Raw genomic sequence first — 72,089 nt, forward strand, 5'->3', positions numbered from 1 at the left:
TTAAGATGATCGTTGAGATGTCCGTATTTCGAGTACTACAGTCGTTCAATGAGAAGTCTAGGTATTTGAGGATATGGGTTTGAGTGAGGAGAATCGGCATTGAGGTTTGAGAGGGGTTGACCCCTAAGATTATGGATAAGTTACCCGTGGGAATCCTTACAGATGTTAAGGAAGCTTATGAGAGAGCTGGGAGAGCTGAGAGGTTGGTGGAGATGGCTCAGGAGAGGTTAGGTGGTGAGAAGAGGAAGTCTGAGAGCGAGGGTGGTGGCCAATCGAATCACAAGAAAGGCAACCACAATCAGTCTAAGGGATTTTCTTCTGGGTCTGGGTTCAGTGCCGGGGCTTCCTTTGGGCGTGGCCGTGGAAGTGTGAGTAATAGTTGGGGAGTGACCTACTATAGCTGTGGTGGTGTAGTCCACAAGAGACAGGAGTGCACAAGTGCACCAAGATCTTTCCGAGACTCGCGCAGCTTCGCGAGCAAATGCACCGGGCCGGATCATGGCCAAACCGGGGAAGTCGAGTTACAGTGAGGGAGGCAACCGCAACGGCGGTAATTCTTATCGAAACTACCAGCGAGCAACAACAACAATCAAGGGTCGGGTGCTAAGCCGACCACCTCACCAAGATGTCCAGGGAGGTGGGCGAAGACCAATGGTGCAAGTTATTCATGATGGAGAAGAAAGCAGCTGAGGAAGATGCGCACGTTATCACCGGTACATTCCTTGTTAATGGTATTCCTACCTTTGTTTTGTTTGATTCGGGGGCTTCTCAGTCGTTTGTGTCTTCGAGTCATGTCAAACAGTTGGGTTTGAGAGTATATGAGTCTGTTAGTGAGCAAGTTTTCATACCTTCGGGTGAGTCTGTATCGTGTGGGAGATTGTTCAGAGATGTATCTTTGATAGTTGGGCAAGTTGATTTCCCGGTAGACTTACTAGAGTTTCCTTTTAACGGTTTTGAGATGATAGTCGGGATGGATTGGTTAGGAAAGTATAAAGCTAAGATAGACTGTCATCAAAAGAAAGTGTCTTTAAGAGGTCCTAAGGGCGTTAGTGTGTCTTATCGTGGGTTTCTAGTCAAACCCAAAGTTAAGTTGATTGCAGCTGTTACCTTGAAGTCTTATCTGAGGAAGGGATGTCCTCTGATCTTGTGCCATGTGAGAGATGACCGGATAGAGAGTCCGACAGTTGATGAGATACCAGTGGTGGGAGAGTTTGCAGATGTTTTTCCAGAGGAGATTCCGGGGTTGCCACCGAAGAGGGAGATAGATTTCACCGTTGAGTTGAAGCCAGGGACGGGGCCAATCTCTAAGGCACCGTACCGTATGGGTCCTAAGGAGATGGAGGAACTTAGGAAGCAGTTGGATGATCTAATAGAGAAGGGATACATTAGACCAAGTGTATCGCCGTGGGGAGCACCAGTTCTTTTCGTGAAGAAGAAAGATGGGAGTTTGAGGTTATGCATAGATTACAGGGAGCTGAACCGTGTGACGATAAAGAACAAGTATCCTTTGCCAAGGATAGATGACCTGTTTGATCAGTTGAGCGGTGCAACAGTCATTTCTAAGATTGACTTGAGGTCGGGGTACCATCAGGTGAAGATTAGAGAGGTGGACATACCAAAGACAGCTTTCACGTCGAGGTATGGCCATTATGAGTATGTGGTGATGCCGTTTGGGTTGTTTAATGCGCCGGCAGTGTTTATGGATTTGATGAACAGAATTTTTAGACAGTTCTTGGACCAGTTTGTAGTGGTGTTTATCGATGATTTCTTAGTCTACTCTAAGACTAAGGAGGAGCATGAGGAGCATCTGAGGATCGTGTTGCAGACTTTGAGGGATCATGAGTTGTATGCTAAGCTGTCCAAGTGTGAGTTCTGGTTAGAGAAAGTTGCTTTTCTGGGGCATGTGATCTCTAAAGATGGGGTAGCTGTGGATCCGGCGAAGATTGAGGCAGTGACAAAGTGGGAAGCACCGAAGAACGTTGCTGAGGTTAGGAGTTTCTTGGGTTTAGCTGGATACTACAGACGGTTCGTGAAGGATTTCTCCAAGATAGCTAGACCGATGACAGCGTTGATGAGGAAAGAGAACAGGTTTCGTTGGGATGAGAGTTGTGAGACGGCGTTCCAAACATTAAAGGAGCGTTTGACCACAGCTCCTGTCTTAGCATTGCCTGAAGGGAGCGAGAACTTTGAGGTTTATACGGATGCCTCGAAGAATGGGCTGGGATGTGTGTTGATGCAGAATGGTAAAGTGATTGCCTATGCTTCTAGGCAATTGAAGCCTTATGAGGAGAACTACCCTACTCATGATCTGGAGTTGGGTGCAGTGGTGTTTGCTCTCAAGATTTGGAGACATTACCTTTATGGAGCAATCTTTAAGGTATTTTCTGATCACAAGAGTCTCAAGTACATCTTCACGCAGAAGGAGTTGAACATGAGACAGAGGAGGTGGATGGAGCTGATTGGCGATTATGACATGGAAATCATCTACCATGAAGGGAAAGCCAATGTTGTAGCTGATGCTTTGAGTAGGAAGAGTGTACATTCCCTATGTACAACTCTATCTTTGATGAGGCTGAGGGATGAGGTAGCGAGTTTTGGGATACATATGATGCAGAAAGGAGATGCCATGGGTGATATGACAGTACATCTGGAGTTTTATGATGATATTCGGGGTAAGGGCTTTGGATCCTAAGATAGTGGAGTGGAGAGTGGAGTAGAGAAAGGGGACAAGTGTCCCGATTTTCTATTCATACAGATGGTAGTTTGAGGTTTGATGGTAGGTGGTGTGTTCCTAATGATGAGGAGTTGAAAAAGACTATCATGACAGAGGCACATTGCACACCATATTCAGTTCATCCAGGTGGAGACAAGCTATACAAGGATTTGAAGAAAACGTTTTGGTGGCCTGGGATGAAGAAAGAGACAGCTGAGTTTGTGTCCCGTTGTTTGACATGCCAGAGAGTTAAAGGGGAACAGAGACGACCACAAGGTAAGATTCAGTCTTTAGAGGTACCTGAGTGGAAGTGGGAATCCATTTCCATGGATTTCATTGTGGGTTTGCCAAAGAGTCAACAAGGTAACAACATGATTTGGGTGATAGTGGATCGTCTGACCAAGGCAGCTCACTTTGTTCTAATGAAAGATACATGGACTAAGGCACAATTGGCTATGGCCTATCGAAAGAACGTGCTTAAGTTACATGGAGTCCCTAAGGACATAGTGTATGACAGAGATGCGAGGTTTATATCGAGGTTTTGGAAGGAGTTGCAGGAATCGTTGGGAACAACTTTGAAGATGAGTACGACATTTCATCCCTGCGATAGACAGGCGAGAATGAGAGAACGATCAAGACTCTTGAGGATATGTTGCGAGCTTGTGTGATGGATTTTGGTGGTAGCTGGGAGCAGAGGTTGGACTTGATAGAATTTTCTTACAATAACAGTTATCACACCAGTATAGGTATGGCACCGTTTGAGGCTTTGTATGGGAGGAGATGTAGGAGTCCAATCTGTTGGGACGATAGTCTTTGAGGCAAAGTGGTTTTAGGACCAGAGATGGTGCATGAGATGGTGGAACAGATTAAGATGATCAGGGAACGGATGAGAGCAGCCAAGGATCGACAAAAGAGTTATGCAGATCTACATCGTCGGGACATAGAGTTTCAAGTTGGGGACAAGGTTCTTTTGAAAGTTTCTCCTATGCGCGGGGTTATGAGATTTGGGAAGAAAGGCAAGCTAAGTCAGAAGTTTATAGGGCCTTATGAGATCTTAGAGCGAGTTGGGGAAGTTGCTTATCGTCTGGCTTTACCATTTGCGTTAGAGAGAGTGCATAATGTGTTTCATGTATCGCAGCTGCGGAGGTATGTGAGTGACCCGTCACATGTGTTGGAGGCAGAGAGCTTAGAGCTAGATGAGTCCTTATCATATCTTGAGGTGCCTAAGCAAATTCTAGACCGAAAGGTTAGAAAGACTAGGGGAGGTGAGACAGTTTTACTTAAGATCCTGTGGTCTAACCACGAGACCGAGGAAGCTACATGGGAGCCAGAGGAAGCTATGAAAGAGCGTTACCCTTTCCTTTTTGATCAGGTATGTATGGTTACGGGGACGTAACCTTGTTTCTTTTAGGGGGGTAGGAGATGATCGCGAGCGGTTTTTAGAGCAGTTTTTAAGAGTTTTATACCCCTTTTATATGTTGTGTCGGTGTGTTGGTCGGGATGAGTTGGGTTAGTGTCATGTTTTATGTTGAATTTTGTTTGACTTTTGAGTCGGGAATGTTGTGGGAGTACCTTTGTTTAGTAGTGGTTTGAACTTCGGGGACGAAGTTCCTTTTAAGGAGGGAAGACTGTAATACTCCGTATTTATAAGTCTTGGGGTACTCTATCGAGTAGGCCTTACTCTGTCGAGTAAGGGTAAGTTGCGAAATAAAATAGTTTCGACTGTTGGGTACTCGATCGAGTAGTGGGGCACTCGATCGAGTAAGGGGGTACTCGATCGAGTACCTTTGGTACTCGATCGAGTGTCCGGTTTTACGGGGAGTTTTCTCGGGTTTTGTTAATTATGCGATTAAGGTATTTAAGCTTCATCGTCATTATTCTAAATGACTTTTACAAAACCTAAATTCCTGTTTAAGAGAGAAAGCAAACAAGTTCATCTTCTTAATCGCATTCTTAGCAATTCCCGGAGTTCAGACGGTCAGTTCTCGTCGTTGTTCGTACCGTTGAGTTCCTTGCGTCGAGGGTAAGTGTAGATACCCGTATCCGTCGATATTGGAATTTATAGAGAACCCGACAAACACCCGATGATGATAGGACACATGTATTCTTTAGTTGTCACTGTCATTATTTGGAGCTCGTTTTACGAGGTGGAATGGGCGCCGTCGACGAAGTATTTTATTAATTTAAATGATATTTAAATTAATGTTTTTAGTGAATTCTTTCTGTTAATTTAAATGATATTTAAATTAATGTTTTTAGTAAGTTCATTTTGTTATTTTAAATGATATTTAAAATTAATGTGTTTTTTAAGTGAATTCATTATTCATTTAATTTAAATGATATTTAAATTAAAGCTTTATTTTGAATTTATTTTCTTAAGTTTATTTTATTGAAAATAAAATAAATATTTGATTTGAAAAATCATTTTATGAGAATGTTTGATTTGAAAAGTCATTTATTTCAATTTATTAATTGATTTGAAAAATCGATTTGAAAAGCGAAGAAAACTCGTTTTGAGTACTTGTTTTTGAGCTCGATTTTGGCTCGGTTTTTGAGCCCGTTTCCTTTACGAATTGGCACGAATCTCGAGTACATTAACCCACCTAGACCAATACCCATCAACCCATGTTCGAACCCCCTCACAAGCAGCCCAAATTATCGTCCCAAACAGGCCACAAGCAGCCCGCAAAACACCAATGCAGTCCCCTGTTTTGCAGCCAATTCTCGAGCCCAAACCCGCTCCAAACACTACCAAGACCCATACCCATTAACCCTAACCCATACCCTAGTATCCTACCCATATTATCCTAGCTTAATCACCAAGAAAACCCCAAAAACGAACCCTAGAAACCCCCCCAAAAGCTGCTGGACAGCAGCTATGTTCAGCTAGCCCGACTTGCCTTCCCTCTCTTTTAACCTATTTTAACTCCTTATAAATACCACCCCTTCACCATACATTCATTCCTCTAAGTTCTCCATACATCCAACCATCACCCACAAGCTTTAAACCTCAGAAACAAACCCTAAACATCCTCCAAAAACCCTAAACAAAACCGACACACAAACTGAAACTGTTTGTGTGTCTCCTTCGAAAACCCTTTCGTTCCTCCATCAAATCACCATAAAAATTCGAGTTTCTTGTTCCTAATTAACCACATAACATCCATCTACACATTAGACAAAGATTTACGAGCCGAATTGACCTTGAGAGCACACGAGATCCCTCGAAAAACAGAGTGAAATAACACTCTGTTTTCGCGGTTTACTCTTGTCTGTCCAGTTCTGTTTGTGCTCGTTTTTCGTGCCCAATAACCCAAATCGAGCAGGGGTCGCTTTAAGATCCTTGTTCTCCTCTCTTTCTAGTTTCCAAAACATCTTTCGGATCGAATTTTCGTCGTGAAACGAGGGAGATATCACTGTTTTAAAACTGCTGTCCAGAAACTTTCCAAAACGCGTGTTGCTTTGTTACTTCGTCGACGACGGCCTCTCGAGATAAAATCTACCATCGATTACGACCCAAGACGGTGTCAACGATACATGTAGGTTGAGGGTGCATCAAATCCCCTTCTCTTCTCTCTTTTTATTTCGTTTTTTTTATGCCCTTTTTATTGTCTTCTTTTGTTTGTTTTTCGTTTTAATTATCGTTTGTTTTAAATTAACTACGAAACTAGTTAGTCCGAGTATGAGTTAAAGTACCACCATGAACACCCGCGTTGACTTGAGATGGGAAAAGAAACCGCTCCTTCTGTCGGTCGTACACCCCCGTCTCATTTACATATCCTCGTGTTCAAGGTAGGGCATAAATAAAACAAGTTATCTAACTTCGATCTTCGCTTTCGACCCTCTTCTTGTTTTCGCCAAATCGATGGACCTTAGGACCCGTTGCATGTTAGTTTAACTTCTGATTGTTAACCTATGACGTAATTAGATGACTTTAAATCAATTTAATAATCTAATTAGACACTTTAGGTGGCTTCGACGTAAGTTATAAAATCAACCGACGATTTCTGTAAATAATTGAATGCATCTATCTCTTTCACCTAATTTCTCGCTAGTATAAGAGTGCGTGATTAGCACCTTCTTATTGACACTCGATGAGTTAAATTAATTAGCTTAATTTAACCTAATTGGACCCTTTAGGCGTGTAGAATGCACCCTTGCGCGACAATCAATCAACATCGTTTTTAACTCGTTTTCTAACTTGTTTTCGATTCCTTTTCGCAATCATTCGATCTAATCAATAAATCTAACTTAGGAACTAGGTTGGCTTTGGTTGGGCCGTGGTTGGCCGTGTGTTTGGCCGTGTGTTTGGCCTTTCCTATTTCGTTTGTTTTTGCATCGTTCGTTCTTTATTTGTTTTATCACTTGTAATTTATGTTTCTTTGAGTCACGTTTTGTAATCTATTTGTAATTAGTTCTCCTTTTTGAGTCAAAACCTTTTCTGAAAACCTTAGTTTTATTTGGTTAGACGGTTGTTCCCAATGCTTGTAGGAGCGTAGTAAACCGCATGTTGTTTAAAGCAACATGGCCCGGTTTATGCTAATGCATGCTTTGGTGCGTAGTCCAATGTCTAATTCGATGGAATTAAGTGAGAGCACGCAATACGAGGAGGGACCCACGGCCGTGTGTCATGTAGGCCGTGAGTCACCTCCCCCATGTGCACGGTTTTCAAGGCCCAATGGCCGTGTGTTTTGTGTCGTGTTTTGAGTTGTATGTAGCAATTGTATTTAGATCGAGTTGTATCTTTAATTTGTTGTTGTGTCGGCATGAAATGCCTGGGTTGTAATAGGTAGATCCCAACGGCTCCCCCATTCCCCTTTAAGCCTTGTTTGCTTTATTTGTATGTTGTTAGATCAATCAACCCACATGCTAAATTACAACTTTGACAAAGTTAGTATAGTTGCATCTAAATCAACATAGAAACTTCACATGTTAGGGTTTAAAACAACGTTTGCATTTCATACATCGTAGTAGCTATGACCTTGTTTGAAATCCGACACTTGACTTAGTAGAGGCCGTTATTGACGGGCGGGGTTGGGTGTCCTTATGGGCTTCCCAACACGTACCCTCACCCTTACTCAAGATCTATGGTTTGTGGATCCGTCTAAATACCATTGGATTACGAGAGTCATTCAAATCGAGTGATATAGGGTACAAGTCTTTATCTTTAATCACTCGTAGTCGATTGGCTTTATGCTTTTCGATGAAAGGTGTAAAGTTGACTTGAACGGTTCCAAGTTCCCAAAAACTTGGTGGCGACTCTAATATGTCTTAATTCGATTCGAAAGAACCTCGAGTCGATTATGTCAGTGTGGATCCCCTGACGCATTCCCGAGGGCCTTGTCCACAGATTTGGCGACTCGCCGGGGAAAAGAGGACTAGTTACACTTTGTGTTTCTAGGGTCTTTTCCTCCGAGGTGAAACTTGAAAAGAAAGTGTTGGAAAGTAAAACATTACTCATAGTGCTACGATTCATGCATAAACCCTTAAGGACTTGCCGGGCCGTCCCAGCGTTTCTTCGTGATGCGTGGGGGCGACGTCCCACTATGCCAGGAAGCTGCACATTGCTCGCTTCCACTTCGCCTCGCGTGGTTCTTGAGGGTGGGGACGATCTTCTAGGTACTTTACCTTAAGACACCTCGCTCTATTAGACCGCAAAAGGATGGAGGGCATAGACCTTTTTATAGAAGACTTGCCGAGACCTAGAGATGTCTAGGAGCATACATCCTTATAACATGAGAATGACAATGTGCAATGTGTTTTCCCGAGTCTTGTTTTTCGAAAATTCCCGTGTCCCTTTCAAAACCGAACTTTTGAACAACTTACTTTCAAAATAACATGGTTTTAAAAACGCGGAATGCTGCCCAAATAGGACTAGGATTTTCGGCCCAAAACAAGCTTTTATAGCCGGCATGCTGCCCATTTCAAATCTCGTTTTTCAAATCGATCTTTCATTTTTCAAAATCAATCCAAAATGTTTCTCGAACCCCAACCAAGCATGAAATGCGTCGAGTCGTGTCCGGGTCATGGCCGTGTTAGGCCGGGTTTGTTTCAAGAGTCTAGAACACGACCTTGTTGGGTCACCCAAACTCACCTCTTGGGCTTTGAGTCATGTTGGTCGACCTTTTGGTCTAGAATAGTCCATAAAAAAAAAAAACGTCCAAGCTAGGCCTTATGGACGTTTCACTCGAACCCTGGGCTATGTTAGCCCAATCACGGGTTTAGTCACACCGAGTCCAGTTTAGAATCGAGTTATGACAGTTTGAGTCATGTCGTTTTGTCGAGTCTAAAATGAACCGATGCCTAAATCAAACCGTGAGTCGAACCCTTGTTTAGTCAATCTCAAGTCGAGTCTTTGTTTGAGTCAAGTTGGGGTCGTGTCCTTAAGTGTGCAGGGGCTCTTACTTTAAATATTGACTCGCACGGGTTTTCTTGTAGAAAGGCCGCCAAAAACCCGACGTCAAGCAATGGAAGATGCTGTTAACAAGCTTACTGAGGCCGTGAACCTCATGATGACCCGAATGGATGCAATCGAATCTAAGCTGGGTGAAGATTCCCCTCCACCACTGACTGATCTGGAAAAACGGTTCAAGTTCATCGAAGACCGTTTGAAGCTCTCCCAGGGGAAGAACATTCACTATGAGAATGCTAGGGCCTATGCCCCAGTTCAGGACAAGTTGCCCACGAACATGGTACTCACTGACATCCCAAAGTTCAAGGGCACCGAAGATCCGGTCCACCATGTTAAGGCCTATAAAGGGTACTTAGCACTGAAGGGAGTACCTGCTGATATGCTCTCTGAAATTTTTGCCCAATCTCTGGGAGAACACCCGAAGGCGTGGTTCTACAATCTTGACCTTAAGAACTTCCCCACTTTCGAAGATATTACGGTGGAGTTCTGTAAGCACTATGCTGACAATGTCGAGATTCAAACCAATATAAGAACATTGGAGGTGATGACACAGAGAGACAAAGAAGGCTTTACTGAATTCCTTGCAAGATGGCGCGCTGAAAGCGTGAAACTAGCCAAGAAGCCTGATGAAGTTGAAATGGTAGATAAGTTCGTAAAGAATCTACGACCTGTTTACCGTAATGCTCGAAATACTGAATTTTGGCTCTTTCAAAGAATTGATAAGAATCGGGATAAAGGTAGAAGATGATGTCATAAGGGCAGAGGCTGAAAAGCCAAAAGGATACCAAGGGGCCTCGTCATCTAAGACAAAAGCCCCAGCAACGACCCATTTAGATGAAGGCATCAATCTCTTAGAAGGGCGATCGAAGAAGCTGCAGCGCCAAACACCTAGGGCATTCACCGATATCGGATGCACTTATACATACGCTCTCCAAAGGCTCATAGCCCAAGGAAAGTTGAAGCCTATTGGTCCAACTCCGGACCCACCCGCTGAGCAACAAGGTAAATGGTATAAACCAAATGCCTATTGTGCCTTTCATCAAGGGAAAGGCCATGATACTGAAAGGTGTTATCGACTGAAACACGAAATTCCAGACATAATTGAGAACGGAACGCTCCCAATCCCAGCTGTTAAACCCAATAACATCACCAATCCATTTGCCGATCACGCCAACTTTATTTCTGTCGAAGACAATGTCGATTATTCCCATCTTATCCGCCCATGTCACTTGAAAGGGGTGTTTATCGGGAAAATATTTGTGGATTGCTCTAAATTTTTGCGAAGCCCGAAGAATGAAATTCAAGTCGGAAGTCTGGCTCTAGAATGTACTCCTCTTATTAACGAAGTTAATAAAAGACAATTCGATTCACCAACCTTCATCATTGGCGTAGATCCTCAGAGGACTACCTCGGGATGGAGGCAAACCATCACAGGGATCAAGGACAAGAGCCGAGCATCTAAGCTGACAGCTAAACAAGGCAAAGCTCATGACCAGATTTGAAATTATGAGTCGGGATCTGTTTTCTTATCTTAGTCGAGTCGAGTCTAGAACTTTCTTTGTTTAAATTTGAGTCGTTTGTTCCGCGATGACCTAGGATGTGTCCTAGGAATCGTTTCTTCGAGTCTGTTAAGCATTTCTCATTCCAATAAAAAAGTTGCAGTTTCGTTTACAAATACGTCTTGTTTCCAATCCTCAATCATTCCGAAACATGATAAAACGCACAACACACTCAAAGGAATTCCTGGGGTAGAAATATGTCCTGTTTCAAAATGTAAGGTACACTAGGATCCCGTGTTTGATTCCTTTACCTATTCCATGTCTGGTGGTAGAAAACCGCCATCTGAACCAATGTTTGCGACAAGCTTTTAGATGATTCTATGACGAACCCGGACTAGCTCCTTGTTTCCCTATCGATGATGGAAGGCAAGCCCATCCCCAATAAAATCATCGCATCTCGAAGAGAGAAGATATCAATCCGTTCTAACAAGGAATTGTTAGTTCCTACCCAAATTAGTTGGCGAAGCCATGTTTTCAAGGTGTATCCATTTGTGACTAAGAGAATGAATAGAAGATCATTTTCAAAAATTGGAAAAATGAAAAAAATGAAAAAAAATGAAAAATGAAAAAAGATGAAAGAAAAAGAAAAAAGGAAAAAAGATGTTGAAGTTATTGCGGAATGCTTTTTGGTTGAATGTCGAAGTTACGGAAGCCAGAATTCAAGTCAAGTACCCATAGTTGAGGTTCAATGGGCGAAGCCCAAAAGCATAAGTAGTGACCTCTTTACCCTCTAAGTCCTTCCTGAGACAGTTACAAGGGGATAGTCAGGAATTTTGAGAATCATTCCGCTTGTGCTATTATACCTAGCCTTTAGGGTCCAGACATGGAAATTTGAACCCGCATCATTTTCCAACCCATTTGCACTCAGGTTTCATCAAACCCGAGACACCCATTCCAACCACATCAGCAGCCATAGCCCTTGGCCTTAGCACCACAAAACAAACCTTCAGAATGATGGTTAACCATTCCGACTTGTTATTACCAAGCTCCACATCCCAAAAGATCCAAGCCTTTTACACCTAACCCTAGACACGGGATTTAACGGTACCTTAGAGGCTAGAATGGGATATGACATGATACCTTAGGTGAAACCTTCGAGTGTGTACACACAATCAAAATGCCAATTTAATGCACCTTGATCGAACTACGTCGGATTTGATTTCGCTCCACGCGAATACGTAGGCAGTCCTTCAGAATAAGGGATTCAATCCACTCATCAACCAAGTTGTCATCTTGTCAGTTTCTTACAGGTCTTAACCAAGTCCAAATGAAGCCACCTTTGTTTGAGTCGGTCTTAGCACTCGATGTAGGCTAGGATAAGGATATAGATTCAGATGAGTAGTGTCAAGTCTCGGAATGAGCTTTATCTAACGGTTTAGGCAAAGATGCTGAGTCAGATAGATGTGGGTTTGTGTTGGGAACAGAAAATATGAAAAACCCGCTGAAAAGAAAGAAGGCGTGGAAGAAAAATAGTAAAAGCCCGCTGAAAAGAAAGAAGGCGGTGGCAAGAAATGATGAACTCTCGCTGAAAAGAAAGGAGGCGAGGAGAAGAGTGACAGAATGTTCCCAATAAGAGTGATGTGTGATGTCTAAGTGTTCTCATAAAATCAGTCTGTGTTTAGTATCTGGGCGAAGACAACGTTGTTGCTTTGTGATTTTAATCCACCTTGTCAATGCCAAGTGATCTTGATTCCCGTGTGCCCTCGGGAGCACGCCCATGACATACGATATCTCTGTCTCAAGTCCGATGGCCTTGTGATTCCCATTTGCCATCTTTTGGCGCCAGAATGGCCAATTTACATTTCTACCACCAGCGAGTCAATAATTGAATTAAAACCCGTGCACACTTGGGGTTTTATTTTCCTTTTTTGTTTTACGGTAGCGGGCTACGCCCACGTTTTTTTACGGGTCATACAGAGTGTCTGAGTCGTGTTTCATGCTCACCCATCAAGGTTCGATTTCAAAAAAATTTCAAAATTTCAAAATTCCAAAAACTTTTTGCGAATTGTGGATAGATGATCCAAGTAGTAGAATCTTTGCGGGTCGATGGCCCAATTATTCAAAATTTCAAATTCAATTTTCGGGTCGATGGCCCAATTATTCAAAATTTCAAATTCAAATTTCGGGTCGATGGCCCAATTACTCAAAATTTTCAACATGTTCAAATTTCGGGTCGATGACCCAGTCTTTCAAATTCAATTTCAGGTCGACGACCCAGCATTCCAACAATTCAACTTCAAAATTAGGGTCGATGGCCCAACATACCAAGTAATGTCAAAATTCTAAATTCGGGTCGATGACCCAACCATTCAAAATTGTCAAATTCAAAATTCGGGTCGATGACCCAACCATTCAAAATTTTCAAATTCAAAATTCGGGTCGATGGCCCAATCATTCAAAATTTTCAAATTCAATTTTCGGGTCGATGACCCAATCTTTCAAAATAATCCAATTTCAAGATCGATGATCCAAATGTGCTTATGTGATGATTATTGCTAGTACGTTTTCCATGTTTCAAATATAGCAGGATATGCTTCAACTGGGGGCTCTAAAGTCTTCGACTTTAGAGCCATTGCAAACTAGGGGCTCTGAAGCCGTTGGCTTCAGAGACCCTTATCAAGATGAAAGGATGATATCCACCAAGAATTCAATTCGATACAAGAGTATGAAATGGAAGAATTCCGTAGCTGAAAGCAAATGATGAAAGCGGCGGCAACCTCCTTGGAAAGTCCCGTCCTATTCGGACAAGTGCCAGCAGATGATAAACTTTGGGCAAGTGTCAGCAGATGATGAATTTTGGACAAATGCCAGCAGCTGATAAACTTTGGGCATGTGTCAGCAGTTGCCGAACTACGACGCGGGTTTGATTCCGTCAGAAACGGATACGTAGGCGCCTAAGGATAAGGCTCAACCCACCATATATGCAATTTATAGGTCGATGACCAACAATGATATTTCGACGCAATGAAGCAAGAGTCAATCCCCAACGAAGTTTGGGTATGATCTCTTCTTATGGCTGGCGAGCTTATATACGCAAGTCTAATGGACTATAAACGACCCGAAGAATCCTCAGGTCGAGAGGGACCTGGGGTATACTTTGACTTTCGCCTTGTCCAAGCCTCAGTCAAAGTGGGGGCTCTGTAGATACCCGTATCCGTCGATATTGGAATTTATAGAGAACCCGACAAACACCCGATGATGATAGGACACATGTATTCTTTAGTTGTCACTGTCATTATTTGGAGCTCGTTTTACGAGGTGGAATGGGCGCCGTCGACGAAGTATTTTATTAATTTAAATGATATTTAAATTAATGTTTTTAGTGAATTCTTTCTGTTAATTTAAATGATATTTAAATTAATGTTTTTAGTAAGTTCATTTTGTTATTTTAAATGATATTTAAAATTAATGTGTTTTTTAAGTGAATTCATTATTCATTTAATTTAAATGATATTTAAATTAAAGCTTTATTTTGAATTTATTTTCTTAAGTTTATTTTATTGAAAATAAAATAAATATTTGATTTGAAAAATCATTTTATGAGAATGTTTGATTTGAAAAGTCATTTATTTCAATTTATTAATTGATTTGAAAAATCGATTTGAAAAGCGAAGAAAACTCGTTTTGAGTACTTGTTTTTGAGCTCGATTTTGGCTCGGTTTTTGAGCCCGTTTCCTTTACGAATTGGCACGAATCTCGAGTACATTAACCCACCTAGACCAATACCCATCAACCCATGTTCGAACCCCCTCACAAGCAGCCCAAATTATCGTCCCAAACAGGCCACAAGCAGCCCGCAAAACACCAATGCAGTCCCCTGTTTTGCAGCCAATTCTCGAGCCCAAACCCGCTCCAAACACTACCAAGACCCATACCCATTAACCCTAACCCATACCCTAGTATCCTACCCATATTATCCTAGCTTAATCACCAAGAAAACCCCAAAAACGAACCCTAGAAACCCCCCCAAAAGCTGCTGGACAGCAGCTATGTTCAGCTAGCCCGACTTGCCTTCCCTCTCTTTTAACCTATTTTAACTCCTTATAAATACCACCCCTTCACCATACATTCATTCCTCTAAGTTCTCCATACATCCAACCATCACCCACAAGCTTTAAACCTCAGAAACAAACCCTAAACATCCTCCAAAAACCCTAAACAAAACCGACACACAAACTGAAACTGTTTGTGTGTCTCCTTCGAAAACCCTTTCGTTCCTCCATCAAATCACCATAAAAATTCGAGTTTCTTGTTCCTAATTAACCACATAACATCCATCTACACATTAGACAAAGATTTACGAGCCGAATTGACCTTGAGAGCACACGATATCCCTCGAAAAACAGAGTGAAATAACACTCTGTTTTCGCGGTTTACTCTTGTCTGTCCAGTTCTGTTTGTGCTCGTTTTTCGTGCCCAATAACCCAAATCGAGTAGGGGTCGCTTTAAGATCCTTGTTCTCCTCTCTTTCTAGTTTCCAAAACATCTTTCGGATCGAATTTTCGTCGTGAAACGAGGGAGATATCACTGTTTTAAAACTGCTGTCCAGAAACTTTCCAAAACGCGTGTTGCTTTGTTTCTTCGTCGACGACGGCCTCTCGAGATAAAATCTACCATCGATTACGACCCAAGACGGTGTCAACGATACATGTAGGTTGAGGGTGCATCAAATCCCCTTCTCTTCTCTCTTTTTATTTCGTTTTTTTTATGCCCTTTTTATTGTCTTCTTTTGTTTGTTTTTCGTTTTAATTATCGTTTGTTTTAAATTAACTACGAAACTAGTTAGTCCGAGTATGAGTTAAAGTACCACCATGAACACCCGCGTTGACTTGAGATGGGAAAAGAAACCGCTCCTTCTGTCGGTCGTACACCCCGTCTCATTTACATATCCTCGTGTTCAAGGTAGGGCATAAATAAAACAAGTTATCTAACTTCGATCTTCGCTTTCGACCCTCTTCATCGTTTTTTCGCCAAATCGATGGACCTTAGGACCCGTTGCATGTTAGTTTAACTTCTGATTGTTAACCTATGACGTAATTAGATGACTTTAAATCAATTTAATAATCTAATTAGACACTTTAGGTGGCTTCGACGTAAGTTATAAAATCAACCGACGATTTCTGTAAATAATTGAATGCATCTATCTCTTTCACCTAATTTCTCGCTAGTATAAGAGTGCGTGATTAGCACCTTCTTATTGACACTCGATGAGTTAAATTAATTAGCGAATTTAACCTAATTGGACCCTTTAGGCCGTGTAGAATGCACCCTTGCGCGACAATCAATCAACATCGTTTTTAACTCGTTTTCTAACTTGTTTTCGATTCCTTTTCGCAATCATTCGATCTAATCAATAAATCTAACTTAGGAACTAGGTTGGCTTTGGTTGGGCCGTGGTTGGCCGTGTGTTTGGCCGTGTGTTTGGCCTTTCCTATTTCGTTTGTTTTTGCATCGTTCGTTCTTTATTTGTTTTATCACTTGTAATTTATGTTTCTTTGAGTCACGTTTTGTAATCTATTTGTAATTAGTTCTCCTTTTTGAGTCAAAACCTTTTCTGAAAACCTTAGTTTTATTTGGTTAGACGGTTGTTCCCAATGCTTGTAGGAGCGTAGTAAACCGCATGTTGTTTAAAGCAACATGGCCCGGTTTATGCTAATGCATGCTTTGGTGCGTAGCCCAATGTCTAATTCGATGGAATTAAGTGAGAGCACGCAATACGAGGAGGGACCCACGGCCGTGTGTCATGTAGGCCGTGAGTCACCTCCCCCATGTGCACGGTTTTCAAGGCCCAATGGCCGTGTGTTTTGTGTCGTGTTTTGAGTTGTATGTAGCAATTGTATTTAGATCGAGTTGTATCTTTAATTTGTTGTTGTGTCGGCATGAAATGCCTGGGTTGTAATAGGTAGATCCCAACGGCTCCCCCATTCCCCTTTAAGCCTTGTTTGCTTTATTTGTATGTTGTTAGATCAATCAACCCACATGCTAAATTACAACTTTGACAAAGTTAGTATAGTTGCATCTAAATCAACATAGAAACTTCACATGTTAGGGTTTAAAACAACGTTTGCATTTCATACATCGTAGTAGCTATGACCTTGTTTGAAATCCGACACTTGACTTAGTAGAGGCCGTTATTGACGGGCGGGGTTGGGTGTCCTTATGGGCTTCCCAACACGTACCCTCACCCCTTACTCAAGATCTATGGTTTGTGGATCCGTCTAAATACCATTGGATTACGAGAGTCATTCAAATCGAGTGATATAGGGTACAAGTCTTTATCTTTAATCACTCGTAGTCGATTGGCTTTATGCTTTTCGATGAAAGGTGTAAAGTTGACTTGAACGGTTCCAAGTTCCCAAAAAACTTGGTGGCGACTCTAATATGTCTTAATTCGATTCGAAAGAACCTCGAGTCGATTATGTCAGGTGTGGATCCCTCGGACGCAGTTCCCGAGGGCCTTGTCCACAGTAAGATCTATGCACCCTTTTTATTGTGTTTCCTTCGATTTGGTTAAACCCTAATTTAGAGATTGGGGGTTTTATGTGTAGTATGTGATGTGGTAGTCTCTATGTGTTGTATGATAGGAGGAGGGTTCATAGAAGAGGCTTTTTGACTCAGCAGTAGAGACCGTCTGATTGTGTGCATACCAGGTAGGATTTCCTACTCAGTATTAGTCCCATAATGGGATATTGGTTGATGCATTGTATTTGGTTGTTTGCTATAATAATTGTATTGCGATTGTGGTTGTGATCGTTGTTGATGGTTCGCGAGGCGTGGCCTCGGCTGAGTGGGTCACTTGCGGGAGTGACTTCACGCCCTAGTTTCGCTCTTCGTGGAACCCGCCACGAAAGGGGATGTGCACATTAATGGACAGGGTTTATCGCTCACTATGTGGAGCGGGGATTTGGTGGGTACGGGTGCGGTCCCCCAACGGTGGTCTGGTCCGGTGGACAATCAGTATTGAGATGATTGGAATCGATGGGTTGTGTGTGTGGGTGACAGTTAAGTTGTCTGTTTATCTTATCATTGTTGTTTATATTGATTGTGTGATTAGTACTGACCCCGGTGTTGTTTTGTAAACCTGCGGTGATCCATTCGGGGATGGTGAGCAGATATTGAGCAGGTATTGAGATGAGTACTGGGATAGCTGGGATGCCACGACATGATGATAGGAGTCTTCCGCTGTAGCCTTTAGTTTATTTACATTTCAGTTAGAACAGTCAGTTTGAAATCATGTATCGTACTTTTGGTTTGGCTTTGAGGATTGTAACTATTCGCTAAACTATTTATATTAAACGTTGTTTCTTCATTGTTGTTTGATTATCATTGCCTCGGGTAACCGAGATGGTAATGTCTTCATACCTGAGTGGTCCTGGTAAGGCACTTGGAGTATGGGGGTGTTACACAATAGATGAACAAGGATAAGACACTTACTACGGCGATTAACACGGAATGAGATGCTAGAACCCACAATCGACGACCTTTGACTTGGAATTGATAAAGATGATTAGAGGAGAAGGAACGTAGTTTATGTTTTTGGGGAGAAATGATTTTAGAAACTGATGAACGATTATATATAACCTCTAATCATTTTAACCAAAACCGCGGAAATAATACCCGTCAAGCCGGATACTCGGTCGAGTATAGGGTATACTCGGCCGAGTGTCCTCTACTCGGTCGAGTATTACCCATACTCGCCGAGTATTCCTGGGCAGAAGCCAAACAGAATACCCAACACACTTTACTCGACCGAGTAGGCCATACTCGGTCGAGTACCAGCCTATAAAATCCGTAGTATTACAGTCTTGATGGGCGCTGGCCGACTATCACCAAGAATATGATGAAGATTCGGGTGATGAGGAAGACCAGCCGCGTATGAGCTCACTAGAGAGGATAAGTGCAATGGGGAAGTTGGACGAAACCCTCGCCAAGAAATCCACCGTGCTCATGTTGTAATACTACGGATTTTCTTAAGTTGAATACTCGACCGAGTATACCCTACTCGGCCGAGTAATGCTGATAGTGTAGTCTGTTTTGGTTCTGCCGAGGAATACTCGGCCGAGTATAGTGAATACTCGACCGAGTAGAGGATACTCGGCCGAGTATACACTTTACTCGACCGAGTATCCGGTCTGGCGAGTATTAATTCAGCGGTTTGATACGGGAGTGTTTAGGGTTATTTTATATTCAAAGTCAGTTTCTAAAACGTCATTTCTACCCTAATCACTTTAGGATTTCCCTAATCATACTCTAATCACTCCCAAATCATTCCATAATCTCATTGTGTGTGCAATCGTCGTGGTCCTTGCGTGTAATCTCTCACTCTACTGTTGGTAAGTGTTATTCCCATGTTATTTATATTCTTTTGGGGTACTGTGTGTATGGAATTTGGGAAATAAGGGGGGATTGTGCAATGTGTAATTGTGTTATGTGGTTATTGTATAGGAGAAGACTTCATAGAGGAGCCTTTCTAATTGTTCGGTTTCGTACTTCCGTTAATTGCTAAGGTAGGGTTTTCCTACTCAGTTTACTGTTCTTTGTTAAGACATAATTGTGTTGTGATTGTTGTTATCTGCTGATCATCGGTGTATGGGCGTTGTTGTGACAGTGTTGGTGTGGAGATGTTGTGACAGCTGCGATGCTGTGTGTGTTGTGATTGTGGTGGAGTCACTTGCGGGAGTGGCTTCACACCCTAGTTCGCCCTCTGTTGAACCCGCCACGGGAGGGGATGTGCACATTAAGGGACAGGGATTGTTAGTCGCTCGTTGATGAGCTGGACTAGGTGGGCTGGGCTGCGGTCACCCACTGGCGGCGAGGATTACCTGTTGTGATGGGTAATCTGGCAGGGCTACACACTTCGGTGTGTAGTCGGTTACTGTGTGAGATCGGGAGACTGGGGGTGGAGGATGATCACCTGGTTACCTTGTTTGGTTGTCTTATATTGATTGAGTAATACTGACCCCGTTGTTGTTTGTGGAATCTGCTGTGATCCATTCGGGAATGGTGAGCAGGCTTGACAGGTATTGCTATTGGTGAGCTTGGGGCAGTCATGGGAGAGTTGTCATCACCAGTCGTAGCATCACAGTCGAGTCTTAGTTATGTTTTCATAGTTGTTAGACATTGGATTTATTTTATTGAATCCGTTTTGGATTTGGTTGAATGTAAACTCTTACACGTTATGGTACTTTAATAAATGTGCTCAGTTCAGACGCTTTTGATATATACTAGCCTCGGGCAACCGAGATGGTAACACACTTTCATGGTTGGGTGGTCCTGGTAAGGCACCTTGGTATGAGGGGGTGTTACAAAGTGGTATCAGAGCCGAAGATTCCGGCACCTAAAAGAAATGAATATAATGAATTTAGGGAGTCTAAATAAAATGAACCCGGGGAGAGTTGTTTTGAGCTACCATAAAGACTTGGGAGACGTCCCGGAGTCGCAACTTGGCCCTCACTAACTCGAGCCGGTCACATGGGGGACTGTGTTGAGAGTTGTGTCATGTTTGTGCATGTATGTGAAGGTTCATGGTGATAATAAGTGATGGTCGGAAAATTGTATGTGGAATTCGTAAATATGGTGAATGGGAAAGTAGTAGAAGGGACGGGTAGGTGGATTCGGTGAATCAGATTTGGCATGTGAATGATTGGCATGATTATGTGTTTATAACGTGGCATTAAAATTCCTGTCGTTATATATATGTTGATGATTGGGATAGAAAGCATGATAGAGACCTTGTACTGTTTTGACTGTCTTTGGCATGACTCGGCCGAGCAGGGCGGGTACTCAACCGAGTAGGGAGTACTCGGCCGAGTAACCAGGCACTCGACCGAGTGTAGTTTGGCAGTAGGTAGCAGAGGCTACTGAATGTGTTTACTCGACCGAGTACTTAGGCGTACTCGACCGAGTAGAGCGTACTCGGCCGAGTGTCGTGTATACTCGACCGAGTATGCGTTTTGTGAATTTGAGGTCGGCTACTGGAGTCGACAACTCGACCGAGTATCGTGGATACTCGACCTAGTAGTTGTTACTCGACCGAGTACTATTTGGTACTCGGCCGAGTATTCCTTTGGCGGAGAATTTTTACGTTTTGAGCCGTAGGCTTTTGTGCTTACGCTTCCTTGTCTCTTATCAGCTCAAAATGCCGCCCAAAAGAACTGCCGCACAGATTCAAGCTTCTGAGATGACAGTTGATGAGGTTGCTCGTATGATTGAGCAACAAGATGCTCTCCTTGAGGCTCTTAGGAATGTGAGAAAAGGGAATGAGAAGCCGGTGGATGCTACTCAGCTTAGCATCATCATTGCCCGCTTCAACCCTCCCACATATGAAGGGGTTGGGGAACCAAAGCTGCTCGAGAAGTGGCACCGTGAGATTGAAAGTCTCATGGAAATGGTTAAGTGTCCCGAAGACATGATCGTTGAGCAGGTAGTATACTACCTGAGAGGTGAAGCCGCTGTGTGGTGGCAAAACGTCAAGGAAGATGCTAGAGCCTACTATCAGGCTGAGGGTTTGGGAGCTATCCCGTGGTCAGGGTTGAAGAGCGCTATGAGAGAGCAATTTGTGCCGGAGCATATCCAACACAAGATGAGATCCGAGTTTGATTCCTTCACCATGTCGGAGGAGATGACAGTCACCGAGTACTATCATCGGTTCCTAGAGTTATCTCGCTATGTTGAGGACATGCAGTTGGGACAGAGAGGTTTGGCTCTCCGTTTTGAGAGGGGTTTATCTGCCAAGATCGTGAGCCGTATGTCAGCTGGGGTTGCTACCGACCTTAAGGAAGTATACCTAAGAGCGGGCCAAGCTGAGAGAATGGTAGATCTCTGAAGAGAGATTAATGAGAGGTCTGCAGCTGACAGGAGGAAGGCCGACAATGGATGCAACAGTCAGTCGGGCAACAAGAAGGGAAACTTCAACCACGCTAAGGCTTTTTCTGGTGGAGCTGGTTTCTCAGAGGGATCTCGTGGCTGGGGAAAGACTGGAGGTCGGAGTCTGAGTGACAACTCCAGCCTTACATGCTTCAACTGTGGTGGTGTAGGCCACAGGAGGCGGGAATGCACGAGTTACAGGCCCGACACTGGTTCAGGCGCTCATCAATGGAATTTCTCTCAGGGGCCGACTCAGAGCTTTGCTAGTAACCGACCGAGTGGATCATGGGGCAACAGAGGGTGACAGAGCAACCAGGGCAGCTATAACCGCAGTGGTGGTGGATCTTATCAGCGTCAGAACAACAGTGCCACCCAGGATTCGGCAGTTAAGCCGAGCACCTCCAATGCTTCGGTTCAGGGAGGAGGGCAGAAAAACAGTGGAAAGCTCTTCATGATGGATAAACAGGAAGCACAGGATGATGCACATGTAGTCACCGGTACCTTTCTTGTTCATAATGTACCATCCTTTGTTTTGTTTGATTCGGGGGCTACCCATTCTTTTGTGTCCAAGAGTCATGCCTTATCCATGGGTTTGGGGAAGTTTGAGGTTGTAAAGGATGATGTGTTCATACCTTCTGAGGAGTCTGTGTCATGTCTCAAGTTGTATAAGGGTGTGTCTATGGTGGTTGGAAGGGTAGATTTACCAGTAGACCTGTAAGAGTTTCCTATGGACGGGTTTGAGGTGATTGTTTGGATGGATTGGCTGGGTAAGTATGATGCTAAGATAGATTGTCGATAAAAGAAAGTGTCCTTAAAGGGTCCTAAGGGGGTTAGGGTGTCCTATAGAGGGTTTGTGGTGAAACCTAAGTGTAAGTTCATAGCTGTCATGACTTTAAAGTCATGTTTGAGAAAAAAGTGTCCTTTGATTCTCTGTCATGTGAGAGATCGCCGAGTAGAGCCGCAGTCAGCTGATGAGATACCTGTGGTGGGGGAGTTTGATGATGTCTTTCCTGAGGAGATACCGAGTTTGCCGCCCAAGAGGGATGTTGATTTCAGTGTGGTGCTTAAACCAGAAACAAGTCCTATATCCAAAGCACTTTACCGCATGGCACCTAAAGAGTTAGCTGAGTTGAAGAAACAGATACATGAGTTGCTAAGCAAGGGTTATATCAGGCCTAGTGTGTCACCGTGGGGAGCCCCAGTGCTGTTTGTGAAGAAGAAAGATGGGAGTATGAGACTGTGCATTGATTACAGAGAGCTCAATCACGTCACAGTGAAGAACAAGTATCCTTTGCCTAGGATCGATGACTTGTTTGATCAGCTAAGTGGGGCGAGTGTGTTTTCCAAGATTGACCTGAGGTCAGGCTATCATCAACTGAGGATAGCAGATGAGGATATCCCAAAGACAGCGTTCCGATCTCGTTATGGTCATTACGAGTATGTGGTGATGCCTTTTGGGTTGACCAATGCACCAACAACTTTCATGGATTTGATGAACCGGATCTTTACACCGTTCTTGGACAGGTTTGTGGTTGTTTTAATCGATGACATCTTAGTCTACTCCAAGACTAAGGAACAACATGAGGAACACTTGAGGATGGTTTTGCAGACTCTGAGAGAGAATTAACTCCTATGCCAAGCTATCTAAGTGCGAGTTTTGGTTGGAGGAAGTGGCTTTTCTGGGTCATGTGATATCTAAGAAGGGGGTGTCTGTGGATCCTAGTAAGATTGAGGCCGTGACCAAGTGGGAATCACCGAAGAATGTTGCTGAGATTCGGAGTTTCTTAGGTATTGCCGGCGATTACAGGAGGTTTGTGAAAGACTTCTCAACTATAGCGCGGCCTATGACAGCCTTGATGCGGAAAGAGACCAGATTTGTTTGGGGTGAGAGTTGTGAGACGGCGTTTCAGACCTTAAAGGAACTCTTGATCACAGCTCCTATTCTAGCTTTGCCCGAGGGATGCGAGAACTTTGAGGTGTATACCGATGCTTCAAAGAATGGTCTTGGTTGTGTTTTGATGCAGGCAGAGAAGGTCATAGCTTATGCTTCGAGGCAGCTAAAGCCATATGAGGAGAACTACCCTACTCATGATCTGGAGCTGGATGCAGTCGTTTTCGCTCTTAAGATTTGGAGGCACTACCTTTATGGATCAACCTTTAAGGTGTTTTCTGATCATAAGAGCTTAAAATATATCTACACTCAGAAGGAGCTGAACATGTGACAGAGACGGTGGATGGAGCTGATCGGAGATTATGATATGGAGATCATCTATCATGAGGGTAAGGCTAATGTTGTTGCAGATGCCTTGAGCAGGAAGAGCGTTCATTCGCTATGTACTGTCATGTCCTTGCTGAAGCTGAGGGATGAGGTGTCTAGGATGGGGATCTTTATGTTAAGGAAGGGAGATACCATCGGGGTTTTGACGATCGAGCCAGAGTTATATGAGAATATCAAGAGTAAACAGGAGCTTGATCCTAAGATTCAGGAATGGAAGTCCAGGGTGGAGAGTGGAACAGTTTCCAGGTTTTCTATCCATACAGATGGGAGTGTCCGTTTTGATGGGAGATGGTGTGTTCCTGAGGATGCAGAGTTGAGGAAAGTGATCTTGACAGAGGCTCATTGCACTCCTTATTCGGTTCACCCGGGTGGTGACAAGCTTTATAAAGACCTTAAGAAGACTTTCTGGTGGCCAAACATGAAGAGGGATGTAGCTGAGTTTGTAGCTAGATGTTTGACCTGCCAGAGGGTCAAAGGTGAGCAGAGGAGACCACATGGTAAGATTCAGTCCTTGGAGGTACCCGAGTGGAAGTGGGAGTCCATCTCCATAGACTTCATTGTGGGATTGCCTAGGTCACAGCAAGGTAATAACATGATCTGGGTGATTGTTGATCGGTTAACCAAGTCAGCTCACTTTGTTCCTATAAAAGATACCTGGTCTAAGATGCAGCTGACATTGGGTTACATGAGGCATGTGGTACGGTTACATGGTATACCCAAGGATATCGTTTCTGATCGTGATGCGAGGTTCATATCCAAGTTTTGGCAAGAACTGTAGGAGCTGATGGGTACAACCTTGAAGATGAGTACAACTTTTCATCCGACAACCGATGGTCAGACAGAGCGAACCATCAAGACCTTAGAGGACATGTTGAGGGCATGTGTCATGGAGTTTGGTGGCAGCTGGGAAGACAGGCTTGACCTAATTGAGTTTTCATACAACAACAGTTATCATATGAGTATCGGGATGACACCTTTTGAGGCTTTGTATGGTCGGAAGTGCCGAAGTCCAGTTTGTTGGGATGATAGTTCTGAGACTGTCATTTTAGGGCCACAGCTGGTCCAGGATATGGTTGGGCAGGTCCAGATGATTCGGCAAAAGATGAGAGCAGCTCAAGACCGCCAGAAGAGTTATGCCGATTTGCACCGCAGAGACATTGAGTTCGCAGTAGGTGACAAGGTTCTTTTGAAAGTGTCACCTATGCGCAGTGTAATGAGGTTTGGAAAGAAAGGTAAGCTAAGTCAGAAGTTTATAGGTCCTTATGAGATTTTGGACCAGATAGGCGAGGTAGCCTACAGATTAGCCTTACCACCAGCTTTGGACAGAGTCTACAATGTTTTCCATGTTTCCCACCTTCGGAAGTATGTGAGTGACCCATCGCATATTCTTGAGATGGAGAACATCGAGCTTGATGAATCCTTGTCCTATGTCGAGGTTCCTAAAGAGATTCTTGACCGAAAAGTTCGTAAGACAAGAAATGGTGAGACGGTCTTACTCAAAGTACTTAGGTCTAATCACAATGTGGAAGAAGCCACATGGGAACCTGAGGAAGCCATGCGAGAACGTTTTCCTAGTCTTTTCGATCAGGTATGTTTGGTTACGGGGACATAACCATTGTCTTTTTAGGGGGGGGGGGGGGGTAGGAGATGGTCGCGTGTGTGTTTTGTTTTATTTTTGAGTCGGGTTAGTGAGTCTTGTGGTGTCTTGTGTGGTTCTTTGGCATTGATAAGTGTTTGTTTGGGAAGTCTTTTTGTGTTTTGTGGTGTCTTGTTTTAGGATGGTGTGTGAACTTCGGGACGAAGTTCTTTTTAAGGGAGGAAGACTGTAATACTACGGATTTTCTTAAGTTGAATACTCGACCGAGTAGAGCCTACTCGGCCGAGTAGTGCTGATAGTGTAGTCTGTTTTGGTTCTGCCGAGGAATACTCGGCCGAGTATAGTGAATACTCGACCGAGTAGAGGATACTCGGCCGAGTATACACTTTACTCGACCGAGTATCCGGTCTGGCGAGTATTAATTCAGCGGTTTGATACGGGAGTGTTTAGGGTTATTTTATATTCAAAGTCAGTTTCTAAAACGTCATTTCTACCCTAATCACTTTACGATTTCCCTAATCATACTCTAATCACTCCCCAAATCATTCCATAATCTCGTTGTGTGTGCAATCGTCGTGGTCCTTGCGTGTAATCTCTCACTCTACTGTTGGTAAGTGTTATTCCCATGTTATTTATATTCTTTTGGGGTACTGTGTGTATGGAATTTGGGAAATCAGAGGGGGATTGTGCAATGTGTAATTGTGTTATGTGGTTATTGTATAGGAGAAGACTTCATAGAGGAGCCTTTCTGATTGTTCGGTTTAAATCGTCGTTGATTGCTAAGGTAGGGTTTTCCTACTCGGTTCGTTCTTTGTTAAGACATAATTGTGTTGTGATTGTTGTTATCTCTGCGATCATCGGTGTACGGGCGTTGTTGTGACGGTGTTGGTGTGGAGATGTTGTGACAAATTTGCGATCTTTGTGTGTGTTGTGATTGTGGTGGAGTCACTTGCGGGAGTGGCTTCACACCTAGTTCGCCCTCCGTGGAACCCGCCACGGGAGGGGATGTGCACATTAAGGGACAGGGATTGTTAGTCGCTCGTTGATGAGCTGGACTAGGTGGGTATGGGCTGCGGTCACCCATCGGGCGTCGAGGATTACCTGTTGCGATGGGTAATCGCGGGGGCTACACACTTCGGTGTGTAGTCGGTTCTTGTGTGAGATCGGGAGACTGGGGTGGAGGATGATCAGATGGTTACCTTGTTTGGTTGTCTTATATTGATTGAGTAATCTGACCCGTTGTTGTTTGTGGAATCTTTGTGATCCATTCGGGAATGGTGAGTGTGCTTGACAGTATTGCTATTGGTGAGCTTGGGGCGATCATGGGAGAGTTGTCATCACCAGTTGTAGCATCACAGTCGAGTCTTAGTTATGTTTTCATAGTTGTTAGACATTGGATTTATTTTATTGAATCGGTTTTGAATTTGGTTGAATGTAAACTCTAACACGTTATGGTACTTTAATAAATGTGCTCAGTTCAGACGCTTTTGATATATACTAGACTCGGGCAACCGAGATGGTAACACACTTTCATGGTAGGGTGGTACTGGTAAGGCACCTTGGTATGAGGGGGTGTTACACATGTACGTGAACTTGATGGTGAATGGGAGGAAAGCACGAGCCATAATCGACTCGGATGCATCCCACAACTTTGTGACTAAAGAGGAAGTTGATCGGTTGGGATTAGTTTTGAGTGACGTTAATTGCTGCCTGAAGCCGGTTAACGGGAAAATGAGACGTGTCCAAGGAGTAGCTAAGAAGATCGCGGTCCAAGTGGGTGAGTGGGCAGGGGAGCTCGAATCACCACCGTTCCGTAAGATGACTTCAAGTTAGTACTCGGGATGCAGTTCTTTTAGAGAGCTCTGGTGGTGTTGAAGCCAAGTGACGGATCAATGCTACTAATGCGGTCTTTTGTAGTGAAGACCGTAGATGGAGACGAGGATCAGGGGAACTTCCGAATATCGGCAATGAGGGTGATTCCAATGCCAAGACGAGGGGCGCCAAATAGGAGAATGACCAAAGGTTCAAAAGAACCGAGGGCGAACAAGACCCAGGCTAACTACGCTGCTAAGTGGCCTGGGAGACAGAATGAGAGTCTACCACCTTTAAAGGAAGTAGACAACGAGGGTCCTGATACCCAAAGAAGAAGGCCTCGTGACATTAGGGGGCCGCGTCGATGTGCTGAATCAACGTCCTGGTTTGCGGGTCAGTCGACCCAAATAAGAAGGCCTCGTACCATCAGTGGGCCGCGCCGAAGTGCTGATTCAGCGTCCTGGAGAACTCCCTTACCCTTGAATGCAGGTACTGAAGTGGTGATGGACAAGGTGAAGGTGCGCTGGAGCCAGCACCTGGAACGATCTTGTGAAGATTCCGCTCGAGCAACGAGGACTTGGACTTCCCAGAATGACCAAAGGCGAGTGATAAACTTGGAGGACATGATGTTCGGGAGTCTCACCGTCAAAGAAATGCACTCTATTCTTGAAGGGACGATGAATCCGATCATGGTGTGGACCGAGAAGTATCTACTAGCCGGACTCAAGAGAAGGCCAAACCTCAATGCGGCATGGGCGGCCACAACTCACCGAGGATGTCTCACTGAAGCGCCGTTCGAGATTTTTGTGTTGCCGAGGGCGGCAACAGATTAGGTGAGGGAGAGTGTAAGGAGTCGCACATTTAGCCGCATAATCCCTGAGAATTGTGCGCGCGGTCCTTTCACTTCGAGCCCTTAGATTTTATATTTCCGCTTATGTATTTTCATTTCTGTTTTTAGTTTCATTTAGTACTCCAAGACTACTTCCTGCGTGTCGAATCTTGGAGTCTCGTTTTTAGTTTAAGATATGTTTTTAGGCGTTTAGAAAACATATCACTATTCTGCACAATCAATGTATCCTGCTACCAGGACCAAACTATCAAATTTGCCTCTATGAGAGGTGCTAGTCCATCAAAAATCGCTTCTCATCCAAAAGCTTTTTATTGCTTGTTGCTTGCTTTCAATAATCGTATTGCTTACTTTTATTGCTTTCGTGAGCCGGACTTGATAATCGTGACTAGGATTCCCGACACACACCCCGAGTCCCGAGAAACGTGCTAATGGGCGATCTCTCACTAGTACGAGACCCAAGTTGCTTGCATTCTTTCCTTAGAGTTGGGCAAGGGTGCGCACCACGATCCGGCGAAAGTACCGGACCATGACACTTAGGTTAAGTCGTCTTGTTTAATTTTCACTCACTCTACTCCTACCATAGTTGATGTCAACTTCATTGCTATATCCAATGTTCATACAGAGCTTCATTAAACTCTTTTCATGTCCGTTTAGCTCTTCGTGGCACGAATACTATGTTTTAAAAGACAAAGAAGAGTAAAGGATCATCGGATACTTGCGATGTATACGTAGTTAGAGAAAAATCAATAAAATTTTCAATCACAAAGATATCATACATAAGTTTGTTCTATACAACTGGGAAAAATGGGTTCCTATGTTACTCATTTATGGTGGAATATGTGAAATGGGGCGAACATATAAAAATACAACAATACCCACTCGGTAATATTTTCAAAGATATGACAAGAAAATGAGTGTAAACAAGGATCCGTACAACCACCGTTGTAGGGTTTGATGTCCAGCATGATTAGATTCGGTTTCAGGTGTTGTTGACGATGGTAATGCCGCTGGTGGAGGTGGTGCAAGTACTGGCACATTGCATGACCCAAATGAAGCATTCGCCTGTTTTGAGAGTACCAAAACATATTAATAATGTGGAAGACTAGGAGCTAACGGATTTAGGACAAATTATTAGTCCGCCCTAAATACATTTTTGAAGTTATAACGTTCATATCCGCTTCTTTAGCAGGTTGGACTGGCCAGTTATGACGGGTCGTACAGTACATGAACATGTTCATGTGAGGTAATAAAACATGCACATGAGAGACAGACAGGCTAACCTTGCAATAAGCGATGTTGTCACATCCGCAAGTTAGATGACCATTAGCTATATTAACTGCCTCTGAAGCACCACCACCGTCGCTCCTCTGCATAGAAAACAATTGACTATTCAATTGCGAGTTGAAGTTTTTTTTATACACGGTACAGATGGATGTAAGACGATGTTACCTGGTAGTAATCGACAGCAATGAAGTTAGGCCATCGTTTTCCGTCTTGTTGGAGACAAGTATTGATCATCTGAGTCAAGGGGGCTGAATTGTCCAAGCAAGCTTTAGTGGAATTGGGATTATCCGGAAAGTAATTCTCAAGGACCAGAGATATTGTTTTTGTGCTCAGTGCAGGAGATTCACCACGGTTTTTGCATGAACCCGCTATCATCCCGTCATCACCATCTGCAGTTCCAGTTCCATCACATTACATACAAGATTGCTTTATTCAAGTACGAATACTTGTAATGCCAAATATAACGAAGAATATTAAGACGATCAACAACTCACATTGATTTTCAAGCACGTAGTTCCAGTTGTAGGCTATCCCTTCAGAAGCCTCCTTGGATTTGACAGAAGTGAAAACCAGCAATCGCTGATTTTTCTGCACCATGTCGTCCACAGTTGGCCAGTCGGCGCCATTTTTAGGCATACGAGACAGAGGAAACATCAGCTTGTCTAGCCCAGCGGATTTGAAGAGATTAGTAAGGCCATTCGTAGATGTCACATAATCCTCTATGAATATTGTAACGATTTCCTTCGGGTTAGCTTGGAGAAAAGTCTGGATCTCTTTAAGAACATTGATGGCGGGTTGCTGAAATTAAAGTAACTAAATTAGTCAGGGCCGTCTCGCCGGCTTGTTATGGACTTGTTATGGAGAAAAGGGAAATGAACTTACAAATGCAGTGAAATTGAAGCACTTGCCTCCAAATGAATGGCATAACCAAATATCGTTCTCGAAATCGTACATGTCCAGCATCAGCCCTCGAACTCCATTCTGTAGTACGAAGTAAAATTGTTTTAACTCTGATGAATTCCAGTTTTGAGTTTTGACCATGAGGACTCAAGCTAAGCAGATTAGTTTAGTCCGATGAAAAATCAAAAAATCATTCTGCAACGTATTTGTTATGCAATCTCAATTGCTGCTTATATTAGTGAAAAATTAAATCTTAGTAGCAAACAATGTTATGTTACAAAAAAGTAACGACGAAATATTCCAATGGGAGTAGTAAACAACTTTAATTGCCGCCCTATAAAAAACAATTTTCTATATCCCACTTGTTTACTTGACGCCATGTCAACGGAAATTGTCAAGTTAATTACCCCCTATCTATCTCATTAAGGACAACATCCATCCATCCAACACATTTGACCTTTAAAAACGATCTTAGAGCGTCCACATCATCAAAAATCAATTTAGGAAAGTATAATTTTTGATGTAAAAAATAAAGTGGAAAATCTTTTAATTATTATAATATGTATATTTCCTAAATTATATTCAAGTGATATTTCCAATTTTCATACCAAACTTTAACATTTCATTTGGCAAAAAAATATCGTTAAAAAAATTATGAAAATAATATAATTAGCTTTGTGGTCAAAAATACTATCATTAGAGTATAGATTTCATATTATTTGCACATATTAAAGATTGTGTACTTCTTAATACGTAAAATTGTGTACTTTTTAGTACGTTTTGTCCCACATTGGAAAATAAGTAGGTGTGGTGAATATACTACATATAAATAGTAGAATTGTTCCACATCGAAAGATTAGTATAAGTTGATGTGATCCTATGATTATAAATAGGAGGCATATTTGGAACTTATGTATCCACCCAAATTTTTTTGAGTCTCATAAATATTGTTTTAAAGAGCTCTTAAGATTTTCTATCATTATCTACGATATGATATAAAAAATAAAACTAAAAAATTTACTAATGGTTGTCTTCTGAATGCAGTAATAGAGCGTTAATGAGTCGTTATATTTACGATGTAGAGATTTCTATCTAATGATCGAGATTAAGTGGTTTTACCTTCAAAGAAAAATAATATGTACTGTATCCAATAGTGGTTTTTTTAAGAAGAGACATGTATTTCTTGGTATGTTATATCTTTCACATTGAAAAATAATGTAGGCATGATGAACATAATACGTCTAAATAATTAAATTATGTATCTCACATTGAAATAATAGCATACGGTAAGGTGATTTTATAAATATAAATAGGGGGCATCCTTGAAACTTAAGTATTAACCCAAAATTTTAAGGTAAAATAGAAGAACATTTAATTCAATCATCGTCTCATTACACTATAACAATAAGGAGCAATACTAATTATTTAGAATTACACATACAATTGTTCATCATTAAACTGTTACAAAATATTACGAGTAATACAATATGTAGAAGTGAGCTAGATAACCCCTCCACGAGACCACGAGTTAGTTAAATATGTAGAAGTTGTGTAATTGGTGTGTATTTCATTAATTAACAATAACGTACATATATAGGAGAGGCAATACAATAACCTAAAGATACAAAAATTCTAGGGCAAGCAAAGTTTACAAAATACAATAGGCTGACATCTGTTCGTCCCCTCCCACCCCATAAGTCCATTCTATAAATATAAAAGATATGTACTTTTTAGTATGTTATATGCCCTACATTGAAAAATAATGTAACTGTGGTGAATATATTATGTATAAATAATAGAACTGTCCTATATATATACATTTTCTATATTATATAAAAGTGATGTTTATAATTTTGATATCAAAACTTTATATTTCATTTGAGAAATAAGTATCGTATGAAAATTATATAATTAGACTGTGACAACAAAATGTTATCATTAGAGTGTAGATTGTATTGTATTTTCTCATTATTAAATCGGGTTGATGTAAAAGTAGGTGCATAAAAAATGGTGTACTTAGTACTCTCTCCGGCTTGCTGTTTTCTTCCCATTTCATTATAATACTCCTCACATATATTAGAGAAACGAGAAGAAAATTAAAAGCCAGAGGGAGTATGTTATTTGTCCTACATTGAAAAGTAATGCAAGTGTGGTGAATATACTATGTATAAATATTAGAATTGACCCACATCGGAAGATTACCATAAGGCAAGGTGATCTTATGCTTATAAATAGAAGTCATAACCCAAAATCTTTTGATTCTCTTAAGTATTGTCAGAGAGAGCTCTTAAAAGAGTTTGTATTACTGTCTTTACAATAATGATTTCTAACCTAAGTTAATCTTTGGAAAATCTTTTGGTTATTATAATATATACTCTGTATTTCTTATTTTATATTCAATTGATGTTTCTAATTTTTATATAAAAACTTTTACATTTCATTTGGCAAAATAATGTCGGTAAAAAAATTATGAAAATAATATTATTAGATTCATGGTAAGAAATGCTATCATTAGAGTATATATAGATTTCATATAATTTGCACATATTAAAGATGGTGTATTTCATAGTATGTTATATGTCTCACATTGAAAAATAATATAGGTGTGATAAATATACTACATATAAAAAATAGAATTTTCTCACATCGAAATATAGCATAAGGTGGGTGATTCTATGATTATAAATAGTAGGCATCCTTGGAACTTAGGCATCAACCCAAAATCTTTTGAGTCTCTTAAGTATTGTCTTAGAGAGCTCTTAAAAGATTATATCATTATATTTTCTACCTATAGATTTTATATGTCCCATATTGAAAAATAATGTAGGTCTGGTAAATATACTACTTTTAAATAATATAATTAGAATTGTGTTAAAAAAAAATTCTATCATTAGAGTATAGGTTCCTATCATTTGCACATATTTTAATTATGATAAAAAAATATAAAATAAACGTCTATGGTGGTAGTATGTGTAATCTATCAAAGTTCAAGGTTACCATGAGAAATTTTCAATATTATAATGATATAGTTAATTAAATTTTCATTTAAAAGAGAGAGATATCCGTACCAATAAAATAATAAATGGGCTATTATTTTTTAATTGTTATTTTATTGCCACGGCATCAAACATAACGTCCATTTAACAGCCTTTACATTAAGGGGTACCATGGGCAAAAAATGGAACCTCAAGGGTACCATAAGCAGATTCTTAAAAGTAGGGGTAACATGGAAAATCTGACAAAATTAAGGGGTACCACGTGAAATTTCCATATCTCAATTATGTTCAATTTTTTTTGAAGAAAAACAACGTACAAATATTAATGGAGAGTATTTGATCATATTATTAAATTTAAATATAACTATTAGATATAATGAGTAGCAATTGTCTGTATTCGGTATTCAAGATCTGGTTGGATGTCGAACTAAGTGCAAAAAAGATGGTGTAATTCTGAATATATTATTTGTCCCACATTGAAAAACAATGCAGGTTTGATAAATATATATTACGTATAAATAGTAGAATTGTCCCACATCAGAAAAAAAAAATCCAAGTTTTGTGAATATATTACTTATAAATAGCAGAATTGTCCCACATCGAAAGATTAGTATAAAGTGGGGTGATTATATGATTATAAAAAAGAGTTAACCCATGTATATATTAATCTTTTATTTTTTTTGAAAGAGATATTTTAATAATATGTAAACAAGTCATAAGACATAGAATGTAAATATTAAACCCTTATAAGTTTTTTTTTTGTATTATAAATAAGTTAATTACCCCGTTGCAACGCACGGGCATTCAAACTAGTATATAACTAAAGGAGGCTTTTTTTCTAATTATACTATAAGCATTAGAATTAGGAGATAATTAATTATTTACAACTTTTCTATTATAATTAGGAATATAATTTTCCTATTAGAAATGAGAATTAATTAATTATTTTACAATTTTCCTATTAGAAATAGGAAATAAATTAACAATTTATTAAGTCTTTTTTCCTAATTATACTATTAGAATTAGGTGATAATAATTATTTAAAAGTTTTCTATTATAATTAGGAATATGATTTTCCTATTAGAAATGAGAATTAATTAATTATTTAACAATTTTATTATTAGAAACATGAAATAAATTAATTATCTACAATTTATTAATATTAAAAAATACTATTAGCATTAGAATTAGAAGATAATTAATTATTTACAATTTTTTTATTATAATTAGGAATATAATTTTCCTATTAGAAATGAGAATTAATTAATTATTTTACAATTTTCCTATTAGAAATAGGAAATAAATTAACAATTTATTAAGGCCTTTTTTCCTAATTATACTATTAGAATTAGGAGATAATAATTATTTAAAAGTTTTCTATTATAATTAGGAATATGATTTTCCTATTAGAAATGAGAATTAATTAATTATTTTACAATTTTATTATTAGAAACATGAAATAAATTAATTATCTATAATTTATTAATATTAAAAAATTATTCATTAGTATTTGTTCACTTTTTATTAAATTAGAAGAAAAAAAACCTTTGATATATTTATAATATCCAATTTTATAACAACTTTCGATTAAAAAAAAGAGGTATTATGAGGCTAAAAGGCCCTAGGCCGAACTGAGTTGTGACAAATGTGCAAGCATAATACGTACTACATGGAATTTACTCATGTAAAGAGTAAAATGAACGCTGACATATGCCCCTACGTCTTTTGTTATTGCTAATGTCATATTTAATTATACATAATACGAAGTTTATTTTTCAAATGTCATATGTATTTCTCTTACTAATTTTAAAGTTATTTCGCTCATAATACACTTCAACTTCTATTGATAATTTATTATTATATTATTTACATTCATTTGCCATTATATAAAAGTATATTAATCAAAATTTAAATAAGATATTCACAAATTATTGATAAGTACAAAGTTTGATATCTATTTTTCAACGAGTATTAAAAGATAAAGAAAGTTGCTGCTAATTTGCGAATCGAAATATCATATTATGACAAATGAGTAAATGTTTTGAAAAACTTTATTGTGCGATTGTTTTACAATTTAAAGTAAAAATGGTACCAAGTAATAAAATAGATTTGAATGAGGCTTGAAGGTAAATTAGATACACTTATTATAGAAATATGTACTCCGTATAAGGTTAAGATTCAATTCAAGCAACGATCAACATTAAAAAAAAGTCATGAAAAACACATAAAAGGGTAAAAGTAGTCTTTCCCCTAACATAGTGAAGACCGTCTCTCTCAAGTTTTTCTTCTGACAAATTTACACGCAGAAAAAAACGGTACTATTCAATTATATGGAGCAAACTAATTATTGTTGATACGAATTGGAGGGTGATGAAAAACATATATATATATATATATACATATATATATATACATATATATATATAGAGATAGGTTCAGGTAAGTCCACAAATTTGGTTGAGTCCCTAAGTCCCATTCTTAGCCAATCATTTCTTAGTGTAACTTTATTACTTTATGAGTGTAACTTTAGCCATTTAATGATTTGTAAGTGTATCTTATCTTTTAAGGCCAACTTATATACACAAATTTGAATTTGTAAATTAAAATTTATGTAATTTTAACAAAAATCTATGTAACTTTAGTGTCTTACGAATGTAACTTTAGTCATTGGGAGTGTAATTTTAGTCGTCGGAGTTATAACTTTTGTAATATGGTGGTTTGTATGTAAAACTTTGAGTTTATATACTTTTATGAGTGTAATTTTAGTCATTTGAAGTGTAATTTTATCCGTGAAAAATGTAACTTTAGTCATGTGGTGATTTTTATGTATAAATTTGAATTTATATACTTTTCCGAGTGTAACTTTAGTCTTTAAAATCGTAACTTTAGCCGTTGAAGTTGTAACTTTAGTCGTATAGTAGTTTAATGTAAATATTTGAATTAATATACTTTTCTATTGTAAAAGTAGAGTGTAACTTTAGTCCGATACGAGTGTATTTGTAGTCCGATACAACTGTAACTTTAGTATGATAAGGCTGTAACTTTAGTTCGATAGCTTGTAACTTTAGTTCGTCAAGTGTGTAACTTTAGTTCGCTATGTGTGTAACTTTAGTCCGACAAGAAGCTAATACAACCATCACGACCACCACCATAACTTTAGTTCGCTATGTGTGTAACTTTAGATCTAAAACAATCGACTTTTACAAAGGGTGCCAATGTTTGCATATATACAACAAGTCTTACGAAACAGAATGCAACATCAACAACCCACCACCACCACTAAGTTCAGATCTGTAAAAAAAAAAAAAGGCGACATCAACAACCCACCGCCACCACTCAAAGTTCAGATCTGAAAAAAAAAAAAGATAAAGGAGAGGGGAGGGAGGAGGCAGACCGTCGGGAGAAGAGAGAGAGGGGAAGGACGGATTAGGCGGGAGAAGAGGGAGAGGGGGAGGGAGGCGGCAGCACGCTGGTGGTCGGGGACTGGAGGCGGGAGAAGAAGGGGTGATGGTGGTGGTGCGGAATGAGAGAGGGGGAAAGGAGGAGGCGGCAGTCGTTGTCGGGAATTGTTGGTCGGTGAATGGAGGCGGGGAGGAGGCGGCGAGATTGGGTTGGGTGTGGCGGTGGCAGGCGGCGTGGTGTGCGGGGCGGGTGGTGGCAGGCGAGATTGGGTTGGGTGTGGAGGTTTAGAGAGAAAATGGAAGAGAAAGAAGAGAGAGAGAGAAGAGGTAGGGTATGTGAGGGGTGATTAGGGTTTGGGTGGTTTTATATACAGTTTTTTTTTTCTTTTAATCTTAGCCCTTCATTCTTTTGATCTAATGGCTTAGATTGAGACTTAGGGACTCAACCTAAAAGGGTGGACTTACATGATCCCTTCTCTCTCTCTATATATATATATATATATATATATATATATATATATATATATATATATATATATAGAGAGAGAGAGAGAGAGAGAGAGGCAAGTTCAAATGAGTCCACCTAAAATGGTGAGTCCCTAAATCCTAATCTAAGCCATTAGATCTTCTAAGATTAATGGTGGAGATTTGAAACTTCTAAGCAATTTTAAAAATGAAACTTTAATGTTTTATAGGTGAAACTTTTATTTATGAATGTAAATTTAATTCTTTATGATTGTAACTTTAATTTTTTAAAGTCATTTTGTAAATAAAAATTTCAATTTATATATTTTTGAATATAACTTTAATATTTTACAAGTGAAACTTTAATGCTTAAAAGTGTAACTTTAATTTTTTTAGGCCATTTTTATATAAAAATTTGAATTTATGAAATAATGTAATTTTGACTAATATTCATTTATCTAAACTGTTTTTTGATTGTAACTTTAATGATATACGAATGCAACTTTAATGCTTAAAAGTGAAACTTTAATTTTTTCAGCCCATTTTTAATAAAAAAATTTGAATTTATTTAATAATGTAATTGTAACTAAAATTTATTTAATTTCACTGATTTATAAATGAAACTTTAATGTTGTATAAGTGTAACTTTAATGCTTAAAAGTGTAACTTTAGTTTCTCAAACTTTTCTAATATAAAAATTTGAATTAGGTAATAATGTAATTTTAACAATTTATATAACTTTAGTATTAATTTACGAAACTTTAACCCTTGACACTGAAACTTTATACTAATATGGTGATTTTGAATATACTAATTTGAATTCATGGAAATTTAGTCCTTTAGAAGTTTTAGTCCATATCAATGTAACTTTAACAACGGGTGAAGTTAGTCCATATAGGCCGTAAATCTGGAAAACACAAGGCCGTAAATCTGGAAAAAAAAATTAAGATCTCACAACCACCCTCGCCCTCGCCCTCGCCGTCTTCTGACCACCAACCACAACAATTTAAAACGAAGAAAACAACGGCAAAAAAAAAAACAAAAAAAAAAATTCTGAAAACACCCTTTAAACTACCACCACCTTTTTTTATATACCACAACCTCTTTCTCTTCCACCTCACGCCGCCCACCACCCGACTACACCACCACGCACACGCCACGAACCCCGGGATTCCAGATCTGAAAATTAAATGAGAAGAGAAAAAGGTTGAAGCCGCGGTTGAGGAGGAGAGGAGGGACGAATGAGGCAATACATACCACGACTTCCTTTCCTCGAATCTAAAAAAAAAAAAGAAAAAAAAAAGACAAAGGCGGCAGAAAGGTGGTGGTCGAGGGTGGTGGTCGAGGGAGGCACGGGAGAGACGGAGGCAGAGTGAACCGCCGTATTACTCAGATCTGGAAACAAAAAAGGGAAAAGAGTTGTGGTTATGTCGGGGTGGTGGTTTAGAGGGGCAGCGGCACATGTAAGGGCGGCGGCGCAAGTGGGGCGGCTGTTGTGGGGGTAGTTGTCGAAGGAGGTGGGTTAGTGCAGTGGGTGATGAAACGGGTAGGGGCTGCCGGTGGTGGTGGGGCTGCCGGTGAGTTAGAGAGAGATGGGAGGGAAAAAAGAGGAAGAGAGATAAGTGAAAGATGGGTGAGGAAATGAAATGAGAGAATGTGAGAGATTAGGGTTTTGTAGTCTTTTATATCTCAGCCTTTTATTTTGATTTAATCTTAGCCATTTATATTTTTGATCCAAAGGCTTAGATGAGGACTCATGGACTCATCTAATCTAAGGGGACTCACTTGAACCTAATTCTATATATATATATATATATATATATATATATATATATATATATATATATATATATATATATATATATATATATATATATATATATATATATATATATATATATATATATATATATATATAGCATCAATTGAGCACATCATCACTATAATATGTTGTGTAAATTATCACTATAATTTACCCGCAAAATAACTAGTTTGCTCAATTGGAGGGTGATGAAAAACATATATATATATATATATATATATATATATATATATATATATATATATATATATATATATATATATATAGAGGTGGGATCGGGTGAGAACGAACACTCGGTGCAAACGGTGAGAACGAGGACTAATTAATACTCCTATCTTATATACTAAATTCCCGTAATGTAAAGTCACAAAGCCAGCCAAATCCCAACTCCCTTATCCTTTCTCATTTTGCTATAAGCCATCACTAACACCGATGGCCACCACCCTGAAGAGGCCGTCGTTCATGTCTCCTTCATCGGCAGCCTTACCGTCGATTGAAACCCTATTTCCGGCGACGCTATTTCGTCGGCGTTTCGCCAACTTTGTCACGCCTTTCATGTCTTCTTCTCTTCCCCTTTTCCCTTTCGATATCCCCTTCACCGGCGCTGAAATCGAAGGTTTTCCGGCGACACCACTTAAAACCAGTATTTCACTCTTAACTTTTCCGACGACTGACAGTGGTCCCTTTTCTTTTTATAATTTTAATTCATATTTTGTGGATCTATCATTTTGATCTGAAATGAGCATCACCAGCCCATAATAATCCCGATTTGCGTTCACCGGAGCGCTCGCCGGCATGGGCTGAGGTCGCGAGGGAAAGAAACAGGGAAACGCACCGCACGAGTTAACCGCTGCAACATCACCGATGGCAACTCCGACAAGCCCAGTGCTGCTACCTCACCATTTCCCCTTCGATGGTTTTCCATCTATTACAATGTATCTACAATATTTTTTAATGTATCTACCATCCAATTTAATGTATCTAACAACCAATTTAATGTATCTCAAGATTAATACACAAAATTAGTAACCAGATACATTAAAATTGCTTTGAGATACGTTAATTTAGAAATCAAATACGCTAATTTCGTTTTGACCGAATTGTTCTTTTAGTGAAGTTTAAATAAGAGGAAGAATGTTTCGATTTGTTTGAACGCCATTGCAGGGTACACGTTTATGATTGTGTTTGTGGTCGACGGCGATAATTGGTAATGGGTAGGATAAGTAGTGGTGAATTCTGAGATGGATGGTGATGTCGCCGGCGTTGATTGTGGTGGTTGCCGGCGACGGTTGGCTGCTCCGGAGGGATACGCTGATGAATGTGCCAGCGGGAGATAGGGAGGGAATGGCACGTATTTTGGAAAAGAAGTTTAGGATTTATTTTAATGATTTAATTCAGGCCCTTGATTACAATTTAATGAGAGGTGGAGATGCGTTCTCACCGTTCTCACCGAGTGGTCGTTCTCACCGGATCCTAAATCTATATATATATATATATATATATATATATATATATATATATATATATATAGCATCAATTGAGCACATCATCACTATAATATATTGTGTAAATTATCACTATAATTTACACAATATATATATATATATATATATATATATATATATATATATATATAAGGTTTTGAAAAACTAATTTACCCGCAAAATAACCTTATATATATATTGTGTAAATTGAGCACATCATCACTATAATTTAGGGAGAGATACGAATTGGAGAAGGGTGAGACATATTCGTCATGCATAATACGATACTTTAACCACTTTTAGGCAAAAATATAAAAATAAATGAAAAAATTTAAACCTAAAAGGGGGTAACGTACTTGCCAACTCTTCTATAGTTCTCTACCGCATTAATATTCTCATGAAGTTTATGACATTTATTTCATATTAATAAAAAAATGATTATACTGCTTCGTACAATTTGTGATTTATAACTTTTAGCTAACTTATTTGAACTTACTTAAATTTATATATTTTAAGTGAAGAATATTAATTATAAATATGATAAAGATAAAGTTTGATCTTTAATTTCCTCAGAGATAAAAAAAAACTCAATTTTTATTTTCTTATAATATACTAATTAAAGGTCATAATGTAAAATAGGAAATTACACCACAATCTACTATTTCAATTTGTCGATGATCAACACTCAAAATAATACATTTGTTATTTAAATAGTGTAAAAAATCTCAAAATGCTAATTAAAAAAATTGTTCAATCCGTCGTTATCAAACAAAACCTAAGTTTCTGCATTTTTTTTTTTTCATGTTCAACTTAATCTTTACGGGATGTAAAAATGATGAAGTTCAGAAAGTAGCGGTTAGTTTTCTGTTAGTTAGATGGACTTTTCAAGAGAGAGATGAAAGCTTTGCATTTTAGACCGTTTTATGTGTGAATTGGAAGGGATTAAATCTTGGGCTAAAGGTTGTTTCGAGTGGGAATGAGGTTGATTGCGACGAGTTGGTTGACTAAAGTTTTTCCTTACTAGATCTAGAAAGGGGATAATAATTATGAGATAATAAAATTTGAAGAAAAAAGGACAATAAAAATGAGATAGAGGTAGTAAGATTTATTTATGCAAAATGAAATAAATAGCAAAGTTGGTGTATATATATAATATTCAAATTTATTCAGTTTACAAACATAGTACTCAAACACTTTGTTTGAGTATCCGGAATGGAGGTAGAGGAGGGGACGAGAAAAAGACTAGGAAGGGTAAGGGAGATAGATAAGAGGGAAGATTGCTTCTTAAACTTTTCTTTGTTGAAGGAGAAATAAACTGTCTTCGATAAGGGAGACGAGGATCCATATCATCTGGAGTAAAGGCTGGTGTTTCATGGAGGTGAATGTGATTTATGACTTCTTAGATGTAAAACGTGGCAGAAAGGTAGTGATAGTTAGTGGATTGGAGGTTGTTTCAAGTAGTAAGAATTAATCACAATGGCTGACATTTTATTTTGCGGGTAAATTAGTGGGGTGGAGGGAGGGTGCATTTGTGGAGGGTGATGAGTTTAACGAGGATAATTATAATAAATAAGGTTATTTATCAGCAAATTATCGCTTGCATTAAAACATATAGGTAACATGAATAATAACAAGAAACCTCAAAAGATCATACTGATAAACTTAATCTTGACCCATCAATCTAAATTAAAGTAAAATCTTAATTCTAACAACATTGTCAAGAGTAAGGGTTAGTTTCCATTGGATTGTGGATTTTTCTAGAATAGGGGTTTAGTTTTTCACTGGGTTGGATAAATTTGAGAGAAGTTTCGAAGACAAGGATCGATCTTTTAAGGGATGAGATTCTTTTAGATCATGTGTGTGAATAAGAAAGAAAAATAGGGGTCTGCGTGAAGGATTTTATTTCAAATGAGAAGATGGGGGGCAAAACTTTGTTATAGGGGAAGTGTCATAAGCAGCCCCAGCCATGTAGTATTGCTTTGGAATTTGGTTCACATTCAAAGGTACGTCTATAGTTTGACCGAGAGATATAACATTTAACTATCTGTAAATGTTTTTACGTAACTACCATTTGACCCAACAATGATTAAATTATGGTTGTTATTCTAAAGAAGGAGATTTAATTTGTTGCATCATTGAGTTGATTATGCAAAGTAGATATTATTGTTTTTCTTGACCAATTGAAAAACAAACTGGTATTAATGAACAAAATCTAAAAACTCTCAGTCTCAAGTATCAAACACTCTTTTATTCTTATGTCAATATTATGTTATTGGAAATTATTTGTTGGTCATGCGGCATACATAAAATCTTAGACATGAACGATGTACTATATGTCTATATTCTATTTTATTGTGAAATTTATCACACATTATTTTAATATCCGTGCAACGCACGGGCAAGAAAAGTAGTAAATAACTAAACGAAAAACATGAAATAACTAAAAATCCACATAAATTCTTGTTTACGATTGAAATTGTCAGGTGTATACCAAGTTACATGCCATGTTTTTGTCTCTATTAGGATCATGTATGTCAGTTGATTTAGGAACAAAAACTTAATTGAAGTTTATAAACATTTGGAATAACATAATAGCATGAAAGCTGTAAAATAATTGAGGATTATTATTTATTAGGTAGCTGCTGAATTTGGAGGTGGTTTATTTTATAATCTAATCCAATTAAACTAATGCAACCATGCTGGCAAGTTAGGTGGTAGGAAAACACCGTCACAAGAAGAAGAGCATAATCAATGAGAAAGCATAATATGAGATTCCATACACATAAATAAAGATAAAAAAACAAGTACGCTTTGAATGAATTTGTATAATGAATTGACCAGTATGCTTTAATTTGTTTTCGAATATGCTTTGGTCCATGAATTTTGATTTAACTCCAATTTTAAGTTTAAGGGTGTGTTTGAATTAAGTGATTTGAAGGGAAAGGGAGGGAAGTAAATTGGAAGAATGGGAAATCTATTATTAGTTAGCAAAATAGAGGTAGAAAGATTTGAAATGGGGATAGGCAATATTTGAAGAGAAAATTACCTAAAATTTTTGCTAACTTACTATCCGTTCAATAATTTACAATTGATTTATACACGATTTTTAAGATAAGGAAAAGGAAATGAGTTTATAATTATTAAAAAATCAAAAGCAACGTGAAATGAGGAGGAAATGTGATGGTCTCTACCCACATGGATTGGTTTCTTTATTACTCCCTCCCATCCAAACCAAAGGTAACACTTACCTTATTCGGACCATCCAAACCAAACTACCCATTCCTTTTTTAGTAAAAAACATCACTAAAAAACCCTCACATATCCTTATTATTTACATACAATGCCATTATGTTTGTGGTCCTTTTTCAATTAAAGTGCAAGTGGGCCAACTATATTTCCAATATTACCCTTACTTTTTCCATTTTTTCTTAAAACAAGTGCCCCCTCCCATGTTACCTTTGGTTTGGATGGGAGGGAGTAGTAAAGAAAAATGTAAACTATTGACTAATACAGTTTAAATAGAAAAGAAAAGTGTGACAATTGATCGGGACACAAAGGGATTAATACCCAAATATTAAATATGTGTTTGAATTGAAGGTAGATTTAGACAGAAAAACCCGTTAAAACGTTGTTGTTCGCGTTGTTTGTTTACATTTTTCGTAGGTTAACTAGATAAGGTATGTCGTCAAAGTCTAATACGTTTATTATTTTTCTCAAATTTGTTAATCAGTAGTTTGGACTTTTGATGATGATGATGTTGATTCATGAATCATGATGAAGATGTATACGTAACGTAAAAGTAATACGAAGTAACAAAATTATATATATTCCCAACACAAATTTGTTAATTTATAAATTTTCACAAGGAACAATTTCTTCTTCTTCTTTTTTTTTTTTTTTTTTTTTTTTTTTTTTTTTTTTTTTTTTTTTTTTTTTGGAAAAGAAGGAGAGAAACAGAGCACAAACCTTGAGCTGAGAGGTGACGGTATCCTCCTGATTGGTTGGAGCGAGAAGGAAGGCACCCGTACCCGACTTGCTCGACCCGGTTTTTGCAAACGAGTTATGGGTCGTCAGCCATGAATATTTGTTGAACGCCAACCCTTTTACCTTCAATTATATCATCAATATTAGTCTACTAACTTACTTAATTATCTCACAATTTAGACACTGGAAACTAATGTTTAAAAAAAAAGAAAAAAACATACTGTATTTTATTCATATGTATTCTATTTGACCCGATTTCAACCACTATTTCAAACAATAATAACACCTAAAGTTATGACCTACGACTAACGACTTACAAGTTTAAATTTCTTACACAAATTGTAGGTAGCTTGTATGCGTAGTTTAGTGGTTATTATACAACTAAAATATAAGTTACAAGTTCTTAATTATCACATGAAAACATATTTCAGAGGCCACAGCTCGCTAAAATAAAACTTTGTATATTAAAGTTTGATCGACATGGGTTACGCCGACAACCAGGTTCGAAACCCGTACACATCAATATCGACTTTGGAAATACCTTAACAATATAGAAGATGAAAATTATGGTACCTTGGAGGTAGGAAGAATAGGTTGAATAAGAGTACATCTAGGACGAGTATTTCCATTAACAGGGCAAGTCTCGCATTTTAGCCCGGCATCACAATCGCCATCTTTCGAACATGTTTCTCCGATCTGAAACCCACCATTAATTTATATTTGTTACGCGAAATTAACTAAAAACATATATAAATAAAGTACGCCGTAGTTAAGTATATTATAAATGGAAAATCTGATTCGTGAAAGAGATTTGACCTTGAGAGAAGATGAAGGAAGAAACAGATAAGTAGAGATTAATATCAAAATTTGTAGGGTATGAAATACTTTCATGAAGGGCGATCAAAAACGAAAAAAAATAAAAAATAAAAATAAAAATAAAATAAGGAGAGAGAAAGGAATGTTTTTTTTTTTTTTTTGGGAAGTTGCAATGTTTTTGCGGAGAAAAATGTGAATCTAGGAATGGAGATGTGTTTGATCTAATGATGTTTAAGTATTGATGTAAATATATATACTATGTAATAATCTAATGATGTAATGATGTGTGTATAATTGTCTGTTAACATATTCCTATTTTAAATAGGTATGACGAGTCAAATAGTATGAATAAAAAAACAAAATGTATAGAGAAAAGTAATAGATTTGTTTTATATATACATAAGTGGGATAATACTTGACCTGTTTTAATGTTAAGAAGATTTAAGAACGACTAATTGTTGTTTGTTTTATATAGTTGTTGCAAAGAAGAATAAGGAATTAAGGATGTAATCATGTAGGGACGAAAGGGAGTTGTTGTATGTTGAAGTGTTCTTTAAGAAATAGAAACTCTGATGGCCCGACTAATCTCATTCTTTTTGTTTATTTTGTCTAAGAATAACTAAGTCTTCTTCTAGATTATTGATTAACACGTTCATATATACGTTCAATAATTTTGTCTTAGATAAGAATGTTTGAAACTTCTGGAACAATGTTTTGAATTAAAATGTTTACAATATTAGATTTTAGTAAAAATAAAAGGAGTTAAATAACACTTGATCACTTGCATGGATGAGACAAACAAAATTATTCGCTAGTTTCACTAATTATAATAACAAAAAAAATTTGTACTCTTTATAGCAGCATAAACTAAAATTTAAATTACAAGTCATAATATGTAATAACTACTTAAAATAATTAGACATAGAATGTTATGAGATTCGTATGTAATCGGAAGTATGTATTTCTCATTAGAATTCATTGGCTTATATCGTACAAGAATTTCCGTATAATAAGGAGATATTTCCATAACTAATCTGAACCATATTAGGATATTATGTACGATATTATGGTATTATTCCTAATACCCCCCTCAAGTTGGAGCATGGAGGTCCAGAATGCCCGACTTGCGAAAGATATAAGTAAACTGATTGATACCCAAAGCCTTAGTGAAGATATCAGCGAGCTGCTCATTTGCAGAAACATGGGAGGTCGTAATCAAGCCTTCTTTAATAGCGTCTCGAACAAAATGACAATCTATTTCAATATGTTTCGTGCGCTCATGAAAAACTGGGTTTTGAGCTAAGTGAATAGCAAACTGACTATCACAAAACAATCGCATAGGAGAAGAGCACGAAAGATCAAAACTTGCGAGAAGGCCTTTAAGCCATTTTAATTCACATACAACGGAAGCCATGGATCGATATTCCGCCTCAGCTGAAGAGAGTGAGACGGTATGCTGCTTCTTGGTTTTCCATGAGATAGGAGAATAACCAAGAAAGATAAACCAGTCAGTAACCGAACGACGAGTTAAAGGGCACCCAGCCCAATTGGAATCACACCAACCAGAAACAGTTAGTCACTATCAGAACGTAACAAAATACCCTGACTACCTTTTAGGTAGCGTACCGCCCGTAAAGTAGCCTCCATATGTGCCTTACGAGGTTGGTGCAAGAATTGAGAAAGAGTATGAACAACAAAAGAGAGATCAGGACGAGTCACAACTAGATAAACCAAACGACCAACCAATCGACGATAACTCTCGACATCATCAAGAAGAGGGCCATTATCAGTACGGAGCGTGTGATTTTGTTCAAGCGGTGTAGCAGCTGGCTTGGCCCCCAACAAGCCAGTTTCAGACACAATATCAAGAGCGTACTTACGCTGGTTAAGAAAGATCCTTCGCTGCTCCGAGCTACTTCCAGACCGAGAAAATATTTTAAAGGACCCAAGCCCTTCATGTGAAAACAACTACTCAAATAGGACCTAAACGCAGCAACAACAGACGAATCATTTCCCACAATAACAAGATCGTCTACATATACAAGAACATGTAAACGTACCTTGTCACGAGAGTAAGAAAAAAGGGAATAATCCGAGTAAGATTGTTGAAACCCATATGCATGCAGGGCACCAACAAGCTTAGCAAACCAATAGCGAGGAGCCTGTCGTAAACCGTATAAAGTTTTCTTTAAGTGACACACCTTTCCTTCTTTTCCACTACTAAATCCTGGAGGAAGTTTCATATATACTTCTTCAGATAAGTCGCCATGTAAAAAAGCATTGTGCACATCCATTTGATGAAGCTCCCAATTTTTTATAGCAGCAACGACACGGAAAGTCTGTATGGTGACCATTTTGACAACGGGAGAAAATGTTTCTCCATCCAATCCCTCCACTTGATGATTGCCAAATACAACAAGACGCGCTTTATAACGTTCTACAGAACAATCAGACTTGTATTTAATTTTATATACCCAACGACAACCAAGAGCCTTTTTATCAGGAGGGAGATCAGTCAATTCCCAAGTGCTATTATCTTCAAGAGCACTAATTTCATGTTATTGCATTGCTCGACACCAATTATTGTCACGGACGACAATTTTAAAAGAAGGTGGCTCAACACCGTTAGTAATAGCTGCAAGAAATTTTTTGTGTCGACTCGAAAATTTATCACAATTTACATAATTTGTTAAAGTGTAAGGAGTACCTAAGGGCGATGAAGGCGAGCTTGGTGAGCTTGAAGGAGATGGACTTTTAGTAGTGTCGAGAACGTAATAACGTAAACGAGAATTTGGAAATTTAATCCTCTGTCCACGGCCAAGATCAGTGGCCGTGTTGTCCTCATTTGCAGCGGTACTGGGCGCGGTTGTAGACACGGGCTCAGCAGTGGACATGGGTCAGAGGGAGATACGGTCTCGTTTGTGGAATTAGACACAATGGGATTGTGTGAATGGCACGAATCGTCAACAACAACAATGTAATTTGAGGATAAACCAGCCGAATTAACAGGAGCATCCGAGTTATCGGATTTAGCAAATGGAAAAGAATCTTCATAGAAGATAACGTCACGGGAAACAAAGATTGTTTCCGTCTCAAGGTCATAAACTCTCCATCCTTTCTTATTATGAGGGTAACCCAGAAATATGTATTTACGACTACGTTGTTCAAACTTGTCATCCCGAGTCTTTTCGTTGTGAACAAAGCATAGACAACCAAACACTCGTAAATTTGTATAAGAAGGAGACACACCCAACAATACCTCGTATGACGTCTTATTGGAAAGTAAGACAGACGGAATACGGTTGATGAGATATGCGGCAGTTAGGATGTATTCACCCCAAAATTTCTTGGGAAGGTGCCCTTGAAAAAGAAGAGTTCGAGCAACATTAAGAATGTGTCGATGCTTACGTTCAACACGCCCATTTTGTTGTGGCGCACCAACGCAAGATGTCTGAAAATGGATCCCTTGTTGAAAGAAATAACCCGCCATACAGTTAAACTCGTTACCATTATCGCTTCGCACCGTCTTAACCTGTTTGGAAAATTGTGACCGCACCATGGACATAAAATTCATAAACATTTCGGTAACTTCAGTCTTATCCATCGACAAATAAACCCAGACGGACCGAGAACGGTCATCAACAATAGTTAAAAAATACTTGGCACCACAAGATGAAGGAATGCGATATGGACCCCATAAATCGCAATGTATTAATTCAAAAATATCATTAGCAATATTGTCTCTTAAATCGAAACTAGTACGATGCTGTTTAGATAGGTGGCACAACTCACACACCAAGCCTTTATTCAAACTAAAACTACGAGCTAAAGGCAATAATTTAACCAATCTATCAGCTGGATGTCCAAGCCTTCGGTGCCACAAATCGAACGTTGCCACCGTGTCCTTTTTATGAACCGCCGAGTGCCTAACTTCCAATGTAGAAAATAAAGTCCATCACTCACCTCACCTACTCCAATCATCGTCCTCGAGGAACGGTCCTGTATAAAGCAAGCATCTTTAGCAAATTGTAAAATATAATCACTATTAAGAGTCATTTGGGATACGGAAATTAAGTTACAGGTTAAGCTAGGAATAAATAAAACCCGACGAAGTACAATTGTATCATGAATGTACACCGTGCCCATTATAGAGACCATGGCATGGTGACCATTAGGGAGTACAACCGGACGCGCGAGAATCGCAATTTGATCCGTAAAAAGCGGTAAGTCACCTGTGACATGATTAGAAGCACCAACATCGATAATCCAATTATTTGACAAGATAACCGGTCAGAGGACAAGACAGAAGGAGTAGAGGGAGATGAATCAGTAGTAGCAAACACCACATTAGCACTAGCAGAGGACGGCGAGCCACGATTAGAGCCCGAGGCAGAACCCGTGCCCATACCTTTCCCACGGTGAAGCTCAGCAACGGTATGAAGCCTATCATCCCACCAGTCCGGGAATTTATTTTGCTTAATAAAACACGAGTTAAGGCCGTGTCCATTCACAATACAATGAGAGCAATAAAGTTTATGTCATTCGGTATTTTCTTTTTCACGAATTGCCTTCCAGTCAGTGGGAGTTCGAGAGGCTCTAGGCACAGCGAAAGCAACCACATCTGGGACATCAGGTTGTACCGAGGCAGGCTTAAGGAGACACTCAACCTGGAGTGCAGCATGGTACTCCTGACTAAGGGTAGGCAGAGGTTCGAGTTGAAATTATTGATTACGAAGATTACCGTACAAAGTGCTATCAAGACCCATGAAAACCTGATGTAACCTTTTATTGTCAAGACGTTTAATCGCTTGTGGGGCAATCTCACAAAGGCACCTTCCGCACTTACAAGCAAAGGGTGGTTCGTGAACAGCAAGGGCGTCCCACAACGCTTTTAATTTGCTATAGTAAGCAGTAACAGACATACCTTTGGTTTGTTTGCAATTATCGAGTTCTGTTTTAAGGGCATGGATCGACGTACCATCAACGACAGCAAATCATTCTTCCAAGTCTGCATAACGTGGCAGCATCTTCAACGTATGAAACGCTTTCAAGTAGGGACGGGTCAATTGTATTTTGAAACCATTGAAGAATGGTGCAATTGACAACTTTCCATTGTTCAAGCATTAATTTTTCAGTCGGTTGTTTGATATTACCATCACAAGAGCCAAATTTGTGACGGGATTTCGGCGATATGCATAGAACGGATCCAATCTTCGTAGTTATCACTTATTAATTTGACCTGTGAAATAGTTATACCAGGTATATCGTGAGAACCAAGAAAAAAAAGGAGAAAGAGGGTCAATTTTGTCGGTATTGGAGGTTTGGCCAGGGATAATTGTGGTGTCAATGGCGTCCCCTGACATGGCGAAAGAAGGAAGATGACGACAGGTTTTGTGTTTTTCATTTTAGGGCTTAGGTGAAGATGTTTGGCTCGATACCATGTTAAGAGATTGGTAATCGGAAGTATGCATTTCTCATTAGAATTCATTGGCTTATATAGTACAAGAGTTTCCGTATAATAAGGAGATATTTTTATAACTAATCTAATGCATATTAGGACATTAAGTACGATATTATGGTATTATTCCTGATATAGAATGTACATTATAACTGAGTTAATTACTCCCGTTGCAACGCACGAGTATCAAACTGGTTGCTTAAGAGTTTAAGCCAATTATTTGATATCGGATGACAAAATTACTACACGTAATTAGGTTAGGGATAAAAATTCCTGGACCTCAAACAATAATGTCCAAACCTGTGCCCGCGCGTGGCTGTTCCACTTATGAACCTGAAATTTTTTTGAGTACACCAGGTGTAAAAGATTATCGTACACCTAACCAATATTCCACTTGGATTTTACATTATTATTTATGGAGAGTGTGGGTAATTATAATATTCTTGTATGATAACATGGTACATCCGATGTACCCAAGAATTTCTCTATGAACCTAGGCTCGAGCATGAGACAACCTCGTCCGAGAATGGGCTCAGCTGTGGAGGGCTCAACTTCGAGCCTGGGTTTGGACGTGGAACAATCACATCCGAGCAAGGTTTGGGAATAATTTTGGTGCGTGATTCAGGTGTATTCGTACTCTAATCCCCTATTTACTAAAAGAATAGGCGAAACTCCAATTTTTCCCACCTAAAACATATTTCCTATAATAGTGCTTGGTATTTTTAGCATATACTATAGGTATGGACATGGTAGGTTATAAATGGACATAATCTTTTGTATTTAAATATTTATTGTATTCAATATTTCACATCCTACGCAAATTTATGTATGATCTTTTTATGATAAATAAATTCTTTTTTTTAAAGAATTTTATGATAAAAATTCATTTTTTTTATGATAAAAAGTTGTGGCTAAAAAAATATGTTATTAGTAAATATTTGTTAAAAATTCATTGAGTTTTTATGATAAAAAGTTGCGGCTAAAAAATATGTTATTAGTAAATATTCGTAAATTAACATCATTAAAAAAAACTTCCTAAAAAAATACTCATTTCATTACCCTTACGATTTAAATTTTTATTTCTCTAATCAAAATACAATAAGGAAAAACATGAAAGATAAATAATTGTCAATTTAAATTCCCTAAATAATACACTGAAAAGTAAAACTCTATAGATACCGTGCATACATTGCACGGGGTCTATACTAGTTCATTCTAATTAGCTTAAATCTAATTTCTAATCTATGAAAAATTAACGAAATTAATGATAAGTGTTCAAAATTAATTCACTCACATAGTTGATTCGTTGTTGGTTGACGAAAAATTTGAAGTTTTGAAAGCGATTTTAATTTTGATTTTAGTGAGTTGGTGTTTAACTAGTATAGAACCCGTGCTACAACAAGGTAATTTATAGGGAGTGTTTCTAGATAGGTGTCCGAATTAATATTGTTTGTATAAATTGAATGTGATTTTAATTTAATGTTAAATTTACTTGATATAACTAATATGAAAGTATACGAAAGTTTACTAACATGAAAGGAAACTTTAAGTTACATTATACTCCCTCCAATCTTCTATTTTCTTTCTCTTTAGTTTGGGCACAAGGATTAAGGAAGGGAGTATTATATTGATAAAGAGTTGGGTGGGGTTTGGTGATATGGGAGAGGGATGAATAATTAGGAGTTAAATAATGAATTGTGGGCCACAAATAGTAAAGTAAGGAATAAAATAGGATTAAAAGAGTTGAGTGGAGTGTGGTAATAGGAAAGAGGTATGAATAAAATAAGAGTAAAAGTTACCAAAAATAGAAAGAGGAAGAAAACCTGAATAATCCGTTTTAGGAAATAGGGAAGAATATGATGAATTGGAGGGAGTATCTGTTTTGAAGTATTAATAAAACTATAATTGTAAATAAGTATTACATGCAACTAATTGATGACATTAATAATACATTTTATGTTAGATGTACAATCTCTAATTAAAACACGTATTAGCCTTATAATCTCGGTAGAATATTGTGTATTGTGTATATAATTTGTGTATTGTATATATAATTTGAGTATTGTGTATTTGATGATAATATCGGTAGAGAATATTGTATAGTGTATATAAAGTTGCCATTTATTGTTCTTGATTTTCTGGGTGTATATATACTCCCCAACCCCCCAATACTAGACCAATGGTAACATGGTAAAAAATGGGGTTTTTAAGAAAAGAGGGTAAAAGGAAGGGCAAAGATGAGATTAATGGGTTAAATGTTGGGCTGTTGAGTGACCCGCTACTTGACATTTGTGTAAATTTAGGAAGGATATAAGAGTATTACTAGTTTGAATGCCCGTGCGTTGCAACGGGGTAATTAACTTATTTATAATTCCAAAAAAAATACATAAGGGTTTAAAGTTTACATTCTATGTCTAATAATTTGTTTACATATTATTAAAATATCTCTTTCAGGGTACCATGTTTTTTCTAGGGTTTCTCTCCTAGGGTTTCCGTCTAGGTCTAGGGCATAGGTCTTGGTTTCTCCTCCGACTCGAGGCTTCCCTCACGCTTTCACGTGAGATTTGCTAGGGTTTTTTATTTGTTTGCTTTGTTTGCTTTTTTTGTTGTTGTGCAGGTCTTGAGATTAGCGGGTTCCGATGGCCACATCTTCGAACAAGGGGAATGGAGTGTTGGGAGGAGAGGACAGCAGGGAGGAGGAATCCTTTTTGTGGGATGAAGGGACTAAGGAAGAAGGTGAGCGTGGACAATTGATGTTGGTGGGAAGGATATGGGCTCAGAAATCGATAAATGTAAAGGCGGCAATCGAGACGATGATAAAGCTATGGAATCCTTCGAAACCGATTATAGGGAACGTAATTGATGCTAAAGAGAAGACTTTTGTGTTCCAATTTGGGGTGATGCGTGATAAGGAGCGGGTATTGGAAAATCAACCATGGCATTTTGACAAGTTTGTGTGGTGTTTCAACGAGCCAAGTGTGACGGGTAAGATGACTGATCTTCCTTTATTTCATTTACCGTTATGGTCTCGAGTCTATGATCTCCCCATATCGGGTAGGAAGAATGAGTCGAATGTGAGGAAGATTGGAGCGATGTTGGGCAAGTATGTTGGCATGGAGATAGGGCCGAACCCTGAAATGGATAGAGCCATTCGTGTGCATATCATCCACGACGTGCGGCTGCCATTGAATAAATTTGTCACTATAAAAATGAGTGATGGCCGTGAGGTGCAATTTGACGTGAAGTATGAACGACTCCCGACCTTTTGTTATGGGTGTGGAAGATTAGGGCACGGGGAGAAAGATTGTGAGGAGGGCCCGTTTGAAGAGAATGAACTGCAGTTCGGGGAGTGGCTTCGCGCATCTCCTTGGAAGATCACGAAAACCGTTAAGGAGGGGTGTGGTAAAGCTGCTAGGTTGCTAGGTAGGGAGTTCGACTTAGAAAAACGAAAGAGCGAGGAAGATGCTATTGCGAAAATCATTGATAAATTGCAAAACATTGGTGTTGGCCTACGAGGGAAGAAAAAGGGAGAAGGGGAGCTGGTGCAGGTCCAGCGGGAAGAAGGGAGGCAGGAGGGCGATGTGTCGATGGTTCTGGATGTAGGAGGATGGCTGTGGGAGCAGGGGAAGGCATGGCAGGGAGGAATGAGCATTTCATTTCTGGGAATTTTTCAGAGGGGGTGAGGGAGGGGGAGATGAGCAGGGGGACGAAGAGCTTGCTGAAAAATGGAGAAGGGAAGGAGACAGGTAGGAAGGAGGCTAGGGAGGAGAGAAGGGGTGGTCACGAGATGGGTGGCAATGTGATGGTCGGTATAGGCAGTGGGAAGGCAAAGAAATGGGTCAGAATAGAAAGAACAGGAGGAGGGGAAGAGGGGGGGGGGGGGGGGAGGGTGCTGGAGATGTCAGAGGTCGGGGAAAAGCGGGGTCGGGTTGAGGAGGCTTTGGCTGGGAGTAACAAGAAATTTCATGCTATGAAAGACGGGGGCGTTAGTGAACCTGAGGCGGTGGTTGAGAGTGCTCAACCCCGCTGGGCTCAATGAGTCTTCTAAGTATTAACTGCCGGGGCTTGGGCCACCCCGATGCAGTAAGTTCGCTCCGTCATTTGATACGACAGGAGGCCCCGACCATGGTGTTTATTTGCGAGACGAAACTCAGTGGTCGTGAGATGCGGACTGTCCGGGCTAAGTTCGAAGGGTATGAGGGTATGGAGGTGGATAGCGTGGGCAAGTCTGGTGGGCTCGCTTTTTGGTGGAAGAAGGGTGTTTGCTGTGACTTTGTTTCGGCCTCAGTTCACTATATAGACTTTGTCATCCGTGATGAAGTAGGGGATTGGAGAGTGACGGGTTTTTATGGGTGGCCCTCGGTTACGGACCGTCATCTTTCTTGGCAGCTGCTGCGTATCCTAGGCAGGCAATCTTCGTTGCCTTGGATATGTATCGACGATTATAATGAAATTCTGTATGCAAATGAGATGAAGGGCGGTCAACGTCCTCAATGGCAGATGAATAACTTCAGGGAGGCAGTGGATGATTGTGGGCTCGTTGACATTCGGTTTGAAGGGTATGGTTTCACGTGGGACATTGGGCAAGCTGGGGGAGGATAATCATCAGAGTAGGATTGATCGTGATATGGCTAATAGTGACTGGTTGGACATATTTCCTTACGCGAGACTTATTCACCTTAGTCGGGAATGGTCTGATCATTCACCCATTAAGCTTGTTATGGATAGACGGGAGGAGGGAGAGTAGTGTAAGAAACGTTTCCGCTTCGAGCAGGTTTGGGTGGGGGAAGCTGGGAGTGAGGAAGCTGTGAGGAGAGGTTTTGAAAGGGGTGGGGGGGGGGGGGGGACATTATGTCGGCATTGCGGGAGAGTGCGGAGGAGCTTCAGGCGTGGAAGGGGATTAGTATTGGGAAGATTGTTAAGTCAATTGCTACTAAGAGAAAACAAATTGAGAGGCTTAATGAAGGGGGGCGCACAGTGGAGGAGGTTAGGAGGAGGAGGAAGCTTGTGGGGGAGGTCACTGAGTTATGTAGACAAGAAGAACAATTTTGGAGGTAGAGATCGAGGGCCCTTTGGCTCAAAGAGGGTGACCGTAATACCAGCTTTTTCCATAAACAGGCGGTGCAGAGGAAGGCTAAAAATCATATCCATAAACTCATTGACGATGACGGGATTGTTCGGCATGGGGATGAGGCAGTGGCGAGGGTTGCTACGAAATACTTTACGGAGTTGTTTGCTGCGACTCCCGAGCGTGATTTTGGGGATGTGATGGGTGGGCTTGAGGGCCGTGTCAATGATGAGATGAACAATGTCCTGCGGCAGCCTTATCGTGCGGAGGAAGTTCTTGATGCTCTTAATCAAATGCATCCGTTGAAAGCTCCGGGTCCGGATGGGATGAATTGTTTATTCTATCAGACGTATTGGCACATCGTCGGACCGTTGGTTACTAATACGGTGCTGGGAATCTTGGATGGAGCTCCGATGCCGGATGAGGTTAATTACACCCATATTGTGTTGATCCCGAAGAAAAAGGCTCCAGATAAAATGTGTGACTTTCGGCCGATAAGCCTTTGTAACGTAATTTATAAGCTAGTGTCCAAAATCCTTGCGAACTGTCTGAAGCAGTTCCTCGCTGAGATTGTCTCGGTTAACCAAAGTGCCTTTACTCCGGGGAGATTGATATCGGACAATGTTCTTATTGCCTTTGAATTGTTCCATCATATGAAGAATTCGAAAAGTAAGGACGGACATATGGCTATAAAACTTGACATGGCAAAGGCGTACGATAGAGTGGAGTGGGATTTTTTGAACCGTGTTTTACGAGTTATGGGCTTCGATGGCTGTTGGGTTGATCGAGTTATGATGTGTGTCACGACGGTCTCTTCAGCTGTGTTGATTAATGGTAATGTGAAGGAGTTATTTCGGCCGGGTAGAGGGCTGCGCCAAGGGGACCCATTATCACCTTACCTTTTTATATTATGCGCTGAAGTTTTATCAAACATGCTGCGGAAATCCGTTGAAGATGCAGTGCTCCATGGCATTCGAATTGCACCACAAGCACCGGTAATATCCCATTTACTTTTCGCTGATGATAGTATCTTTTTCTAAAAGGCGTGCGAAGAGGAGGCTGCAAAAGTAAGTGAGATTTTACGTAATTATGAATGGGCTTCGGGTCAGATGGTGAACCTTGATAAGACGACTGTGTCTTTCAGTCGAGGTGTGTCAGAGGAGAGACAGGCGAGGATAGTGGGGTGTTTGGGGGTTCGAAAGGTGGAGGTCCAGAAGCGCTATCTGGGTTTGCCAACTATTATCGGACGGTCAAAAAAACCGATTACTGATATTGTCCGTAACAAGTTGCTTAAAAGACTTCAAGGGTGGCGAGGGAAGATTTTGTCTAAGGCTGGTAGGGAGATTCTTACAAAGGCGGTAGCCAATTCACTCCCTACCTATGTGATGAGCATTTTTAAACTTCCAGCTGCTTTTTGTGACGACTTACGGAAATTGGTCTCGAAGTTTTGGTGGGGACATGAGGATGGCAAGAAGGGCATTTCTTGGGTTTCGTGGAATCATATGTGTAAACCTAAGTGTGTCGGGGGGATAGGTTTTCGAAATTTCCGCAAGTCGAACCTAGCTCTTTTAGGCAAACAAGCCTGGCGGTTGCTTACTTCACCGGATTGCCTTTGGGCACAATTGATGCGGGGTAAATACTACAGTGGAAGCTATTTTTTGACTGCAAATTTGGGGCATAACCGAAGTTATACTTGGAGGAGTATTTTAGAAGCAAGGGAGGGGCTGTTGAATGGGTTGCGTCGTCGAATTGGGAACGGGTCGGATACTCGGGTGTGGGGTGATCAGTGGATACCGAATACTCAATCGAGGAAGGTTTTGTCGCCGTGTTTTGGTGCGAACTTGGGGATGCGAGTGTCTGAGCTTATGGTGACGGGTGGTGGTGCTTGGAGTGAGGAGCGGCTTTCTTTGTATTTACTTCCTTTTGAAAGGGAGCGGGTGCGAAATATTCGCCTGAGTAGTGAGAATCATGAGGATATGTGGTACTGGGCCGCGGAAAAGAACGGGGAATACTCAGTTCGCTCTGCCTATAAGCTTCTTGTGGGGATGGAGGGTGATACGTCGGAACCATCAACATGGGAACGGAGTAAGTGGATATGGAACAATCTCTGGAAAGTTTAAGTGTGGCCACGGATCAAGCTTTTCTTTTGGCAGTTGTGCAATGATGCTTTAGCAACCAAGGTAAATTTATCCTTTCGAGTCGGTAGGGAGGATGTCTTGTGTCCGTTGTGTCAGTGTCAAATTGAGTCTTCCATTCATTTATTTCGTGACTGTGGCTTTGCAAGTGAGGTGTGGGATAGGTTGGGTTTGATCCATGAAGAGGAGGTGCGGTTTGGAGGGGTACGGGACTGGGTGGAGGGATGTTGGAGGGAGATGGATAAGCGGGATTACGGCCTGTTTATGGTAGGGTGTTGGGCTTTATGGGAGGCGCGTAATCAGGTGGTCTTCCAAGGGGGACGGGGTGAGGTTGATGGGGTGGCACGAAGGGTACAGAGGGTTTTGGATGAGATTGAGGGGGAAAGGAGGGCGCAGATTAAATGTGACGGAAAGCAGGCGGTGGTGGGACAGGGCGAGGATGATAGGGGGTGGACGCACCTGGCGATGGATGGGTTAAATTGAACGTGGATGCTGGTGTGAAGGAGGGCGTCGGGGTGGGAATAGGAGGGGTGTGTCGGGATAGCGCAGGGAAAGTTCTATGGGGGATGGCGGCTCGAAGACAGGAGGTATTGGAAGCTCACGTTGCTGAAGCTGTAGCGGTTCTCGAAGGGTTGGAAGAGGCGGCAAAGGCAGGTCACACGGCGGTGATTGTGGAAAGAGATTGTTCCCAAGTTATTGACGGGCTGAATTTGCGGAAGAAGGGTCGAAGTGTTTTTGCTCTTGTTTTGGCTGATATTCTACGGCTTTGTAATTCTTTTACGTCTGTTGTTTTTTCGTTTGTTTCTCGTAAGAACAATGAGGTAGCTCACGCCTTAGCTCATGCACTACCATTAGTTTCGGGTCGTTCGGTTTGACATGATACGTTACCTGATGTAGTTCAACGTTATATCTCTTTGAAGTAATATGTTTACCCCTGTGGGTTTCAAAAAAAAAATATATCTCTTTCAGAAAAAATAAAAGATTAATATATACGTGGGTTAATTCTTATTTATAATCATATAATCACCCCACCTTATACTAATCTTTCGATGTGGGACAATTCTACTATTTATAAGTAATATATTCACCAAACTTGGATTATTTTTCTGATGTGGGACAATTCTTCTATTTATACGTAGTATATCATCAAACCTGCATGTGGGACAAATAACATACTCAGAATTACACCATCTTTTTTGCACTTAGTTCGACATTCAACCAGATCCCGAATACCGAATACGGTTAATTGTTACTCATTATATCTAATAGTTATGTTTAAATTTAATAATATGATCAAGTACTCTCCATTAATATTTGTCGTTGTTTTTCTTCAGTTTTTTAATCATACTTGAGATGCGGAAATTTCCCGTGGTACCCCTTAATTTTGTCAGATTTTCCATGTTATCCCTACTTTTAAGAATCTGCTTATGGTATCCTTGAAGTTCCATTTTTTTGCCCATGGTACCCCCTAATATAAAGGCTGTTAAATAGACGTTAAGTTTGATGGCGTGGCAATAAAATAACAATTAAAAAATAATACCTCCTTTATTATTTTATTGGTACGGATATCTCTCTTTTTAAATGAAAATTTAATTAAGTATATCATTATAATATTGGAAATTTCTCATGGTAACCTTGAACTTTGATAGATTACACATGGTACCCCTAATTTTAAGTTTTTACAAATGGTACCCCTGTGTTCACCTTTTTCTTTCCCAGAATACTATATGACAACTTCCGTCATAACGTCATTGCTCCTATGACTTTTGACGCCTTTTTCTTTTGTTATCTATTACACAAACACTTCATCATCTAATTCTTAAATCCAAATTTTATTTAATAAACTAACATTTAATACCTAAATAACAAAACACAAATAGCATGGCATGCTCAATTACTCAAGTTACTCATAGGAGTAACGGCGTTATGAAAAAGTAAACACAAGGGTATTATATGTACAAACTTAAAATTAGGGGTATTATGTGTAATCTAACAAAATTCGAGGGTACCATGAAAAATTTCCGTTGTAATATTGACCATTTTATCGATCTTTCTCCCACCTAAAAAAATGTTACAACTTTAAAAATTTAACATTTAATTCAAGATTATGTTTAAAGTCTCTTATATAATAATTATACTTTGAGAGATTCAATATATTTGGGGTGATACCTAAGTTCCAAGGATAAATCCTATTTATAATCATGGGATCACTCCACCTTATGATAATCTTATGATGTGGGACAATTCAACTATTTATACGTAGTATATATTTATCACACTTACATTATTTTTCAATGTGAGAAGAATAACATATTTAAAAGTACACCATATTTTTTGAACCTAATTCGACATCCAACCCGATTTAATAATAAGCAAATACTATATTATCTATTAATATTTATACGTTTATTTTTTATTTTTTTTATCATAATTAAAATATGTGCAAATGATATGAACCTATACTCTAACGATAGAATGTTTTTTTAACACAATTCTAATTATATTATTTAAACGTAGTATATTTACCAACCTATATTATTTTTCAATGTGGGACATATAAAATTTATAGGTAGAAAATATAATGATATAATTTTTTAAGAGCTCTCCAAGACAATACTTAAGAGACTCAAAAGATTTTGGGTTGATGCCTAAGTTCCAAGTATACCTCCTATTTATAATTATTGAATCACCCACCTTATACTAATCTTTCGATGTGGGACAATTCTACTATTTATATGTAGTATGTTCACCACACCTACTTATTTTTCAATGTGGGACAAAACATACTAAAAAGTACACAATTTTTCATATTAAGAAGTACACCATCTTTAATATGTGCAAATAATATGAAATTTATACTCTAATGACAGTATTTTTTACCACAAAACTAATTATTTTATTTTCATAATTTTTTTAACGATATTTTTTTTGACAAATGAAATGTAAAAGTTTGATATAAAAATTGGAAATATCACTTGAATATAATTTAGGAAATATACATATTATAATAATTAAAAGATTCGCTACTTTATTTTTTGAATTCGCTACTTTATTTTTTGCATCAAAAATTATACTTCCCTAAATTTATTTTTGATGATGTGGACGCTCTCAGATCGCTCGAAAAAACTCTCTTATATATATATATATATATATATATATATATATATATATATATATATATATATATATATATATATATATATATATATATATATATAGATTGTAAAAAAAAAAAATAGCCCATTTATAGTATGTTACCATTGGTGTGGTACAGCCGTATTATGTAAATGTTATCATTGGTCTGGTATGGAAGGAGTATTTATTATTGCTCAAAATAGATTGACAATAATTATGTGACAATATATTATTGAGTATAATATTATAAAAGGGGATATTTTAGAAGGGAATATTTCATATAGGGGCAGTTGAGCGGGAAACATAAGCGGGAATAACACAGATGTGCTATTCTTTTAGTCTATAGGAGATTAGTAGGAAAAGAATGTAGAGGCAAAATGGATATTTTATTAACTTTGTCGACGGTAACTTAATTTATGAACGTTAAATAGCGATTGGGAAGAAGTTTCTGCGTTCACCACCTTTGAGTTCGTTCTCAACTTAATGGGGCTAATCCATGATGTTGTGACTTGTGACGAGAGTTGCCCAAAATGGCTTGGGCTACTTGTAAACTTTCTAATGTGGGCTTGGGCTAAATATCATAGGAAGTCTTATGTTCCGTAATATAAAATCTCTTACGTAAAGCCGTATCTTTTGAGCCCGTAAAGGTGCACAATATAACTATAGACGAATAGCGTCTCTCTCACAAATGAAAGTGCTAGTTCAAGTGGGTGGGAAATGAGTACCTCCACTTGCACTACCCACTTTCATTTGTGAGAGGGGCCGTCTATAATGAGATGGACTGTATTTTATTTGTCATTCTCACTTTTTGTGACACTTATTAATTCTCTTTTCAATATCTCTCAAAATATATAATTAAATATATTGAAACTAGTTTTTGAACCCGTGTACTGCACGGGTGGAAACGGAAGGTATTATTAAAAGTAACAGCTTACATATTTTTTGGATTTAGTAAATTATTAAATTTTAGAAAATTTCACTTTGTCTACTATCCATACACTTTTGATACTATGGTTTTTTTATTCGAAATACTATGATTCTTTTCTCGAATTTTGATAAGTTATAGGCAAGTAGTCGAAGTAGGCGGCTGAGGTAACTTACAACAACAACAACAACAACAACAACAACAACAACAACAACATCAGAGCCTTAATCCCAAAATGATTTGGGGTCGGCTGACATGAATCATCCTTTAGAACCTTTCGTGGGTGAACGCATACCTCAAAATGCGAATAGAAAAGGGAGAATGAAAAACAAAGGGAGAGCTAAACACAAAGGCTGAGGTAACTTAGACTTGTCAAAATTGAGCTGATCCGAATAACCCTACCCGACACCCAAATTCAGGACCAAAGCTTGATCTGAACCCGAATTGTGTAAAACAATGGATAAGTAACTCCTTATATGAAACTCCCTTTGTCCCACTCATTTGTTTGCTTATTTCATTTTGGGTTGTCTCAATTAATTGTGTGCCTCTATATTTTAGGAATGCCTTTGATAAGCAAACGAATGATCGGGACGAAAGGACTCAAGGAAGTATGAAACTTCATATTTTATTTACCCAATTGTTATTACATAGGTGGAACTATTGCAATGCGACACATGTTATTTTCCTACCTCGTTGACATATCAATGTTTACGTTCTCATACGCATTTAAGTAAAGATGTATAAAATGGTTTTCCTACCCCGTTGGCATATAAATGTTTACGTTCTAAATTCTAATACCCCGTCTTAAACTTAAAACGGATCAAATAAAATACATAGGACAAAAGCATAATATCTAAGGATTAATAATAAACTTGTCCGATCCATTCAAGTACGGTGTTATTTAACCCCATCTTAAGAAATACCAACTATGCATTTATAATGTGAAGTATCAAAATGGTGGTAAATACAACCATAAACGTTGTGAATTTCTACGTCATTGGTTAGTGTTGTATTGTCACTTGTGTAAAATTATATGGTAGACATATATTTTTAAATCAACCTTAATTAGAGTAACTGTAAGTTAAAAGAAGTATTGTGAAGAGTAGATTAGAGCACAAAAAAAGATGAATCAAATGATGATTTATTTAACATATCATTTTATATGAATCCAATATTATCCTCTATCTAACTCTTCTCCAATAAATTGTTCAATCAATTTGTGTTAGTTACATTTCTTGAAAGATACTCTCTTCGTCCAATTCATTTATTTCTGTACCTTTGATTAAAAGACCTCTCACAAAGAATATCAAAGATAAACAAATGATTTTGACGCAGGGAGTAATATGGAGTACTCCAGTCCAATCTACTCATTGGAATATTAATTGGAAATGAATCCCTTTTTGACGTTAATGAAGATAATCATGATTGGAATAATCATAATCCAAATCATTTTGAATGAATTTGGCCAAATTAATATGCTAATTTTTTAATTGGAATATTAATTGGAATGGAATCCTTTTTTTTCTTAATTTTGTGGGAGATGCTATTGTTTGAAGTTAATGAGGATAGTATTCAAATTACATCTGCCAAATTTAACGCAAATCACACTATTGTTATTTGAGGTATTTTTATAATTCTTAGCAATTAACAGTTTGGCAAATATAATATATGATTATGATAATATATGGTAATAATATTTTAATATATAGTCTTGTAGATACCTCATTTCTGCACCTCCTGCAAGCCACCCGGTGATGACTGGGCCGCATGTTTGGTACACGGAACGATTTATGACAGTTCGTAAGTTTATCGTCAAGTGATAGCTCAAACACTTGTGTCAACCCCTTGGTCGTCATCTACGCGCCATTACGGTTGTTTTGACAGTAATTAGAGTACATTTGGAGTTCGGGTCAAAAACCGTCTTCATTTTCTAATAACCGTTTAAAAATGCCGAGTCAGAATATTCTGGAATGTTCCGGATAGTTCTATTCCATATTTTCAGTCTTTTAATCTTTGGTAAATTATATCCCGAAATTATTTTATAAATAATAAGGAAATCAAGATCCAACCGCAATTCCATAATAGAAACGCGAAAATCTTTCTTCCGCAGGAGAAAACCCTTGGGGAAAGGGCGCAGCAGGAGCTGCGCCTCTTCCAAGAGACGCAGTGGCTGTTGCGCCTCTTCCCCAGCTCCTTTCTGCGTATTTTCAAATCTTTTCGAGATTTACTTCCAAAGTTTCACCGAAACCCTAATTCCTCCGTGTGATTAGTATAAATAGAGACCTTCGGTCCTCATATTTCTCACGCGAGTGTCCGCCCTTCTCTTCTCCCTTTGCATTCTAAGACCACACTCTTACTTTTTGGCGTCTACGTGCTTGAACTTTCGACCACGTAAGCTCGGATCCTTCCGAGTACCAGCCTCGTTTGCATGACCGACCAATTTGACCAATTCCACCTCAATCAACTTAATCAATCTTGTTTAATTTCCTCTTAGAGGGCACTTTCGTCGTACATTCGAGTCGAGCATCACTAAACGTTAACTTAGTCAATCTCGTTTCGTCAAACATGTAAGTCTGAGGGTGTAAATCCCATCTTTTATTATTGTACTTTGTTTTTGTAATCATTATTGTAAGGTTTACGTCGAAAGTATATTCAAAACCGATTTAAAAAACCTTTATTCAAACCTTTTTTACGGATTAACGGGAGACAGACGTCGAGAAGGAGCACAGCACCTGCTGCGCCTCTTCCTGAGGCTGCCGCAGTTCCTGCTTTCCTGCTTTCCTGCTTTCCTTCTTCTTTCTCGTCTTCTGTTATTTTCGTCTGTTATTTTTTTTGTTTCGTCTTTTATTGTTCTTATTTCATTAACACTATAATTTTGACATATTTTAACATACAATTCATTATTAATTTACCATCTTTTAAATTCCCGACTTAAAATCCCTTATAATTCATATTTGCGGGTTTTCGTCATTAAAATCAATTCGGGTTTTTAGAGGTTTGATTCATCAATATTGAGCCTCTGAAATCCATCTTTGGTATATTTGCATCTGTTATTTATCATTATCGTCATTAGTTCGTCATTAATAATCTAGCTAACCTAATTAATTTGTTTTAGTTTATTTAATTCATTATTAATCTTATCATTAGTCTTGTAATTAATATGCTCTAATTAGCCCTTATTCATGTTTTATTGTTTTTATGACCAATTCACATGTAAACAATCTGTTAAATCACTTCCATCCGAGTCAGATATTATAATCGAGCATTAAACTCACCAATGAATATTAACAACACGTTAGATTTCGGCTTCACAAATTCAAGTCAGAACAGACGCAAGAATCGCTGCGCCTCTTCCAAAGGACGTAGTTCTGCTGCGCCTGTTCCGGGTTGAATTCTGTCTCTGACCTTCCGTTGTTGCTTTGACCTAGTTATTAGTTTACATATTAATTAACTATTACCCGTATTATCACCTAATAATCTGTTCGTATATTTATTTTCCCTTTCTTTTCTCAAATCATCCGTTTTAAATGTATTTTCGACGTAGATCAATTAACCCGTTGTAATTATTGTATTTGTATTGTATTTCTTTATCATTTATTGTTTGTATGCTCTCACATGCAATTAACCTAAATCTCTACCTCGACATTAATGCATGTTAAATTACGTGTTCACCGACTTACTTAATTTTCAGATGCTAGGATTAATTTAATGGATGTTGCATTGCATGCATATAACCTTCAACATATCGAGTATAGACGATTTTCCCTAATCATTAGTAGAGGCTGCTATCGAGGCAGGCGGGATTAGGTGTTCGATCAAAAGAGCTTCCTAATACGTACCCTCACCCCTTAGTCCAGATCTCTGTGAACATCCGTGTTCATTGGCATCCACGAGAGTCATTCTAGACATAGAATGCTAAGAGTAACAAGTTCTTGGTGTTCATGTCACTACTTTGTGTCTTGACATGGCATGAGGTATTCGAACGGTTTCCAATTTTCCACAATAAATTGGCGGCGACTCCACAAATGCAAAGCTTGCTCGCTTTCTACCCGAGCGACCACTGTGGGCCCGCGTCCACAGTTTGGCGACTCCGCTGGGGAATAATACACTTACGTGTAGCCAAGGGTGAAACTTGAACAAGGTTAGGGAATAGTTTGTACAAGACAGTGTTCGGTTTTCATAACTCGGTCTTCCTAGATCGTTTATTCGGCCTTCCTAGGCCCAACCCAGTCCATTCGACCAATCATCCCGTCTAGACGGTCCAAATTCTTATTTGGGCCTAAGGATAGATATCAATTGACGTCAACCATACCATGATGCTTACTCCTGTTTGTATCAAGGGCTTTCACTACTTGAGGAAATGGACTAGGAATCGACCTTACTCCTGTTTGGTACGAGACTCTCCACAGACCCCGGGTTTGATTGTTCGGTATGACAACCCACCCTTTAAACCAAAACCCTTTTAAATGCACTCAGCATCCCGTTATAATGCCTGTTGTAATGCTTGTATTATATGTGATCACCATTTTCAAAACGAAACCATGACGAATTTTGCAAAATCAAAACCTCTTTTAAAATGTAAATTTTCGAAAATAGGCCAAATTTAACGCAAAACTAGTCGAAACTCTGTCGAGTCAAAATTCGGGCTTCGAAGCCCATTTCAAAACCTCACTTCGAGTCCACTCCTACAACTACACTATAGTTGACTAGGACCAACATTTCCAAACTTTGTCATTTCTTCAAACCTCACTTGATACAAGTGGCACACTCCCACTTCACAAGTCAAACCTTTCTTTGAGTAAGTGTGCTAGAATGGTCGATCGTGTTTTGATTCGTCGTCAATCTCTTATCCACTTCTTCAAGATGCCTGGAACTAGTCACGCAAGTGTCAATGGACAACCACCGAATGGTAATGATCTAATCCTAGCCGCGTTAACCCGTCTCCAAGGTAGCCAAGACCAAGTGTATAATTGCCTCAACACGATCGAGGGCCGAATTGTTGCTGTAGAAACTAGGTTGCCTCCTGCAGAAAATGAAGTGCCTCATGATTTTGTGAATGACTTCACGAATGAAAATCTACCCCCTTTTGTGGGAGCACAAGAGGTCAACCCTCCCGTAGGTCTGACTGAAGCTGAAAAACGACTCCAATATTTGGAGGAACAACTGATGTACCTCAAAGGGGATGATATCTATAGGGAAAACAATCGCAAGTATGAGGCCGTGAGTTCCAATTTGCCAACCAACTTCAACATGACGGACATCCCGAAGTTCAAGGGGAACGAAAACCCTTTGAACCATATCCGTACTTTCAAGGATTATATGTCTATCAAAGGCATTAAATACGAGATGTTCTTAAGGATCTTTCCTTCATCTCTTGACACCATTCCTAAGCAATGGTTCTATTCCCTAGAACATAAGAAGATTGCCACCTGGGATGATGCCGCGATCGAGTTCGCTAAGCAATATGCGGATAATGCTGAAATCCAAGTCAATATGCGCACCTTAGAGGTTCTTATCCAAAATGATAAAGAAGGATTCACCGACTTCCTAAGTAGGTGGAGGAAGACTAGTACCCAACTTGTCGAGCGTCCAGATGAAGCTACCCTCGTGGAAAAATTCGTGGACAACTTGAAGCCTATTTATGCAAATCATTTAAGGTACCAAAACATTAAGACCTTCAAAGACTTAACTGTACTAGGGACAAGGATCGAAGATGACATCCCTAAAGGACTCTTGTCCAAAACGGTAGGTCGTGGATATCAAGGCTCAACAAGTCGTTCTTACGGCTCTACTAGCAAGACTGATGAGGTTAACCTTCTCGAACCATCAAAGAAGAGTATTCCACTAAGAAAGTTCACAAATATTGGGGATACATACTCCAATGCTCTGAAGAGATTGATGAAACAGGGTAAGCTTCAACCCATAGGGCCTACACCTGAACCAGAAAAGAAATCCAAGTCCTGGGACGAGAATTCGTGCTGCGAATATCATAGAGGTAAGGGACACGATACAGAAAAATGTTACAAGCTAAAACATGTACTTCAAGACATGATTGAAGACGGTCGCCTACTAATACCGCCTGGAGGCAAGCCTAACAATACGCAAAATCCTCTTGGAATTCTGATGATTACAAGTGAAGAATCTACCTTAGATTGTTCACACCTCATTTCTCTAGTCGAAGATGAGATCCATACAATAGAAGATGAAGGGAACTACTCCACCATTTCCCCTACTATCACCGACTTTGTCGCATGGGCAAAGAGTGTGAATAGGTAAGTCTCAGAATTAGAAAGTGTCGTGGAAACCCTGCGCGATCCAAATACAACACCCAAAGAATGTGCACCACTAAATCTCTCTCGAAATGCTACAATGCAAGAAGTAATAGCCGTGGTTGATGAACTAATCAACCAAATCATCCAATTGGAGGCCGAAATCATGAGGTTGAGAGAACTTGCTACTGTCAATGGAGTATGGGTCGACGATGATGAGGATGAATACCTCACCGAACACTACCTAGTCAAACTCAGTGAGGAGATAGTCCAAAATAGCGAGGACCAAGATATAGGTCACCTTACTCGTTCGGGGCGTCCATATCAAAACATTTCCCAAAATGGTCCCAAAGCAAATGGTCCAATCACCAATACCAACGTCGTCATGCTAAATGATAACGACGATACCTCTACTGACCATTTACTAAAGCAACTACAGAAGACAAAGGCTGATCTTTCAGTCTGGCAACTAGTTGCAAGCTCGTTCCCACATCGCCAAGCTTTACTGAAAGCTTTGGCCAAATTAAACGTGGCACATAACTCCACACCCGATGACGTAGTCAACTTGGTCTTCCAAGATTCGCCTAAGCTAAGTAACCCTGTTACTTTCTCGAATGAAGATTTGCCACCTTTCGGCGCTAGTCACAACTTGGCTCTATACATTACTGTCATTTGCTTAAAGAAGAATGTACCAATGACTTTGGTAGATGATGGCTCGATAGTCAACGTCATACCATTAAAAACAGCGTACAAATTAGGCATGAAAGAGTCAGATTGGACCCCTACCAACCAAGGTGTTCGCGCATATGATTGTACACGACGAAATGTGGTAGGACTAGTTAACCTTTCCATAGCCACAGGGCCAATTGAACGAAAAGTTAACTTCCAAATAGTGGACATTGAAGCATCCTTCAACATAATTCTAGGAAGACCTTGGATTCACGCTTCCAAAGCGGTAACATCCACCCTCCACCGAAAAATCAAGATCCCACTAGATGGTAAAGTGGTGACGATCACTTCGTCACCTATCAAGACGGTAATAGAAAAGAGGTCAAGCAACCAAGTACTTGCAGATCCAGTATATGAGCTTGGGGGTTCCATAAAATAAACCTTGTAGAGAGTGAGTTGGCACCTTTGTATTTCGATCCCTACTCTAATTTAGTGGTCAACCACATACTCAAATCTCAGGGATACTTCCCGGGAATGCCATTGAATCCTGTCCAAAGAAATACCTTTGCACCTTATAAAGAAGGAAACTCACAAAGGATACCACTAGGATTAGGATACAAACCCACCAAGGAGGAAGCCCTAGAAATGCTCACTCAATTCCAAAACCGCAAGAATGTGGGAATCCAAATGCGGCCCTACCTCCCTACCCTAAATGGATACTTCGTTAGAGAAGGGATTCAAGAACTCTTTCACGTGTTTCCCGAGCGTTGGCACTACATAGGAAATCAACTGGCTGGAATCGAGATCTTTCACGTTTGCTACTTTATTCCAACAGAAACGGTTCCTACCGTCAGGACTCGTCAAGCACCTTGCGTAGACGAACAAGCTGTTAGCTTACTATTAGAAGAAGATCGGTTTGTTAGAGCCACGCAGGACGAGATAATTACCATGATACTTCAAGACGATCACTTCAACCCTACCGCATTGATCACAAAAATTAGTTCGAGTCAACAGAAAGGATGGAGAAAATCGATCAAGTGGACGAACAACCAAGGAAGACTCTTCAAGCTCACCACTGGAGAAGGAGAGATGTTCAAAGGAGAACCAGAAGACGATGAATTCGAGTCAGAGTCAGAGTCAGAGTCAGAGTCAGAGTCAGAGTCAGAGTCGGAGTCCGAGTCGAAGTCTAGAGAAGTCCCTAGAGAGTCCCCTCCTGTCGTCACTCCCACTCCCCTTGTTCCTCCTAGCTTAGTATCAAGTAGTAACAGGAGTTCGGGAAATGTCCCAACAGCTGCCCCTTTACCGCCACTGACTACTAAACAGATGGCCTCTTTATTTCAACTCTTTTCAAATTTTAAATATGAATAAATCAGGTTCTGCTTACTCTTTGTGTTATTTTGAATGCAATTCAATTTACGATGATAATGAGGATGACCCAGACCCAGACTCAATCGAAATACCTCCTTACATAGCCAAAGAAATATTACAAGAGGGGGAAGGGGGACCAGTTATAGAAAACATCGAACCCATCAACGTAGGAACCGAACTAGAACCGCAAGAACTTAGGATATGGACGACCTTGAGCTCCGCCAAAAGGGCCAGTTTTATAGACCTCCTACACGAGTTCAATGACGTTTTTGCTTGGTCCTACAAAGACATGCCAGGGATCGACAAGGATATCGCAGAGCACAGAATCCTAATCAAACCAGGTTTCAAACCCTTAAAACAGAAGCTTCGTCGAATGAGGACAGAATGGGCTCTTAAGATCAAAGAAGAAGTCGATAAGCAATTTAAAGCAGGGTTCATCAAAGTATCCGAGTACTCAGACTGGGTAGCCAACATAGTACCTGTACCCAAGAAGGATGGGAGAATCCGTGTTTGTGTTGATTTCAGAGACTTAAACAAATCGAGTCCCAAGGACGACTTTCCTCTACCACATATCGACGTACTGGTGGATAATACAGCGGATCACGCGTTGCTATCCTTCATGGATGGATATGCAGGGTATAATCAGATCAATATGGCCATAAAAGACATGCACAAAACCGCCTTCGTCACTCAATGGAGCACCTATTGCTACACGGTTATGCCGTTTGGGTTAATCAATGCCGGAGCTATATATCAACGCACCGCAACTACACTACTACATGACATGATGCATAAAGAATTTGAGGTATACGTAGATGACATGATTGTCAAGTCCAAAGATAGAGAGGGGCACATTGTGAACCTTTGAAAATTCTTCTCAAGACTACGAAAGTACAACATGAGACTCAATCCACAGAAATGTGCATTTGGGGTAATATCCGGCAAACTCCTGGGATATGTCGTTAGCCAACGAGGGATAGAAATAAACTCTTCCAATATCAAAGCTCTAATCGAAATGCCGCAACCTCAAACAGAGAAGGAAGTTAGAGGATTCTTGGGCAAGGTGCAGTACATAAGTCGATTCATATCGAAACTCACCATGATCTGTGAACCTATCTTCAAAAATCTAAAGAAAATGGATCACACCATGTGGGATGATGACTGTCAAAAGGCATTGGACCGAATCAAGGAGATACTAGCCAAACCACCAGTGCTCATGCCACCCCAACGAGATCAACCTCTTGGTTTATATCTCACAGTAACTGAAACAGCCATGGGTGCCATGCTGGCCCGGACTGTGGGAAAAGAAGAAAGGGCTATCTACTACCTTAGTAAGAAGTTCTTGGAGTATGAGTGCAAGTACACACCACTCGAGAAGACATGCCTCGCTCTTGTGTGGGCAACGAAGAAGCTACGCCATTACATGCTTAGCTACTCCATCAAAATATACTCCAAAATGGATCCTGTCAAATACCTCTTCGAAAAACCTATTCTCAATGGACGCCTAGCGAGATGGACTTTGATGCTCTCAGAGTTCGATCTCAAGTATGTACCTCTGAAAGTTATAAAAGGGCGCGCTGTCGCCGAGTTCTTCGTAGAAAATCCTATCAATGATGCACAAATAATAGACACCTAGTCGTTTCCGGATGAGGATATACTCCAAACAGATGTAGACTCCTGGGATCTTTATTTTGATGGAGCGTCGAACTTAAGAGGATTTGAAATAGGAGTGTTGCTCATTTCTCCTGAAGGCGAGCATACACCACTCTCTGTCAAACTCGACTTCGAGGTGACAATTAATGCGGCAGAATATGAAGCTTGCC

At 39.4% G+C, this 72,089-nt stretch overlaps 1 protein-coding gene across 1 annotated transcript; it reads right to left on the minus strand.

Annotated features, from left to right (window-relative positions):
* Window positions 1-28,817: 28,817 nt before the first annotated feature.
* LOC141621317 (PI-PLC X domain-containing protein At5g67130-like) lies at window positions 28,818-45,445 on the minus strand. The gene is made up of 8 exons (XM_074437916.1): window positions 45,240-45,445; window positions 44,997-45,119; window positions 44,406-44,546; window positions 30,254-30,352; window positions 29,866-30,169; window positions 29,537-29,760; window positions 29,368-29,454; window positions 28,818-29,149 (listed from the first exon to the last, which is right to left on the minus strand). Exons 1-8 carry the CDS (start codon window positions 45,312-45,314, stop codon window positions 28,979-28,981), a joined length of 1,224 nt encoding a protein of 407 aa, XP_074294017.1. The 5' UTR covers window positions 45,315-45,445; the 3' UTR covers window positions 28,818-28,978.
* Between the last annotated feature and the right edge of the window lie 26,644 nt (window positions 45,446-72,089).

The sequence above is a fragment of the Silene latifolia genome, chromosome X, assembly GCF_048544455.1.
Source record: "Silene latifolia isolate original U9 population chromosome X, ASM4854445v1, whole genome shotgun sequence".
NCBI classification, from domain to species: Eukaryota; Viridiplantae; Streptophyta; class Magnoliopsida; order Caryophyllales; family Caryophyllaceae; genus Silene; species Silene latifolia.

Bases quoted from the DNA above. Each gene is read 5' to 3' on its own strand.
- LOC141621317 (XM_074437916.1), bottom strand. From the start codon at position 45,314: ATGAAAGTATTTCATACCCTACAAATTTTGATATTAATCTCTACTTAT. The intron at 29,455-29,536 runs GTAACATCGTCT...TTTTCTATGCAG, and splicing joins TTGCTGTCGATTACTACCAG to AGGAGCGACGGTGGTGGTGC. The intron at 29,150-29,367 runs GTTAGCCTGTCT...CTCTCAAAACAG, and splicing joins ACAACATCGCTTATTGCAAG to GCGAATGCTTCATTTGGGTC.